At 44.4% G+C, this 69725-nt stretch overlaps 5 protein-coding genes across 14 annotated transcripts in view; 3 read left to right on the top strand and 2 right to left on the bottom strand.

Annotated features, from left to right (window-relative positions):
- The window catches only part of LOC122765899 (membrane-associated guanylate kinase, WW and PDZ domain-containing protein 2-like), a 45162-nt gene extending 39230 nt beyond the window's left edge, over positions 1–5932 (top strand). For 3 of the 5 annotated variants that reach the window (XM_044020376.1, XM_044020375.1, XM_044020374.1), the window contains 5 exons: positions 465–675; positions 1679–1904; positions 2043–2195; positions 2595–2733; positions 4250–5932. In XM_044020376.1, the coding sequence (XP_043876311.1) occupies positions 465–675; positions 1679–1904; positions 2043–2195; positions 2595–2733; positions 4250–4962 (1442 nt within the window). In that variant the 3' untranslated portion in view covers positions 4963–5932. Of the gene's footprint in view, positions 1–464; positions 676–1678; positions 1905–2042; positions 2196–2594; positions 2734–2926; positions 3038–4249 lie in introns of all 5 variants that reach the window. The other 2 variants (XM_044020377.1, XM_044020373.1) reach the window with 2 other exon arrangements.
- Positions 5933–10925: 4993 nt separating this feature from the next.
- On the top strand, positions 10926–38699 carry si:dkey-97m3.1 (fatty acyl-CoA reductase 1). Of its 3 annotated transcripts, none has more exons than XM_044021522.1 (12): positions 10926–11109; positions 25316–25588; positions 30217–30392; positions 32052–32231; positions 32766–32943; positions 33075–33119; positions 33223–33341; positions 33875–33942; positions 34956–35127; positions 35230–35359; positions 35753–35880; positions 36194–38699. In XM_044021522.1, the coding sequence occupies exons 2-12, from the start codon at positions 25400–25402 to the stop codon at positions 36354–36356; spliced, it is 1548 nt and encodes a 515-aa protein (XP_043877457.1). In that variant the 5' UTR covers positions 10926–11109; positions 25316–25399; the 3' UTR covers positions 36357–38699. The 3 variants fall into 3 exon arrangements, with proteins under 3 accessions (XP_043877457.1, XP_043877455.1, XP_043877456.1); XM_044021520.1 differs by lacking the exon at positions 10926–11109 and adding an exon at positions 22015–22035; XM_044021521.1 differs by lacking the exon at positions 10926–11109 and adding an exon at positions 22540–22837.
- LOC122766560 (endoplasmic reticulum-Golgi intermediate compartment protein 2-like) lies at positions 34241–43133 on the bottom strand. 4 transcript variants are annotated; one of them, XM_044021524.1, is made up of 14 exons: positions 43008–43133; positions 42316–42442; positions 42071–42179; positions 41494–41540; positions 41276–41343; positions 41137–41177; positions 40919–41020; positions 40723–40818; positions 40592–40647; positions 40402–40500; positions 40201–40322; positions 39669–39831; positions 39486–39565; positions 34241–34645 (listed from the first exon to the last, which is right to left on the bottom strand). In XM_044021524.1, the coding sequence occupies exons 2-14, from the start codon at positions 42419–42421 to the stop codon at positions 34595–34597; spliced, it is 1140 nt and encodes a 379-aa protein (XP_043877459.1). In that variant the 5' UTR covers positions 42422–42442; positions 43008–43133; the 3' UTR covers positions 34241–34594. The 4 variants fall into 4 exon arrangements, with proteins under 4 accessions (XP_043877459.1, XP_043877458.1, XP_043877460.1 ...); XM_044021523.1 differs by lacking the exon at positions 34241–34645 and adding an exon at positions 38805–38957; XM_044021525.1 differs by lacking the exon at positions 34241–34645 and adding an exon at positions 38805–38957 and having other exon boundaries at positions 40201–40298.
- Positions 43134–45820: 2687 nt separating this feature from the next.
- kdm7aa (lysine (K)-specific demethylase 7Aa) lies at positions 45821–66878 on the top strand. The gene is made up of 19 exons (XM_044021529.1): positions 45821–45946; positions 53794–53879; positions 54268–54385; positions 54525–54685; positions 56939–57080; positions 57528–57714; positions 58017–58179; positions 59489–59576; positions 59674–59780; positions 60051–60142; positions 60279–60365; positions 61231–61395; positions 61561–61647; positions 62125–62255; positions 62771–62934; positions 63019–63095; positions 63618–63811; positions 63895–64247; positions 64492–66878. The coding sequence occupies exons 1-19, from the start codon at positions 45849–45851 to the stop codon at positions 64578–64580; spliced, it is 2589 nt and encodes an 862-aa protein (XP_043877464.1). The 5' UTR covers positions 45821–45848; the 3' UTR covers positions 64581–66878.
- Positions 66879–66921: 43 nt separating this feature from the next.
- On the bottom strand, positions 66922–69195 carry ndufb2 (NADH:ubiquinone oxidoreductase subunit B2). Its single transcript, XM_044021527.1, has 4 exons — positions 68985–69195; positions 67971–68115; positions 67481–67556; positions 66922–67016 (listed from the first exon to the last, which is right to left on the bottom strand). The coding sequence occupies exons 1-3, from the start codon at positions 69068–69070 to the stop codon at positions 67482–67484; spliced, it is 306 nt and encodes a 101-aa protein (XP_043877462.1). The 5' UTR covers positions 69071–69195; the 3' UTR covers positions 66922–67016; position 67481.
- Positions 69196–69725: the final 530 nt, after the last annotated feature.

Below are 69725 nucleotides of genomic sequence, written 5' to 3'. Positions count from 1 at the left end.
GGCGGCAGTTTAAAGTTTGGAGACGCTTCATGTTTCACACTCTTCCTCTTCTTCTTCTTCACCGTCACTCGTGGCAAAACCAACAGCTGAGAAATAAAGAACGTAAAGACAAAAGAAAACAGTGTGGGAACAAAATGCTAACTTCCTGGGTTTATTTAACTGCAAACACTGAGACGTAGACGTCACGTCACGTGTTTCCTTTGCATTCAACTTCACCAAAAATATGCTTTTGCGTCATTTCTGTGAATAATTATTGTAATAATCGTCACAGTGGTGATTATATCACTGTTCTTCAGGAACAATTTAGAGAATGATAATCTCTGTAATCTCACCGAGCAGCTCCGCCCTCTGACGCACACTTCATGTCATTGATGAGTATTTTGTGCACACGTCTGAGGCGCCGTCGTCAGAGAGCGATCGCCGTCTCCTCCTCACAGCTGACACTTGTCCTTGTTGATGTGCAGAGATCAGTAATCCTCCGTCAGCTCCCAGCTCAGAGAAGCACAGTCCTGTGACGCAGCAGCACAGCCCCGCCCCCGCCGCCACCGCCGCCACCACGCAGCCCAACACGACCACGGAGCCAAACTCGTCCGTCAGTCAACCCAACACTGTCCATCAGAGTCCTGCGACGCAGACGCCCGCCCCCCCGCCTCAAACCTACACCCACGAGAGCAGGTAAAACACTCACGTCCTGTTTCTGTCGCATATTTGCAGCTCTGTCAAGAGTTCTTATACAGAGGACACTGTGAGTGAGCGAGTGAGTGAGTGAGTGAGTGAGTGAGTGAGTGAGTGAGTGAGTGAGTGAGTGAGTGAGTGAGTGAGTGAGCGAGCGAGCGAGTGAGCGAGTGAGTGAGTGACACACACAGTCAGGTCTCAGCCGCTATCAGCGTGTTGTAAACCTCGCTTCACTCTCGTTGAACGACGTCTCTATTGGCGTCACTCTCCGATTCAAGGCACGGCAACTTTATTAGCACAGCACTGTTCTTACAGAGCGCTTTACAAGGCCACAGAACTTTTTCCCCGTCGACATCCGACAAAATAATCACAAATATCTGACGTTTATAATCCGACAAACGTTAGATACCATTGAGACGGACAGCGCGTCCAGAACTCAGTAGCCAATCGGCGGGCAGCTTCCTAAGCCCCGCCCCTGGATCAGAATAACAAACAAAAAACCACAACACAAAGAACGCGTGAGGGAGCGCAAACAAAAAAGTGTGTTTTTAAACATTTTTGAACCGTTAAATGTTTTATTTGTAATTTGTGTATTTTTGATAAAATATCGACACAAATCTTGTGAGTAATGACTGACAACTCTTTGCCCCGCCTCCCCAACGACCTATGAACTCAAGTCGTAAATGATGATTGGTCGCGTTTCCCGAACAAGAACAATAATCCACGTCACTGGGATTGATAATCTGACATGTCTGATCCCGACCTCTGTAATCTGACCTTTACTGTTTGTTTTACATAAATTATATTTGTCTCCTTTAACCAAATGTTTTTGTTCTTTTCATCTCATAGAGATGTATTTTATTTTATGTATTTATTCACTTCTTTGTTTTTTATTCTGTCTCTTACAAATTAAACGTCTGATGAGGATTGTTGTTGTTGTTGTGTGTTGTTGTTGTTGTTTTCCTCATAAATCAAGTCTGACTGAAAAAGACCGGTGCATCAGTTACAGGTCAGAGGTGAAGGCGAGGCAGGACGTGAAACCAGACATCCGACAGCCGCCGTTCACAGATTACCGACAGCCGCCGGTGGATTACCGTCACCCGCCTGTGGCCGACTACCGGCAGCCGCCGACGCTGGACTACAGACACCCGCCGCTGCTCGACTACAGACCGATCACCGGCGACGGCAGACAGTTCAACATCCCAGAATACAGGATGCCTCCAGTTCAAGTAAGAAGGTTTTTATTAATATTAATATATTAAACTTTCCCACAGCTATTTTCATAAATCCACGTGAACTTTATATTAGATTTGATTAGATAAGTGCGTTGATGTTTAATAAGGCCGTGTGCTCCTCGTCCGTCGCAGCTCACGCAAGACTTTGACTTCTTCACCGTGGAGCTGGAGAAAAGTGTGAAGGGCTTCGGTTTCAGCATCCGCGGAGGACGAGAGTACAAGATGGACCTGTTTGTCCTGCGGCTGGCGGAGGACGGACCAGCCATTCGCAACGGGAGGATGAGGGTGAGTCTGTCTGATTGTTATCAAATAACTGAAGTCTTTAATTCTCCTCGCGGACGCCCTGAAATTCATTTCTCTACAATTTTGAAAGAAAAAAGTATCATTTCTACTGGAAGGTTTGAACTGTAATCCTAATCCTAGTCTGGCGACATCTGATCCTGCGAGACCCCGCTTCTTTTAAGGAGGATAAGCATTTAATCAGGAGGAGTTTCTGACATTCCTGACGTTCCTGACGCTCCTGGTGTTCCTGACGCTCCTGACACTCCTGGTGTTCCTGACGCACCTGACGCTCCTGACGTTCCTGACGCTCCTGGTGTTCCTGACATTACTGACACTCCTCGTGTTCCTGACGCTCCTGACGTTCCTGACGCTCTTGACGTTCCTGTCTCCTCTCGCCTCCAGGTTGGAGATCAGATCATTGAGATCAATGGAGAGAGCACCCGGGACATGACTCACTCCAGGGCCATCGAGCTGATCAAGTCGGGAGGGCGGCGTGTGCGTCTCCTGCTGAAGAGAGGAACGGGGCAGGTCCCAGAGTACGGTAAGCGTCGGAACCTTCCACATCGTCTTCTTACGTGGTTCTAAGTCGCAGGTTCTTTTCCTCGTCGCTGTCTTTTCCAGAATTAACTCATGAACACGACTGTGGCATGCACCTGTTTTATCTCTTCTGTCTCCACTAACACTCGTTTATCTTCTGTCCATTTCAGTGATCTGTCACTAATTGATTGGTCTAGGTTGTTACTTCCCCTTCTATAGGAATGGTATCTTCCAGTCTCTCCATGTGCATGAAAAGTGACAAGCATGGCTCCCCCTATTTCTTCCTAATGGGCCACTCTAAAGACACGGTTTGTGACCGCACGAATGTTTTCTTCTCTCTCTTGTTCTTTGCCGTGCTGTGGTTTTTTTGTGTTTGTGTTTTGTGCGTTGTTGTTGTTGTTGTTGTTGTTGTGACCACGTCCTCTCAGAGATGCTCTCCACATGCGTCTGGTGGGTTAGTGTTACGTGGTTAGAGAACGTCGCTCTCCTCGATCTCCAGCCTCGCAGATTCAGTGACTTGAGTGTTTTGCCGTCCATCAGCAGCAGGACACGGACCTCAAATATCACGGTCGCTTATTAACCCTCTGGTTTTTGGGATCGTTCTCCAGAGGAAGTCGTTTACAGGATCCTCAGTGACCTTTGGCCTCGTCGGTTAAACACAGCGTTTGCAAACTCAGCGCTTCATCACTCGTAGTTCACCGGCACTTTATTTGCATCGTGGAAGGTGAAGTGTGGGCCATTTAGAACATTAGCATAACAATAATCAAGGGAGCTGTAGTTGTTGTTGATGACATGAACACACACACACATACAGGCGGCTGTGTGCATGTGCATGACTGTGACTGTGTGTGAGCTTCTGGGCTTTTGTTTAGCATGAGATCTGCACTGTATCAAAGACTCTCGTCTTCTCAGGACGTGTGCCGCTTTGTGTCTCGCGCCCCCAAGCTTTTCATTCACACTAAAGCTCCGCCCTGTTGGCCATTTCATTAAACCCGTTTTCGAATTTCCGCCGAGGTTTTAGATTTAGGTCTGAGGCTTTGAAGACCACAGGAGTCTGTGACTGTGACGCTCTTAGTCTGGAACGATTGCCATTGGTGTTTGGTTTGCCGTTGGTTTGCCGTTGGTTTGTCGTTGGTTTGTCGTTGGTTAACCATTGGTTTACCGTTGGTTTTACCGTTAGTTTTACCATTGGTGTTTGGTTTGTTGTTGGTTTGCCGTTGGTTTGTTTTGGTTTGCCGTTGGTTTGCTGTTGGTTTGCCATTGGTTTTACCGTTGGTTTTGCCGTTGGTTTACCATTGGTGTTTGGTTGCCGTTGGTTTGCCGTTGGTTTGTTTTTGGTTTGCGTTGGTTTGCTGTTGGTTTGCCATTGGTTTTGCCGTTGGTTTGTTGTTGGTTTGCCGTTGGTTTTGGTTTTGCCCGTTGGTTTGCCGTTGGTTTGCCGTTGGTTTGCCGTGGCATGCTCTGCTTTGAACTCGACTTTGTCTCTGTGTTGTTTCTGACTGTGTGCTCGTGTGTTCCAGACAATCCTGCCCCATGGGATGCTCGCCCTTCAGCCTCCCCAAGCCTGTCGGAAGTAGCTCCTCCCGTCGACAGCCTTTCCATGCCATCGCCGTCATCTCATCTGGCCCCGCCCCCTGACCCGCCTCACCTGCTGCCTCTGGACGTCCCTTGGGACGCGGTGCCGCGAGACAGCAGGACGGAGCGTGCCAAGAGCCCCCAGAAGGTGGAGCTGCTAAATGTAGATCCCATCAGCCGGAGGAGGAGAAGCTGCAGAGTGAAGCAAGAGGGTGGCAGGTCCACTCACCAGGGGCACAGGGTGCAGCCCACGACTGAGGGGGGTGGGGGCAAGGACGGGCAGAGTGGGGAGCCCAAACTCTCCAGGAGCACCAGAGGGAGGTCCAAGGAGAGACATCCAGGGGACAGCAGAGAATCCAACCATTCTCCAAGCTGCTCCAAGCTCCTGCACACCAACGGAAACAGCAGGGAAGACACGGAGCGTAAGTTCGGGGGCTGGCAGCAGCAGCAGGAGCCCGAGCAGAGGAAAGCCAAGGCCAGGGAACTGGACCTGGACCTGGGCCTGGGAGAGAGTCGGCCTAGCCTGCCCAACAAGAGCACCAGCGGCAGCAGCGTACCAGGGAGGAAGGCCACGGTCTCTCCCGGTCCCTGGAAGATCCCCGGATCTGACAAGCTGCCCAGCTCACTGCGCACAGGCGCGTCCACCCTGAGCAGATAACGCCGCCGCAGCTCCCTGTGCTCCTTTAGCTCCCTGTGCTCCTTTAGCTCCTCCTCATTCTCCCAAGGACGAGTGTCAGAACCTCGGGGGGGGTGTGGTCTGGACCTCGTGCTTTTAGAATTTTATTTATGATACTGTACTCTAAATTATTTTGAGAAATATTTGACACCCACCACCTTAAGAACTGGTTAATCATCCACTTTTTTGAGGAACAAAAAAATGGAAGCGCAGTAGAATGTGTGAGTGCTTTGTGACGGAGGATAAAACTCTTTGGGGACAAACATGCAAATACAACAACGACAGGAACCAACCAGCTGTCCATGTTGGACTTTTTTATATATATATCTACAGAACGTAGTCTATTTTATGAAAAAGGAATGTTACAAAAAAGAAGGTTTGCCTGTTTTTGACGAGAGCGAATGGAACAAAGAGATCGACAGAACTTTGCCTTAACAGAGACTGTGTGGGCCTCAATCTGTCAGTCATAGATATATTATAACCAGTATGAATATGTGGGATCATTTTGTAAATAAGAGAAAACACAATCTTATGGAGATTCCAGTCCTTGTTGGAAAAGTGAGCAGAGCAGAACCACATCGGCGTCGCCCTCCTCCTCCTCTCCTGTGACTGCAGGTTAGGGTTCAGCTGCCCGACCGTAACCCGACCTCAACCTCGGCCCGACCTCGACCCGACCCGACCGCGGCCCGACCGCAACCCGACCGCAACCCGACAGCAACCCGACCGCGGCCTGACTCCTGCTCCGTCGGTTCAGTCGTTTCTTTTCTCATTTTTCTGCTTTGCGAACAAAGCACTCCACAAGCGGCGGCGGTGGTGATGGTGTCCATGGTGACGCTGAGAGAGGGAGCTCGGCTACATTTATGGAGCTGGAGTGATAGTGACCCGGGGCAGAGTGCCTTAGACTGACAAAGGTTTATCTAAAAAAAAAAAAAAAACACTTTAGAGTTTAAAACAGGCTGCTAAACAAACACCAACTTTACACACATATATAAATAATAAAGTATTTTTTACACACATGTGAAATATAATAATTGTTTCACTCGGTTTATAAGAAAACGAGTTCCATGAGGTTTCACACAAATCATGATGCTTTTCTGACACTTTCCATGTCATCGATGACTGCAGAGACTTTCATCTGAACCAAATCGTCCGCTCATCTCACGCCTGAACGTCGGTCTGCTGTTTGGTGTGATTGTGTCTTCACTGCACGTTGTTCCACACCAAAGCTCCCGCTACCTTTCTGTTTTCTCTAGCTTTCACACTTTAACGTTATTTACACGCCACATTTTCAGGTTTCTCAGTTTCTCACGCGACAGCTTCATTTCTGGACGGCGACTGAAGTTGTTAGCTAGCGGGCTAAAACTCCATGACGAGCTAATTAAGCTAATGTTGGTTAAAAACTCCAGTGTCGGAAGAATCTCATAAAAAGACTCCTCAAATCAAAAAGGATGTGAGTTCAAGATGTGAGTCATAGTAAAAATGGAGGTGAAGTGCTAGTACTCAGATTTAAAGCTAGATTTGCTAACGAGTAGGCTAATCCAGTCCTTTTGATAAATGTATGACGCCACAGTGACGTGTCCACAGCGTATCACCGCTAATACTCACAACAAGATCGTGATTTGTGAACGTGAGGCACCACCACCAAACACCAGTCCAACCTCTCTACTCGTAATCGGGGAATGATATTATCTGTGAGCACACCTGGAACACGGTGTAACACTGCTGCGACTTTCTGTCGTGTTCATAAAACAAACGACAGACGGCTACATTTATCCTGCTAATGTTAGCTCGTGAACTTGTTTTACAGCTCACGTTCAAGCAGTTAAACACGGTTCAACGTTTTCAAACCTTAAGTTAACATCAGTGTGTTTACATGGATGGTAAAAGTCTAATTTTAGTCATCGAGCTAGTCTTAGTCGGACTAACATACCTCGATTCATAGTCTGATTACTCCTGCCTGCTTAGTCGGACTTGGCGTTCTGTGCATGCTCCAAACTTCACTCCTTGCTCTTTGACCCGGAAGTAGAAGGAGGCGACATAACAACTGTGGCGCCGTCTTCTCTGGGGCGACCCAGCCACCACAATTTGTATCACGATGAACACGTACGACACGTATGAAACACGCGGCGAGTCAGACGTACGCGGCCTGTCTTAGTCTGACTAAGGCCTTAGCTTGATTAAAGTGCGTGTAAACGTACTGACTGTTGAATAATAGTCACAGCGACTTTAAGCGGCCAGAATTGGACCCATTAAGTTCAGACGTGGCCTCGCGCTGACTTGAGCTCGTCAAACATCTGCGTTCACTGTCCAGCAAACGTCACTCGGTGTTGCTTTTTCCTGCTCGTGTCAGCCTTTCACACACATCGACACTCTTGAGTTCTTCTCCTGATGTTCGTGGTGTTTCTCTAACCTCGTCCACACCACAGTGACTCATGGCGAAGAAATCCACAGAGCTCACAACAGTCGGCGCATTTTTCATCCAAATGAGCCGACATTTAGGAGGAAACAACAGTCGTGGAGCAAATGTCTCCTCTGCTTGCTTTGTCGCCAGAAAGTGTTTAAATAATGAAAGAGCAGAGGGAGGAAAGACATTATGTTTGCTATTGTAATCCGTAATTACGCCACGACTTTAAAGCACAATCTCACACGCGGGGGCTCAGGATGTGAATGATGGTGTTTCAGTCACTCGTAGACGGACTAAAGGTAAACTGTATCGCCATCGTCATCAACTGCTCCTTTATTTTTGTGAATTAACTTTGATGCAGAAGCAAAAAAATACATTTAAAAATGTTGCGTAACCTTTTTTGCACAAAATCACTGCTTTTCCACGTCTGAGTTGTTGCCATTGAACCAAACTGTAAGTAGTTTTCTATGGAAAAAAAACATCTCGAGGTGAGTTTGCAACGTGTGTGTGTTCAAAAAACAACACAACAACAACAACAACACACACACTGCACTATGAAGCCAACAACACCCAGCGACATCACTGTGTAGTGTCATAGCAGTGTGTAGACAAATATCTATAAATATGACTCTGTGTATTATTGACACAAAGAGTGGAAGTGGAGCAATTATTTTTATGAAATGCGACGCTATGGATATATTAACTTTTGCAAAAAAAATCTTGTTTACCTGTAAAATATTATGAAAACATGTCAAAAATAAAAGAAAATCTTGACACAACATGAAACGTTCACTGAGGAGACGCTGCTGTGTGGTTTATTTCTTTCTGAACAACGAATGCACAGTATGTGAGATTATAAACTATAACTTCTGTATAAATAATGATAATAATGAATAACTGATGAGCTCTAATGGTTCATTCAGAGCAGAGTTAAGAAAGCAAATATTTCTCATTCGAATCATTGTTGAAACAACAAAAGGTTTTTAATAAATGTCCATGTAGGAATTCACTTTCTTACCAAGTTATAATGTCTTAATATTATTTCTATTTGTTAATCTTAATATCAACTGTTCATATCTCAGGTTATACGTGTCTAATTTTCCACTGTGAAGAGTGTTTGTAATTATTTATATAACACAATGTTAGCAAAGTTTATTTAGAACTCGGTGCAGGAACCGCTTCCATTCCTTCATTGCTCTGTACCGCTGTAGTGTCTCTGTTTGGCCACACGGTGGCGCCTGGAGAGTGGAGTGAAATCCTGCAAATAAAAACAACACACACACACACGCAGGTTGTCATGAAATATAAACCTCAGGTTTATGTCTGGATTATTCCTGACATTTTATTTTGGATCAAATTAAAAAAAAAAAAAAACAACAAGAAGAAAGAGTTCAGTGTTTATGCGTCGTGTGCATGTCACCCCTGTGTCCACTAGAGGTCAGTGTGGACCAGGCTTATATTCCTGCTGCATGGTTTCATAATCTTCTGACCTTACATAAAGTTATTAGTGGGAGACTCTTACATGACCTGTAGCAGCTATAAATATATACGATAAAGAGTCATTTAGATTTCTATCAGAGCTCAGGAAACAGGAAATCCACTGACGTGGGCGTGTGCACTTCCTTCAGTTAGTGCTGCTGTGGTTTGTTGTGTTAATGTCGACACTGAGTCACTGACAGACACTGACATCATCTCCTGAGTCCTGGGAGACGCTGGGAGTCCTCAGTGCAGACAGAGATTCAGCAGCAGCAGCAGCAGAACAAGCTCTCCTGCAGCAGCAGCAGCAGCAGCAGCAGCAGCAGCAGTAGCAGAACAAGCTCTCCTGCAGCAGCAGCAGCAGCAGCAGCAGCAGCAGCAGCAGCAGCAGAACAAGCTCTCCTGCAGAGGCAGCACTGGTCACGGCTGCCTGCTGCCAGCTGCTGCCAGCTGCTGCCTGTTGTCTCCGGGGCGAGTTAATCCAGAGCTGCAGCGATGTCTCCAGCAGGAGGCGGGCCTCAGGAAACGCTGCTGTCTCCTGAAGAGACGCCAAGGTCATCGCAGCTGGCGTGACGACCTCTGACGTGTTTCTGAAATGACACTGAAGGTCCAGGAAGCTCCAGCAGATCCACACGAGCACTGAATTCTGGTGTTTGATGTTCCACAGTGGGCGTGACTCACATGTTCACAGCAGTAGATGATGGGCTGTTTTACCACCTCCTCCTCCTCCTCCTCCTCCTGTGACATCTTCGTCAAACACTGAACCTGCAGCAGCAAATATATTATTATGAATAAGCTTCTCAAACTGTGGTGCGTGTACCACTGGTGGTACACAAGCTTCCTCTGGTGTAATTTTGAATAAAAAATATAAATATAATGTTAAATGAAATAATAATAATAACAATAATAATAAATAGAGTGATATGTGAGGAAGAGGACGATACAAACGCACATCACACTCGTTTCATAAGAGTAAAGAATAAAGAAGTGTTGCACAACCAGGGGTTTTTTTATCAGCTGTGAGCATCAGCGTTCAAGTCCTGTGTCTCAAAGACCAGTTTAACATCCTGTTCCTCGAGCTTCTGACACAGTTTCACACTCACGTCACTCACAGATACCGACACGCTGACACAGAGTCGTCTGCTCGACCGGTTCCACCGCTCTCCGTCACCATGTGCTCGTGTACTTCCACAGAGATTTATTCAGTCCATTATTGTTGTTCCGTGCCCTTCAGCAAAGTAACATGAAGCTGTGTGAGACGCTGAGTCATAATCAGAGCTGTAAGACGAGGAATTATGGCACCGGCTGGAGTTCTAAAGAGTTACTCCCGGGCAACAGGAGGGGTAATAACCAATATGGTGGCATTGGATGTCTGACGCCTGATTACTGGAATTATACACGAGGAAAATGAAATGTGTGCGTGTTTCAATGCAGACGTGTTTTACAGACAATAATACTGCCATTGATGTATTGATCACTTCAGGTGTTTAAATGCTGCTTTTGTGATCAGCAACTACTGCTTGACATAGTGTATTTCCTTTAAGGGATAATGAAAACGTGTAGAAATGAACTGATTAATGTGACATTTTCCACTAACAAAGGTCACAATCATGTCATGGAATCATTCCACACTTCCATTATTTCATCAAATATTTTGCTACTTCTGTCAGATTTATGGAGCCCTAATAAAAAAAAAACTGTTAAATGTTAGGCCCCCCAGTTTTCCACATTCTCTTGACACGCCCGTGTCCAGAAGACCCTCAGTTTACGACAGATAAAATATCTAATGTGAGGATTTGTATTCAAATATAATGTATTATGTATAATATATATATATACTGTATATATATATATATATATACTGTATATATATATATATATAATGTTCCAGTGTTTCTCATCATCTGAATTTAACTGCGCAAGAAAAAGATTGAACCGATAAAAAACATCACTTTCCAGTGAAGTTTGGCCTGGTTTGGTTTCAGCGGGACCGGCAGGACGAGGAGGGGAGGGCCCACGGGCGGAGACGACACGCCCTGCCCACTCATAATTGTGTGTCAGTGTGGCTCAGTCATTCGCAGTCTGCTCACTTACGGGAAGTCCACGTTCACGTTCACGGAGCGGAGATTTCCACGGTGGAAGTATCCCCGCAGCAGCTGCAGCCCGAGCCCAGGAGCGACCGGTGGGAGGAGGCAGAGAGTCCGCAGCTCACGCGCCGCACAACCGCAGGAGGAAGGAACATATTCACGGTAGGACGCGGTTCCTCGGTGTGTGTGTGTGCGTGTGTGTGTGTGTGTGTGCGTGTGTGTGTCGTTATTGAACGTGTTGTGAGTGGGTTCACTTTGAACGTGGCTGTGCGGAGGCAGCGCTGTCATGGCACGCAGCAGCTGCGGCGGCGGCGGCGGGAGCATCCTCACCCTCACCCCGCGGAGGAGAGCGTGAAAACATCAAATGTCAAAACTCTGAGATTAGGATTGAAATGACGTCTTCACTTGTTTATAAACCCGCGGAGCGCGGAGCGGAGACAGCGCTGCTTGGCACGGAGCTGTGGCCGCCTCCGACTGCGCGGCGGCGGGCAGACAGCGCCGCAGACAGCGTGGAGCAGCTGCGGGAAGCTAGCAGCCGCTCACCGGAAACAGAGCGCACCCGGCCTTCAAAATAAAAACACACCACTAGTACGCATTCAAGCAAAAAGTATGCATTTTGTGAGCTATAATAATCTTTATAATCATTTGAACTTATAAAGCTCGTAAAGCTTTCACAACGCTGCTGATCCACAGATCGCTGCATTCCACTGATGACTCATCGGTCCTGCCGGTCACTATTCACCTGCGGAACTTCTGTTAAGAGATTAGTATTAGTAGATGTTAATCAGAGCGTTTCTTAATGATACAGACTTGACATGAAGGTGACCTCTGATATGACCCCAGTGTTTACTCCACTGTGCCATTCTGTGACGTCTGAGGATGACGTCTTCTATTCAAGAAGAAACTGAAACCAAATCTAATGGAAAATAGATGCTAAACCTTTCCCATAGGCATTCAATCAAATGGGGTTCTTTTTGCAACTAGTGGAGCCGCCCCCTGGTGGCAATCCAATATAATCTTACTTCCTGATTAGCCTCCATAACAAACTGAAAGACGAGGTCCTTTCAACACCCGTAACTAACTATGAAGCGGTTCTTAAATATTTAATACTACTCAATTTATAACGTATTTAATTCTGCTCAAATTGAAAAGTTGGGACAGTTAATTGTTAAACGCTAAATCGACTATTAAAATAATAACTTCTCGTTCTTTTGTTGCTTCCTTTTTAATTTGTTTTTTACATCCAAAATATTTTTTTTGTTTTGTTTTACTTTGAAAAGTTGTACCGGAAGTAGCGTGTTAACAGCCACTGTTTTGACGCAACCAAACGTGAAAACCAGTTTTTTTACGGATTTATGACAACATTAAAAATCGTCCACATTGTGGACTGTGGACTGTCTCAGTGATGAATAACAGAAGAAGACTTCCGTGTGTGTGTGTGTGTGTGTGTGATGACACACACCTCATTAGCTTGTCTTCACGTCACTGATCCGTATGATGGACTTATTTGACTGTATTTCTAACCTTGGTCAAAGCTGGACACTCTGGGGGCGTCTTCAAAGAAATACAGGTTTCAGGTCCTGAAACGCCGTCTCTAAACCCAAACCTGTTCTGTGTGGACGGACCCTAAAGAGTGGCCAGGCCTGTTTTCCTTCAAAGTGTGGAATGTTTTTACCTGTGGAGAACAGAAACTCCCTACGCGTGTTAATAATAAGAAGAAGAAACTCCCTACATGTGTTAATAAGAAGAAACTCCCTACATGTGTTAATAATAAGAAGAAGAAACTCCCTACATGCGTTTATAAGAAGAAGAAGAAACTCACTACATGTGTTAATAAGAAGAAGAAGAAACTCCCTACATGCGTTTATAAGAAGAAGAAGAAACTCACTACATGTGTTAATAAGAAGAAGAAGAAACTCACTACAGCTTAACTGCAAAAAGAAAATGAGGTAAAAAGCGTGAAAATAAAACTTTAGGTTTCTTCTTCCTTTGTCTTTTAAATCTCGTCTTAATGAATATTTTGTAAAACCTCAAAATGCCGACGTTGTCAAATATTATTTTCTAGTTTTTTATTTATTACCGTTATTAAAATAAAAGATAATGATGAAAATGACTTTGCAAGCGTTTGTCGTGGTTTCGGTCGAGGGAGTTCAGTTTCGGTGGTTGACTGTGATGCTGCGTGTGTTTAATTTTAATACTAAAGACAATAAAACGTCTAATTAAAATGGGCGTGATGCACTTATATTTACCCGTTGTTGGATTGTAAGAACCTTCTGCTGTGTTGATTGGTGTGTGTGTGTGTGTGTGTGTGTTTATCTACCTTCAAATCACTGTTGTGTTTACACAGGAAAGTAAAAGTAAACTCCCGTGACGGCCTTTACATCTACTGTCTTACTTACTTACGTTTCTAATAACTCTTCAAATCTAGTCGTCGTCTGAACGTTTGCTTTGTGAACTCAAACATGAAGTAAACGCTCATCACAACGATTTAATCCAGGAGATTAGGGGACATGATCCAACAGGTTCTTGAGTTTGTTTTGTTTTAGCGTTGGCGATGGTGGAGTCACTTATATATAAAAAGTTTAAACGTCGGAGAATCGCGACTTCTGTGTAAAAACACGTCATAATCGGAGTCTTTGTAAATAAAAGGCCAGGACGTTGAGTCATGAGCTAAATGTGATGAATAATCATGTGCGTTGTGTTTTTGTAGGTCATTGTGTTGACGATGTGGTTACACATCACACAGTTTATGTCACGTGGGCTAACTGTAGCACGTTATTAGCGCAGCTCGCTAACACGTAAAGAGCAGCCACAAAAAAACAAAACTATCCAGAGTCAAGTCGAGTCGAGTCGAGTCGAGTCGAGCTACAACTGTTTATTGGAAAAATGCCATTCGAGGACAATGAGTCCACAGAAGAAGGACAAAACGATGCTGCTGCGTCTGCATTAATGTTAGCCTGATGCTAATATTACTCAGCTGATTTGACTCTGACTTTCACTCTCTGTAAGCCGCTAACTAAGTAGCCGAGCTAGCAAGCTAACACTAGCACAGCAGCGCGCCCAGATACTCGTTGTCTTTTATGATGTTTGTGGTATTTTCACCCCTGAAAGTTTGTGTGTGTGTGTGTGTGTGTGTGTGTGTGTGTGCGTGTGCTTCCAGTGTTTATCAGGTTTATAACAAACAACACTGATAAAATACAGAGTTCTAACACTAAATTTAAGCTGTCGGCCGTCGTGATGAAGTAGTAGCTGATCAACCTCCCGTCAGTCAGCGATCACTGAACACGTTAAAGCCACACAAACATTCATAATTCAAACACAACGATGGCAGAAATGTTTGTGCTGAGTCGTGGAACTGTGTCGTTCACTGCAGCGCTGAATGAAACCAAGCGGACACTCAAGTCGTGAAGTGGTGAATAAGGATGTGGAAGTAAAGCGACGGGAATCACTGGATCAGATATTAAACCAATAAAAATACAATCCAAACATCTGACGGTTAAAATGTAAATAAAAACAAAAAAACCCAAAAGCATTTTAGCTGAGTCATGTTTATTAAGCTGATATTTGGTCTATTTGGTAATGAGTCAGCACAAATGTGTTCCAAACAGATTCATACGTTCATAAACAGACCAGTAACTGCTCAGGAAAGTCTAACGTCGGCTGATTTCCAGTTTTCAATATATTTTTACTTACGAAGAGTTAACAACAAAAGTAATTTCTAAACATTTACACATAACAAAGATCCTCTTAAATCTCTCTTTTCTCTAACATCGTCCTCAGAAATCCAGTTTTTCACCATGAACTCTGTTTTACGTGATATATTTCCACGTGTGTCATTCACTCCTCCTCGTCCTCCTCCTCGTCCTCCTGCTCCTCCTCCTCGACATGCATGCATTATTTCTCTCCTCTTCCACCACACAGCAGCAGTGCAGGCGCTGCAGAGCCGCGTGTCTTCCTCGTCTTCATCAGATAAACATCAGTCTGTCCAGAGCAGCGACGGAGCTGATGAAAAAATGATTTTTCATCATTTCATTTTCTTGACGTTGACGTTGCAGTCACACACACACACACACACACACACACTGTGTGTTGTTTATTCCACGTATGACCATAAATCCCCGTGTGAATGCAGTTCCTTTGCTTCACTGTCAGCGTGGGTGTGGCCTCATCACATCTGAGCAACTGAGGGAGAAAAGTCACCCGTTCAAATATGTGTGAGCGTCAGAAACGTCCGAGTCCTGAGAATATCGAGGCGACTGCGGACGACGACGTTTAAATTCTTCAATGTGAATTTTTTCTGCTTTCTTTGCTGCGTTTGACCAAGAAATCAAGAAAACACAATCACACAAAAAAGCGAGGCGTTCGAGAACGTCGGCATTTCCAGGTTTGGCAAACGCCAGTCGACGCTTTCTGACGTTTTACACTTCATCGAGATAATAACCTGCAGTCGTGACTCTCATGAAATATAAATAACAGCTAAAACTAAGACATGTCCGTTTGTTGTCACATGACAGAATAATAAAACTTTAGTGACTCATCACTAATGACACTTGTGTTATAATTAGTTTATTTTTGACTTGGACGTGAACCAAAACATAAAGATTCTAACTGCTCATTATCTTTAATGTCGCCGTTAGTCATTTGGTCTTTGAAGGTTCAGCTCTTTTTTTTTTTTATTAAAACAAGTTTCTTAAAAATAAATGACATTTGATGAATTGAGCGTTTATTCTTTGAGCGTCGAGTTTACGAGGAAACTGGCACAAAAACAACGTTCCACTCTCATTATTGCAGTAAATGAAGCTGCTCTGTTTGATTTAGACCGTGTTTTTTAAATGAATTCCACCACAGTGCGTGCGTGCGTGCGTGCGTGCGTGCGTTGTTGAGCCGTCGTTTACGTCAGCGTCTTTTGTGCGACACAAACATGTGAGCGACACTGTGAAGCTTCTGGAACCGGACGAAGCTGTTTCTCCTCATTCCTCGGAGCGACACATCACCCGATGTTTGCTTCCCGTTCTCACGACTGCACGTACGATCCCGTCACTCAGCGCAGGGTTTGTTCAGCTTGTGTTTTGGTGTTTGTCGTCACGGCAGCGCGTAAAGAGCACAATCTGTGCTGTTGTTTACCGAGACAATAAACATGAAGTCAAGTAGGCGACGCACGCCGCCGTGTTCCCACAGAGCCTTAATGAAGACGTGTGGTTGTCTGCTTCTCACGGGAGGAGCAGCTTTCAACCAGGCCACACATAGTGAGGAGGAATGAGGAAGAATGAGGAGGAATGAGGAGATCATCCCTGATTGAACCTTTGTGCTTCATGTTTCCTGAGGGCTCGGTTCATGACGATCCTTCAGCAGACTCTTAAAACAAATGCACACAAATGTACTCGACTTGTTCTGAGGATTTCAAAGAGAAACCCTTTGAAGGGTCCGTTATGGCCCACATGAGTCCGGTTCATTCAGTATGTGCCGCAGTACAAACCGCAGACCTGAGCAGAACCCACATTCACTGCTGACTGTGCCTGTGTTTGCAGCTCAGCTGTTCACACAGTTTCAATCAAAACAGAGACAAAGAAGAAGAAGACGAGCGAACAGGTGCACCTGTGTACACACACACACACACACACACACACACCTGTACGACACATCGCTCAAACAAGAACCGTCATCATCATCATCATCATCATCATCACAGCTGGAATGGAATCTGAGGCTGAGAACACAACGTGTGCGTCAATCACTCAAGTATGCAGCCAACAACATGAGGCAAGGAATGAAGAACTCTCTGTTTATTCCTTCTTAGACTTTTTAGGATTCAAGAGTCCTCTGAATTATGATTCATCTGAATGATAATCTGAATGATAATCTGAATGATTAAAGCCACTTTTAAAACGTCAGAAAAGGGACTTCATCGAAGGCTTCGTCTTCGTCTCCGTCTCCGTCTCCGTCTCTCGTGGACCTCCAGACTGTGACGAGCTGAATGACCGTGAACCCCACATGGACTCGGGTCGTCTGTTCGCAGCATGTGGCAGCGAGGTCCAGTGACCGGCGCCCCCTGCAGGTCACAGTTGTCAAACACACTTGCGTGTTGAGACACGACGACATGTTTGTGTCTTGGCAGAAAACAATTGTATTGATATATAAACACAAGTTACTTTAGACACGTTTGTTTGTGCGGTTTAATGTGACACGTCGTCTGTCGTCTGGAGGAAAATAAGTATTTACATACATAACGACAGCAGTTCAGATCCACGTCTTTGAGTTGTTGATAATATAATGAGCACGTACTGTAAGATAGTCTGTGCTCGTACAGCGAGGACACACGGCGAGTCCATTTAACTGCTTTATTTTACTGGTGTTCATCATCAGAGGCTGCTTCTTCTTCTTCTTCTTCTTCTTCTTCTTATCATTGCCTCTGTGAAGCCTGTGCCGTGGTTCTTTGGTCGCTGAGACCTCATGGATCGGTTTGTTGAGCTGTGCTGAAGGTGAAGTCGCTGCACCTGTTTCTTTCAGCCGCCTGTCAATCAAGGCGTCTTTCTTCCACCTCCACAAGACGAGCAGGAAGAGCAGGATCTGTGAGGTGCAGCCTCTGACGGACCACGACTGTCTGGACCGACAGGTCACACCAGCTCTGCCGTGCACGTGTGTCCTGTACACTCTTTTCTTTTCAAGGCCGGAACAACACAATCATGCCGTGTGTGTGTGTGTGTGAGACACGTCGTTCCTCTCATACCTCAGTCTTTCTTTCCCTGAGACCGGAGCACAAATATCTCTCTTCTTTGGGATTAGAGATGGAGGTCATTAGAGGTGGAAATCACAGCGGACCACGTGTTACGCATCAGTAATATCACGATACAGCGATTCTGTGAGAATCAATGTGTTGCAAGACGATCTCAAAGCGATACATTACGAAATCTGTGTCACTGAAGAAAAGATTAACGTGAAGGATTTCTCTCAATCATTGAAACAGCGCCTCCGTGAGGAGACGCCCGGCCATCGAAACTGGCAGGGACTGTTTACTTTAAATCGCCTTGATTTGTTAATTCATGTGATCGATATTTGCCCTGGAGAATCGCTTATCAATATAGCAGCAGATACGTTGACACACCCCGTCCTCAAATAAAGCTTAAAACATCTTAAATCCCGGTTTTATCAAATGAAATATCCCATCAGCACTCATTTTTGTTTCTCCTCCTTTTTCTCTGCAAGACCATGTTTTCACTCCAGTGCCAGGAAGAGTGCAGCCTCTTATAATCCGTCCCTGGAGTCTTGTATCCAGCGCCTGACACACACACACACACACAGACACACACACACAGACACAGACACACACACACAGACAGACACACACAGACACACACACACAGACTGTCGTTGTGGCAGCATTTTTATTCTTTTCATTCAGAAAACCTGTTTTAATTCTTGACTCGTCGACAGATTCTGGACGTTTCGATGACGTCACAGTTGAACTTCAGTAAGCAGTGTGTTCTGTGTGGTTATGGGATGGTGTTCCCATGACCACACTGACCAAACATGAGATTATGGTATAGAGTTTATCCTGTGTAATTCTGGATTACGGTAGTGTTCAAAACCATCAAACCTAATCTGCATGTGGACGGATTCTCATCAGCTGGTGTCGATGCTCCTCCGTTCATTAATTATGAACGTGTGTGTGTGTGTGTGTGTGTGTTGGTCACAGATATTGGTTTCCATGCTGGCACTGGTGTGTGTTGTTCAAAAAGAGGGAGGAGTCATTAAAGATAAGGCGGTGTGTCGCGCCTCACTGAGGTTTCAGGTTGATGCTGATGCATATTGTAAATGTAATGAGAGCGTGTGCACGTGTAGATGTCAGAGTTATTCACTGCTCTGCTGTTCATGTCAGGATCTGTGTGGAAGCATGATCACCCCACATGCACTAAAGTCTGGACCTTCTCCAGAGGTTGTCTGGACCTTCTCCAGAGGTTGCCTGGACCTTCTCCAGAGGTTGTCTGGACTCTGGACGTTATCGTGTATGCAAATGTGTGGAGAAGTCAGTCCACAGATTCTCCTGAGATTCCTCCGTCAGGTCCCTCGTCTCCTCTCTGGACAATGTTCTAAGTGAGCCCATTGGAGAATGCAGCTCATGAAACTGCAGGTCGTCCACAGCCCGTGTTCGGTCCTCTGGTTCATCTTCAGAGAAGCTTTGGCTTCTATTTCCTGACGTTCTTGCCTGAAACTGGCGTCTCATTGAATAATCATTAGTTTCCAGATCTTTTGTCTTCCATGTCATCACCCAGATAAACATGGGCGTCGATAAACCGTCGGCGAGTGAATGTCACTGATCCTGAGTCTGTACTGTGTCGAGCATCAAAGAAACTCGACCCAAAGGTCTTTCAGGAAAAGAGCGGTCGCTTTGTCGTCGTCTAATAAGACACCTCGTTATTAGATTGGATGAATTAGAGTGAATCATAAACATGAAACATGGATGAGTGAAGGTAGTTTCAAGGATGTGCAGATCCCGGCCTCTTCCCACATTAAGATAATGAGCCTGCGGGGAAGTGATCGGGCGTCTGTGGCCGAGTCTGTTTCTGTCGTAAATCGCCAATTACAGCCTCCTACCATTGTGAACTGCGTGTCTCCATATGTGAGCGGGGCAGGCTGATGACTCTTCTGTCAGCCGCTGAGATAATGGCCGCCTCAGATCCATCATAAAACAACCACTGGGCTCCATAAAACGCACACAAACACACACACGCACACACACGCACACACACGCACTCCCCCACACACACATAACAGTGCTCAGTATCAGTGTGACGATGAATCATTTCTTTGACATGAAGCTTGTTAACGCATCTGCAACAGGAAGTGCAGTGCAGTGCACTCTAGGAAACAAATCTGACCATCAGCTGTACTTGGAACGTTAGATATACCAGAGGTGTCAGAACACAGAAGTGTTTCTCACAGATTGTGTACAGATTATAGATTATCACAGCAGCATGTCGAGTGGTCAGTGAGACGCAGATTAGATAAGTGCAGCAAACATGTCACTTTCAGGGAAGCTCGGCTTCTCCGGGAGTGGGCGGAGCCTTTTCTGTCTCAGTCTCACGCAAAAGTTTGAGAATGAAATTTAGAAACATTGTTTGTTATTTGCTCATTTCTGTTTGTTTATAACACAATAATCATATAATACAGTGTGAATTAAAACAAGTTTATGGCAGATTTACTGTCACATGAAGACTGAAGAAATCAGCTGAAGCAGATTTGATCTCATTTACAGAAACATTTCACAAATCTGACGTGTTTATAAACATAACATAGACACTTTTTAACCTAAATATGTTCCTTTCAGATTCAAAACACACATTCTAGAAGCGCGTGAGACACTTTTAGGTAATTGTCAAGTTACATAAAGATATGAATGGTTTCCACGTTTAACTCGTGAAGAACACACAGAACTATGAAGTCCATTCTTTGTTGGAAGTGTTGTTTTATGTAGTGAAGGTGGCAGGAACAGTCACTTCCTGCGACGTCCTGCCAACAGCGAGACACGCGAGTGCCTCTGTTTTTGTGTGGGATTCAAACCGCGGATCCCGTCTGAGCCTGAGCCAGGTGTCACCACCTGACACCACAGCACCAGGACGCTCCGTCACACCGACACCACGGTGTAATTACAGAATCTCCCGCTACCGTTACACGCAGTGACAATAAGACATTAAACACAAGCTCACACTCACCTGTGAGGCGTGACCTTCATTCATATATTTATATATATTTATTTTTTTAGCTGCCCGGAGGAAGAGAAGAGCGGCCACTTTAGTGTGTGTGGTGATGTGTAAATGTAATCTCGGCGTTTGTTTCCAGGGCTTCGTCATCGTGGAGGAGTTCCGTGTGTGGGATTCCCAGGGTTTGCTATTCAAAGGGAAGGAATTTCAGGATTTGTCAGTCGTCTTGAGTGTTCCTCTGACTGTTTACTAAATCCCTCTGAGTTGCTTAGCAACACTTTTCACTCTCATTTCAATAACTCTGTAACAAAGTGTTTATCTGCTCTCACAACGCTCCACCCTGTCACCGAACAAGGAAACCACACTAACTCACAACGAGGACGAAAGGGTCGCTCACTGCGTCTTGTGCCCTTGGTTCTGAAACTGTGGTACGTGGACCACCGGTGGTACACAAGCTTCCTCTCCCTTGGCTCGGTGTTTTCTCAGGTGGTAACTTGGTATAAAAAGTTGGTGTGACATAAGTATGTTATGTGCTTTAGGCAAAGTCTTTGTCTACAGAGGCCGCCATCTTGTGCCGGTTTGTTTACAGAGGCCGCCATCTTGTGCCGGTTTGTGTTTCACGTTTTGAAGCAGGAGCTCGATACAAAAACTAAGACCTGGTGTCTGAAGGTCGCTGTAGATCCCAGACGTTTGAAGGAGTCTTCAGTTCACTCTGACCGTTAGATTCTCACTAATTATGACTCACTGGACCTTTAATGTTGCTATATAATTTAATATAATGAGTTAAATTAGTTTAGAGCGGCTGTGGGGGTTTTCCCCACACACACACACACACATATTTATACTGTGTATACAGGAAAAAGCAGCAGTCACCATGGCAACATTTGGACACAAAAAACAGAACAGGAAACACTGACATCTAACGTTGTGTGATGACATCATTGAATAAACAACATGGAGAAGTTGAGCAGTCAGTGTTTCCCCAGCAGTGAGTCATGTTGTGTTAACATCTTTAATCCTTACACTGTTTGTTTGATGTGAGAATGAATGAATGAATGAATGAATGAATTAACTAACTCATTGATCACAGTCTCTGATCAGTTTTTTCAGTGTGAGTGATTATTTTGCGTCATGGAGCAAAGAAACCTCACGATGTTCAGGTCGTTTATCGATCGCAGTCGCGACGACGGCGTTCTCGCGACGACACGAGCGGCTGAGTTCTGAACCAGAGGAAGTTTATGGAGAGATTTGTGAGGGGAAGACGTCATGTGACCGGCAGTGGTGTTGGGAGTGAGCGAGTGACGGAGGCGCTGATGTGGTTTATGAGACCTGTGAAGGATGGGACTACGGTAACACTGGTCGACAATTCTCCCACTAATGTTAGCTCATGGTACGTTTATCTAATCTTTATTCTATAGTCGTTCCCCGCACTCACACACTCTCTGTAGGGTAAGACAAACATGGACTCGCCCTAACCTCAGATTATCAGACGATCTCTGTAGGTGTTTAAATGTCTCAGTTACAGTCACAGGTGCCCCCCAGTGTCTTTAAGGTGAACAGAGTCTGGAGTCTTTAATTGTCACTCTTATACATTAACATTATTCAGCCTGACGTTAACGTCGTGCTTCTTTAATTATCGGCTGCATTTTTCAGCATTTTCCTCCTTCTGTTTTTCCCACACTCTCACCGACGCCTCCCTGCTCCTTCCAGCGCCGTCGCCTTTTGTCCGTGTATAATGGCGTCAGTCAGCGTGCAGCTGTGCAGCGTTCTTCTTTCTTACCCACGTCTCCAGCAGCACTCGGCTGACCCACTCATGCAGGGGCGGCTGAGCGGAAAGACCGGAGAGCTGCAGAGCTGCAGAGCTGCAGAGATTCAGAGCTGCAGAGCTTCAGAGCTGCAGAGCTAGAATAAACTTGGACTAATATCCAGTATAATATCCAGTAGATCAGCCTCAGTGAGAGCCATGCTCAGTATCAGTATCAGTAAGTCACCAGATCTGATATCAGACGGAGAGTAAAATGAAAATCAGCAGCAGCATTTTCGCCGAGTCATGTTTTCAGCTCTTTTTTTCTTCTTTATGGAAACAACTGAGTCATTGTTTCACAGCTGGAGAATTCTATCTTTAAAAGTCTAAAATGACGTGATGTTGTGATTATTCCACACTGAAGCCTCGCTGACGGTCACAGGGGCAGGTGAGAGGTGAAGCTGTGTCTTTGTGTGTGTGTGTGTGTGTGTAACCTCAGAAGAATGCAGTGTGCGTGTGTGTGCGTGCGTGTGTGTCATGAATCTGGGTCGTGTGCACTCGTTCCAACTCTTTTCCAGCCGCGGGAACATTTCCATTGTCAGGCGTTAATCTGTAGTGACTTTCAGCTTCTCTGCCCTTGTCCTCGCGTCCACAGGGAATCTGTGTCCAGCACAGAGCTGGGATGTCGTGGAGCGTCAGCACAGGACCGTGACTCTGACCTCTGACCTCTGACCACGTTCATCACGTCTGTTTCAAATCTGCATTTGTCGCCTGCTCTGTGATTTATAGATGCAGGAAGAAAAGAATCTGTGTAACTGTGAACACACACACACACACACACACACCTTTCTCCTGTGTTTGTGCAGGGTGTGTGTCACTGAGTGTGTGTTCACAGATGAAAGAGTGAAGGAGAAACAAAGCAAGTAAATACAAGATAGTTTGTAATGTGGGCCGCGTCGGGCTCAGGAGGATTTGTTTCTCATGTCACGAGTGAAGACATGAAAGACACGACATGTGTAAAGACGTGAGAGACACGACGTGTGTGAAGACGTGAGAGACACGACGTGTGTGAAGACGTGAGAGACACGACGTGTGTGAAGACGTGAGAGACACGACGTGTGTGTACAAATCATAGCTGCAGTGAATCAGAGAGAAAAGAGCTGAGCGAGCGTCAGGAAACGTCACAAACGTGTTCTGACTGCGACTCCAGCAGAGACGGGAGGTGTTGTCGTTGTGGTTGTAGCAGACGTTGTGGTTGTAGTTGCAGCTGTCGCTGTTGTTGTTGTTGTCTGTTGTGTTGCGTTGTGGTTGTAGTTGCAGTTGTTGTTGGTTGTTGTTGTAGTTGTTGTTGTGGCTGTGTTCTTTGTGGTTGTAGTTGTTGTTGTGGTTGTCAAGTTGTAGTTGCTGTTGTTGTTGTAGTTGTTGTTGTGGTTGTGTACTTGTTGTTGCTGTGGTTGTAGTTGTTGTTGTTGTTGTATGTAGCTGTTGTTGTAGTTGTTGTAGTTGTTGTTGTTGTTGTTTTGTGGTTGTCGTTGTTGTTGTGGTTGTAGTTGTTGTTTTGTTGTAGTTGTTGTTGTGGTTGTAGTTGCTGTTGTGGTTGTAGTTGTTGTTGTTGTTGTATTGTTGTTGTTGTTGTGGTTGTAGTTGTCGTTGTAGTTGTTTGTGTTGTTGTAGTTGTTGTTGTGGTTGTAGTTGTTGTTGTTGTGGTTGTAGTTGTCATTGTGGTGGTTGCACACAGATGAGCAGCAGCATGTTTGTAGTACTGAATGGACGCCTGGAGTTCAGATTCTTATGGGTTCTGTCACGAGCGACTGGTTCTAACATCACTCATAAGAACCTGAACTCCTATTGGACGACACCAGCTGTCAATCACTCCGGAGTCCGTCTGAATCTGTTCAGAAAATGTAGAAAAATGATGATTAAATGTTTCATTTTGTCCACAAACCAAAATCTTTCACTAGTTTTTCATGATTTCTTTGTTATTGTGAGCAAAGAAACACTTTAAAACACTGAGTCATCATCGTCGTGTGCTGTGATATTGTATTGATTCTTCAAAGTGCTGCATCGATGTGGTCTGTATTTATATTTCACTTAAAGCTGCTTTACTCTACAGTCTCACCATTCACACATTCACACATTCACTCCACGGCTACCCTTTAAGACACAAATCAACAATAATCATAATTCATGGCCTCGCTTCTGCAATGTGTTGTTGTTCTGTGTCTGTGAAGACGAGGACAAAGTCTGAAAATAGTCAATGTTTGACGTGTTTGAATCATGAGCGTCAAATAAAATCTCCAATAAAACACGGGTAAATATGTAAAGATGAGCAGTTACGCAAAGGATGCTGGGAAAAACAGCGATGAGCCAACAAGGCTGCAGTCGAATAACAGACGCTGAGGAAGTCACTGAAGAACTGTGACTTTAACTGCGCTCATACAAATGATTGTGTTTAGATGAACTCTCACACACACACACACACACACATGTGTGCGACGCAGTGGCAGCAGCTCCAGATTTACTGGAGAGCAGACACAGTCCATTACAACAGCAACTGATCCAGTTAAAGCTGTCACACAAAAGAAAAGAGAGGCGTGATAGGAGGAGGAGGAGGAGGAGGGACGCTGAAGGGCAAGTCTGGGTCACTTTATCTTAGGTAAATGTGTGTCTTGCAGTCTTTTGTGAGACGTTGGTCAACATCGTTGTTCAGACGCTCAGTGTGTGTGTGTGTGTGTGTGTGTGTGTGTGTGTGTGTGTGTGTGTCGTCAGACTGACCGTGAACATTCTCCTCTCTCTGTAACTCTGTGTCTGAATATTCATCTCATTTGCATATTATTAGCACGTTTCCTCCGCCTCTCTGAAGGTCAAAGCACAAACAACTGAAGTGCATATGTCACTCACTGTTATGCTCCGCCTCCTTCTGCAGGAGCGGCCTGAAGCCCAGTACCACGACGGGTCGGGAGAACACAGGACGGACGGTTCGAGCAGACTGACGGACACCTGCAGCAGCATGGGCTCCATCGCAGAATACTACGCCGGCAAGAGCGTCCTGATCACGGGAGCCACGGGCTTCATGGGCAAAGTTCTGGTGGAGAAGCTGCTGAGGTCGTGCCCCGAGGTCAAAGCCCTCTACGTCCTGGTCAGACCCAAAGCCGGACAGTCCATGCAGCAGAGGGTCAGCGACATGATGAAGTCCAAGGTAAGGTTCAAAGTCTTTGACCGTGTCCTTGTCCAGAACGGTCCTGGTCCGGCCCGGTCACAAACCCAGGTCTTTCTCTGGAAAGGCAAGGGTTCTCACCACTGAGCCACCATGCCCCGCCCCTCCATGTGAAACCAGATAATAATAAAAACTGAGAAATGAGTTTGGAATCATCAGTTTGGTTAAAATCGGAACACGACGTTGACATGATAGCAGACCTTTTTCTCACTTCCTGTCACGGCAAAAATTCCCCAAAATTTCCTCAAGAAACTTTGGAATAAACACGACAAACTTTTGTCTGACCATGACCTGACTTCTGGGGGCGCTATGGAGCTATGAGAGAGTTCATGTCGTTCTGTTTATGTTAAAGTTTTCCAAAAGTACTTTTCCTGCCATTTTAACGAGGCCACTGAGGCCACGCCCCTTTGAGGTAGAGAAAACGCCCTTAACGAGTTTCTTCAACACTATCTGTTTTTGTTTTTACAAAATGGCCAACCTCTGGGTGGGCGGAGCTAATGGACGTACATTAGAAATGAGTTTAGAATCACGAGAGCAGCGAGTTTACCGAGTAAAATCGGAACAACTGTGTGCGACTTGGACACGATAGATTCTGCATAATAATAATCATAACAACAATAATAATAATAATAATAATAACGTCAGCAGGACAGTAGGTTCCTCCCTCTTCGGGCTCTAATAATTAACTCTACGATCAGTTTCATCTGCGTTCATCTCTCAGCACCTCAGATTCTGTTCTGCACTGAATGTTCTTTAGTGTGGATGGATGCTGAGTTAGCATCCACGCTAATGCTGTCCACTCTTCATTATTGATCACAAACGACATTAAATAATTATTTTTCATCATAAAATGAAAGTATTGACTGCTTTGCTTTTACGTCGGTTTATGTGAAAACGTTAATTAACGTTGGATAAGAAGGCGTCTCCCGCATCTCCAAGGTGCTGTCGCTGCTGCAGCTGCTGAGTATTTTATGAAACCTGACAAATAAACAAATGTTTGTGCTAATCTTTCACATAAACCAGCTGCAATAATCTAATCTGAAGTATATTAAGAATAATTCATTTTTTTGTGTTTTAGATCATAAAACAAACCTGGCAGTTTAAGGGTTAAAAATGAATATTTCATATGAATGGAAAGGACTGATATTGATATTTACAGCTTGTACTTTTATGAGCACATTTTGGTGTTAACGTAACGTATTTGAAGGTGAATATTGTGTTTGGAGTGTAAAGTGACAGCCTTAATCATCCTGATACTAAAAGAGTGACTCATTTATTTTATTGTGAAACAACGAGTGACGCAGGTGATTTTTGAATTCCAACATATTTTCAGAGACGAACAATGACAGTCATTTATTTATGTCGCTGGATCTGTGTCGTCAGACTAAACTTCATAACAGGCGGCCATTGTGTAACCAACCACCAACACGAGTGTTTGAGCTCAGTCACATGACTCACGGGGACCAACGGGGACAATATGGGGACAACGTGTCAAAGCTGACGACTATTGTGCAATCAAATAAGACTCCTGGTGTCTGTGACACAATAAAAGTCTCCCGCTGTTCAACAGAGAGAAAAGTGTCAAGTTACACGTTCTTTTCCATTTTAACTTAACTTAACTTAACTCTCCACTTTATTTCAGAAGAAAAGAAGTCTGAGTGAACAATTAGAGCGGTGTTAAGTGTTTTAATAAGTTTATATAAACGTCATATCTGGTGTCTTTTGGTGTTTTAGTCTTTGTTGGAGTTCTTTTATGTATTTGAATCTCTGGGTGTGTCTTAAATGTTTTATGTTTATACAGCACACATTTTTAAATGTATAAATTAAATGGATTGGATTCGGTGATAATTCAGTTAAAAGGTTGTTTTCTGCTCAATTTGACGCAGAATCATATCAGAATCATGTCAGCCTGTTGAACTGGATCAGATGAGTCATGTGATTCCATTGTATCTGTATGAAGACAACAAAAGTGTTCTATTCTTTTATTGATGACCTTTAAATAACAGAGTATTTGACCCTTTGACCCTTCACTGATATTCACTGATATGGATGTGTGAGTGATCTGCTGCTCGTCTCATTCTCACAGTGTCTGTTATCAGGACTCTCACACACACACACACACACACACACACACACACACACACACACAGGCTCTCAGTCCAGAAGTGATGTCATTAAATTTCCACGACGAGGCCTCGAGTACCACTTGGTATTCATGGTCGTTCCCTGGTCGTTGTTCCTCTTCTTCTCAGAATGAGGATAATTCATGAAGGGGAACGGTGAGTCGTCCTCTTCCTCCTTCAGGCCACACCAGTATCTTCCTTTACCACCGGTTGCTAGGTAACCACCTCCAGATCTGTCCGATGGAGCTGCCCCGAGCAGGAGAAGGACACGCTGATAGGAAAGTGTTCGTCAGCGAGCGCTGACTCTGACATTTGAGCGGTGTCTGCCTGCCTGTCTGCCTGTCTGCCTGTCTGTCTGTCTGTGAGGGACGGGTTCAGGTGGGAGGTGGAATGTTCGAAGAAGGAAAGAGAGCACTTTACGCTTCAGGGCGTGACCTTTGTAGAAGACGTTGACCCTGAACGCCTCGTGGACGATTATTGATCAGAACTCGTGCACCAAAGGTTCATGAAATGAAATAATACTGTTTCCTTTGTTCAGACCTCTGTGGTCAGATGATGTTCTTCCTCTCATAGTGTTCTTCTTACATGTATTTATTTAAGCGTGCTAACTTTTTAATCTAAACTAAAACCTCACCACGAACCATGAGCTCATTCCTGAAATAGCAGACGTCATGTGACGCCGTCTCTGCTGCTTCTGTTCAGGAAACTAGTCCCACCTGTGTTCTCTGCACTCCAGGAATTTAAAAAACGTTGTCGCTCTCTGTCACGCACATGATGATTGTCACTAATTATTACACAGTAATAATTAGTGACAATCATCGTCCTGATGCAACCGCTGAGTGATTGACAGCTTAGCGTCTGAACGCCTGGAACACGACGCCGCTGCCCCAGATCTACATTTACTGTCATCACGTTTGTACCGATCGTCCCTTCAGTCCTTCACCACTCCCAGTCAGTCAGTCCGTCTGTCTGTCTGTCCGTCTTCACACTTTCCCTCACAGATCTCATCTTCAGCGTCGTCCGTGGACGAGGAAAAAGCGCCGCGTGTCGGCGTTCCCGCTCTCGTCCTCTGATTCTGACTCGCTTATCCGCCGCGTGTCAGGAAATGGAGGTCACTGCTGAAGGTGCAGCTGCTAATTGCTTCTGTCTGACACACTTTTAGAAAAACCTTCCTCTCTACAGTTATTCAGCGTCACAGTTACAGTTAAAGAGGGGAAACGAGCTAGAGATGCTATCATGGAGGTCTGCGGAGTAAGCCGGGACTTTAATGGTTCTTTATTTCTCTGAACGTTTTAGTGAATCTGAAGTGGGTTCATGGTCAAAGAACGTGTGAAAGTCCGTGTTCCTCGTTCCAAACACCACGTCAGGCTGACATTTCCCTGAAGTTCCAGTGTCTTCTGTCCCTGTGGTCGCGTCGGCTCGCCGCGACGAGAGCTCAGTGCTGTTAAAGTGCAGTTAGAGAAGAAACGGCAGCTCAGAGAAAGTGCCATCAGTGTTGGGTTTCTGTGAAAGGATTGATCTCCTGGTTGAGTCACAGAGAGGAGAGCTGTGACCTGATATTATAAGACACTTCTTTATCACCACAGACAGTCAGAGAAACACAGACTGGCGGCGCTTTGTCTTCCTGCTCAGAGTGGGCCGGAGCAGCCTGGCACAACAACACTTATCATCCAAACAGCAAAACAATGCCACCATCCCACAATGCCGTTCTCCGCCCGCGACAAAGAACCACTGTGAAGGTCGCGATCTGTGGCCTCATTCATGAGTATGACCTCGCTGCTCTGTCCCCGCTCACACACACACTGTAAAACTGTCGTCCTCAGAAGAGTCGACAGTAATGTAACGTAATGTAACGTAACGTAACGTAGTGTAGTGTAGCGTAACTTAACATAACGTAGTGTAGTGTAACGTAACATAACGTAGTGTAACGTAACGTGACATAGTGTAACGTAACGTAACGAAACGTAATGAAACGTAATGACAGTAACTGACGGAGTTTCTGTGTGACCGCGTGAGCAGCTGAGACTGAAACCACAACCTAACCTGGCCTCACAGCACGTGTCGGCTCACATGGCACCCAGCCAGAGGACGGACGGACGGACGGACAGACAGACAGACAGTGTTAATAACTCTGTTTGCTTTGTATGTCTCTTATAAAAGGAAAGTTTCATAAGTTCATCTACAAATGCAGTTTTAACCATAAAAGGAACAGAAAGTAATAACTTTAAATATCTGGACGTTTTTTACAGTTTACTGCACATTTAAAATCGTGTATTAATCATTTCAAATTAATTTTATGTAGAAAAAACCCTGGAGTTTTACACAAACACCAGATTTAGCGTTGACAGTTTAAAACAACGGCCTCCTCCTGACCACAGGTTGAGAACCCTGCAGTGCAGCTGCACTTCACAGCAAAAAGAAAAGACTGACGTATATGTTATGACAAACACTGACTCACGTGACCGTGTGTGTCTTCTGTCTCTGCAGCTCTTTGACCGCGTGCGCGAGGACAACCCCGACTTCCACGAGAAAATCGTCCCCATCAGCAGCGAGATGATGCAGCCGAGTCTGGCCATCAGCCCGGAGGACGTGGAGAAGCTCACCGCCTGCATCAACGTCATCTTCCACTGCGCCGCCACCATCCGCTTCGACGAGCAACTCAAGTGAGCGCACGACAAACCGCGTCACTCTTTAAAACCACATACAGAGACCTCCTTATATTTCCTAATTAGGAAGTCTCTGTATGAGACCTGATATTAGGTCTAATATTAGACCTAATGTCAGGTCTAATGTTAGGTTTAATATCAGGTCTAATGTCAGGTCTAATATCAAGTCTAATGTCAGGTCTAATATCAGGTCTAATGTCAGGTCTAATGTCAGGTCTAATATCAAGTCTAATGTCAGGTCTAATATCAGGTCTAATGTCAGGTCTAATGTCAGGTCTAATATCAGGTCAAGTCTAATGTTAGGTCTAATGTCAGGTCTAATGTTAAGTTTAATATCAGGTCTAATATTAGGTCTAATATCATGTCTAATATTAGACCTAATGTCAGGTCTAATGTTAGGTCTAATATTAGACCTAATATCAGGTCTAATGTCAGGTTTAATATCAGGTCTAATATTAGACCTAATGTCAGGTCTAATGTCAGGTTTAATATCCAGGTCTAATGTCAGGTCAGGTCTAATGTGGGTCTCAATATCAGGTCTAATGTCAGGTCTAATGTCAGGTCAATATCAAGTCTAATCAGGTCTAATGTAAGGTCTAATATCAGGTCTAATGTCAGGTCAGGTCTAATGTCAGGTCTAATGCTCAGGTCTCAGCCATCGGGTCTAATAGGTCTAATGGGTCTAATATCGGGTCTCAGGTCTAATAATCAGGGTCTAATATCAGGTCTCGTGGTCCAATGTCGGTCGTCTAATATCAGGTCTAATGTCGGGTCTAATGTGTCTAATATCAGGTCTAATGTCAGGTCTAATCAGGTCTAATGGGTCAGGTCTAATGTCGGGTCTAATCATATCAGGTCTAATGTCCAGGTCTAATGTCGGAGTCTAATATCGGAGGTCTAATGTCGTCAGGTCTAATGTCAGGTCTCATATCAGGTCTAATGTCAGGTCTAATATCAGGTCTAATGTCAGGTCATCGGGTCTAATGTCGGGTCTAATCAATGTCAGGTCTAATGTGGGTCTAATATCAGGTCTAATGTCAGGTTAATGTCGGGTCTAATGTCAGGTCTAATATCAGGGCGATTGGATCCACTGGCATGAATCACATGTGCTCAGGTGGTACCAGCTCATTACAGGCGACAGGGAACGGAGGAGGAAGAGGAGGAAGAGGAGGAGGTTATTCCAGGACACAATGTGTGTGTGTGTGTGTGTGTGTGTGTGTGTGTGTGTGTGTGTGTGTGTGTGTGTGTGTGTGTGTGTGTGTGTGTGTGTGTGTGTGTGTGTGTGCTCTGTATATCTCTGAATAGAACCCACCACATGACACAGTGTGACCTCAGCATCTTCACTAACAGTTCTTGTACAGATTAGATATCAGAGCTCTTCAGGGTTGTTGTGTCTCCTGAGTTCATTGCCAGCTGGATCCTGGTCCTGGTCCTGGTCCTGTTGTCATGTGGAAAAGCAGAAAGTGTGTGTTTTCACATGAATGACAAGAGCAGATTGTGAGATAGTAACACCCTCTTTAAAAAAAGCCTTTTATCTCATGCACATCTTTGGCTCTCCTCACACACACACACACACACACTGTTAAACTCTCTCTCTGTGACAGACAGACAGTTAAACTGTCTCCCTCTCTCTCTCTGTCTGTGTGTGTGTGACAGACACGCCCTGCAGCTGAACGTCCTGGGCACGCAGCAGCTCCTCAGTCTGGCTCAGCAGATGCATCACCTCGAGGCCTTCATCCACGTCTCCACCGCGTACGCAAACTGCAACCGCAAGCACATCGACGAGGTCATCTACCCGCCGCCCGTCGAGCCCAAGAAGCTCATCGAGTCTCTGGAGTGAGTGGGCGGAGTCATCAGCGTTACATCACTGCTGATGTTTGAGTGTCACAGAGAAAAGTGAAGTTCCTTCTCAGTGTTGGAACAGTTGTGCTCGTATTCTTCCACGTTTCTGCTTCCATCACAAAGTTTGACGCACACACATCCTTGTATCAAAACGTGAATGTTTCCAGTTACCATGGCGACAAACATCGCAAAGTAATTTACACACACACATGTGGAAAAAACGATCAGAACCCCGCCCACTTTGGAGCGCCACAGTGTCGTCACATGACCTGAGACTTTTGTCACTTAAATCAAGGTTTTGATACATTTGACAGTTTTTAAACAATCACAGTTTAAGTTTTGTATTTTTTTTTGGATGTTTACAGATTTTATAATGACACACACACACACACACACACACACACACACAGGTCAAACATCACAGTCGACGTCTCGAAGCTTTATCTCGTACTCTCTGACACGGATTATCTTGGATTATCTGTCTGTGTGTGTGTGTGTGTGACTGATGCGTCACTGTCTTTGTCTCAGATGGATGGACGACAGCATCGTGCGAGACATCACGCCGCGCCTCATCGGCGACAGACCCAACACGTACACGTACACCAAAGCGCTGGCGGAGTACGTGGTGCAGCAGGAGCAGGACAAGCTCAACATCGGCATCATCAGACCCTCCATCGTGGGAGCCAGCTGGCAGGAACCCTTCCCCGTGAGTCCACCGCGCGGCGTAGAAAACAGTCACATTTAAGCGGTCTGCAGCGAGCGGTCATGTGAGTGAAAGTGAGTGATGAGAGGGTTATTATCTGAGGATTAACACACGCCTCTTTTCTCGCTCTCCAGGGTTGGATTGACAACTTCAACGGGCCGAGCGGCGTCTTCATCGCTGTGAGTTTCTTTAAAACGACGAAGTTTGAGTTGTTTCTGGATGATTGTTGGTGTCTGGTGAAGAAACCGTGTGTGTGTGTGTGTGTGTGTGTGTGTGTTCCAGGCGGGAAAAGGAATCCTGCGAACGATGAGAGCCAACAACGACGCCGTGGCCGACCTGATCCCTGTGGACGTGGTGATCAACCTCACGCTGGCTGCAGGCTGGTACACGGCTGTGCACAAGTGAGCCGTCAAATCCTCCATTTCATGCTTTTATTTGTTGTTTTAAGACTCCAGATAAAGTTGAACGTGGGATCTGATCGCGTGAGAACATCGTGTCCTCGCGTCCATGTCAACGCTTCTGTTTTTAATGATTTGTCTGTGACAAGATAAATATTTAAGAAGCTGAAATCTAATCCTGACGTTTAGGACGTTTACAGCAGCAAACGCAGAAATAATAATAAATATTAACACGACAAGTGAAGAGAATATAGACTAACGTGTGTTTGTATTTACCTGAGGGGGAGGAGTTAGCGTTCATCTGTGAGGATTAAAGTCAGCGTTCCTCGTCTGTCAGTGACAGTTTGGATAGTTTTGATGTCACTGATGAACAGGAAGTGCTTCATCAGTGACAGGAAGTGCTTCATCAGTCTGGGACAAACAAACACAGCTTCTGTTATTTGAATATTTGTAATATTTTCATTTGACTGATTATTTGAAACAAATGGACGATGAAACATTGTTGTGACGCTGTTGTCTCTCTGCTCGTCTCACAGACCTAAAACTGCTCTGGTTTACAACTGCACCACCGGCGGCATTAACCCCTTCCACTGGGGAGAGATCGGTACGTACACACACACACACACACACACACACAGGAAACAGGAAACAGGAAGCTGCTCTCACCACTTTTATTTCCTCCTCCTGCTTTATCTTCATCATCATCATCATCATCATCACAAATCAATCATCCACTGTTGTGACAGACCATCATGTCCCTGTGTGTGTGTGTGTGTGTGTCTGCCGCCCTCTGCTGGAAGGAGGTGGAAGATGGAATAAAAAACATGCTTCCTTAATTTAATCAGATTATTTTCCATTTTACACTCTGTTAGATAACTTTATTATTATCGTTGTTATTATTATTATTACTGTTATCATTATTATTACTGTTATTATTATTATTAATAAAGGTAATAAAGTGGTTTTAACAGAGAGCTCTGCAGAGACCTTCCTCCAGAGTTCTCACACATCCTTTAGTCGGTGTGCTGGGACTTTTCTAAGCATTGCGAGTAACCATGGCAACAAATTGCAAAAAAACTGCGCAGAATTTAAAGGTTCAATCAGACTTTAGACGAGGACACAGACTTCAGACGAGGACAGAGGACACAGAAGGGCGCCCGCGTCCGTGTCTTTCCTCTCAGATTAGCAAACAGCTGGCTCGTGGTGGGATTACGTCTCATCGCTGTGACTCCGTGTTGTGAGAGCGAGGGATGAAGCTAATCTGAGGGCCGAGGGTCAGAGGTCACGGAGCAACAGACACCATTAGACTGAAATGAAAGCAGATTAAAGATATTATGATCACTGGGATATTATGGGATGTCATGAAGCTCAGGTTTGGTTTCCTGATGCTTGACTGCGGACAACTCAAGGTTACGGTGACAACAGCTGACTGTCTCCTCACATCTGGTCATCCTCGCCCCCTGCAGCCACTACATGGCTGTTACCATGGAAACTGACCTGGTGTGTGTGTGTGTGTGTGTGATGTGTAGCCACATGGCTGCTCTCTTGTTTCTGTGACCCTACATTCAGAATATTATATATATATATATATATGTTTCATCTTCTCTGTTTTCACAGAGCATCATGTGATGTCCACCTTTAAGAGGAACCCGCTGGAGCAGGCCTTCCGCAGACCCAACGCCAACATCACCTCCAACTACCTGATCTACCAGTACTGGACCATGGTCAGCCACAAGTTCCCCGCCTTCATCTACGACCTCTTCCTGCGTCTGTGTGGACAGAAACCACAGTGAGTCCTGCTGTGTCCTAAAACCTGAGTCCTGCTGTGTCCTAAAACCTGAGTCCTGCTGTGTCCTAAAACCTCTTCTCCTGGTCTCGCCCGTCGCTGCAGGATGATGCGCATCTTTAATCGTCTTCACAAGGCCATCAGTCTGCTGGAGTACTTCAGCAGACAGGACTGGGACTGGAACTCCGACAACATGAGCATGCTGCTGGGCCAGTTAACGCCCGAGGACAGGAAGGTACCGCTGACGTCCCACCTTAGCTTATTATTCTCATCACGTTCAACTTCAGTGACTGTTGTGGGACTTAAAAATGAAGGATGACGTATTTAAATGAAATATAAAACCTTTGAAACAGCAGCTGGTTGTACTGTTCTGTTCTTCACATTTAACTGCAGTGAAAACAATTCCCATGATGCCACGCTGCTTCCTGATGTCATCAAATCAGGAGAGAACCTCGACACATTTAAGCATTTAAGCAAATAATAATAATACTAATAATGATGATGACGATAATAAGGCTTTTCCTTGTGATTTTTTACATTAAAAGGATGAATTGTGTCCCGTTTGCACCCTCTAGTGTTGGGACGTGGAACTTCATGTTGATGTTTTTTCCTCTTTTCTGTTTGTCAGACGTTTAACTTTGACGTGCGTCAGCTGAACTGGCCCGAGTACATCGAGAATTACTGCATCGGCACCAAGAAGTACGTCCTGAACGAGGAGATGTCCGACATTCCCGTTGCCAGGCAACACCTGAGGAAGTATGTGCACGTATTCATCATTTCAGAAATGAAGTAGAAAAATGTTATGTTGGTTCATTTTCTTATTATTTATGATTATAAGACAGACGGATATGTTGAATCCATATATTTTTACATTTTAAATACGTTTTTCTTTATTACTATTATTATTATTATTAGTAGTTTGATTAAAAAATAAGACATTTTGATTCATTTCCATTAAAATATCCAATCTTTAGTTGGAGACTCTAAGGATTTGATCATTTCTGATATTATTTGCGTGAACGTTTCACTGTCATTTACAGACTTTTTCTGTCCTTGTTCATTTCCACAGACTGAGGAACATCCGCTACGCCTTCAACACTCTGCTGGTGGTGTTCATCTGGCGGGTGTTCATCGCTCGGTCCCAGATGGCCAGAAACATCTGGTACTTTGTGGTCAACCTCTGTTTCAAGTTCCTCTCGTACTTCCGTGCGTCCAGCACCCTGAACGACTGAGTCTTCCTCGCCGACGGCAGCCCTCGCCTTCAGCGATCAGAGGACAGAACCTTCGGAGACTCTGTCCGTCCGTCCGACGACGAGGAGGAAGCTTCAGATCCTCGTCCTCCGGCGTGGATTCAGGCAGGACTCTCGACGAGTGAAGCCCTCAGGATGGTTCACAAAAAAAAGAAACAAAAAAATGGGTCTAGTAGCCATGAATGATTAGATAATTTGGAAAATCATCCGGAGCTGCACTGTTTACGCCTTCAAACAAGTGTTGTCGTTCATTCTGAACCTCCTCCTTCTTCTTCTTCTTCTTCTTCTTCTTCTTCTTCTTCTCCTCCTCCTTCTTCTTCTTCTTCTTCTTCTTCTTCTCAAAGTGGCCAATTATATATGCAACAATAATTCCCCGTGTGATTCCCACCTCGTTTTCCACGCCATCGCGTTCCTTCCTCTTGAATCGACGTACGTCGCCTTGTGGTGATTTTGATTTAGATTTTTCTCGTACTTGAAAGCAGCAGAGCTTCTGCGGAGGACGGTTTTGGAACGTCTCGTTCCTCTGATTTGGACGTCTGTATGTCTTTGTCTTTGCGTCACGTGTTATCTACTGCCTTTTTACGATCACACGCGCAGACGTTAGCTGGCATTAAAATGGTATTAAATCTAAGGTCGCTCCAGCTGTGAGAACATACAGATGTGCTCCTCCTCCTCCTCCTCCTCCTCCTCCTCCTGCTGCTGCTGCTGCTGCTGCTGCTGCTGCTGAGCTTCATTCACCACGTCTCTGAACGGATCGTCGTTGTTTGTCTTTGAACGCTCATCCACGTTTTTGCCCGTTTGTACAGCGGTTTGTACTGAAACTAAGTTTACTACTTTTACATCTTTATACTTGTGTCAAAGGCTCGTCTAAATATTACGTGGTAGACCTTGGCAGTGTATTATATATAAATAAGAGTTCACCAGAGTGGAGTTTATTTGTATATCCCAGTTTGACATATTGTACAATGTTTCCCACTAGATTTTCTAAGACGTACCTCAGCAGACGAGGGCACATTTTTCCATGTTATTTCAGGGTTGAGGTGAAAAAGATCAATTATTATTATCGTGAAGGAAATGCCAAACACAACAGTCTTAAATGAGAGTCTGAGGAATGACTTCAGTGGATAAGTCTAATATCAGTGAGGTGGCGTCAGGACTTCCATGTCACGTCAAAGATTTTGTGCCTCTGTTGTGTTAGTGTTCCTCTTGAGTCACAGAAAAACTCTTCAATCCTCCTGAATCCAGAAGTAGGAAGAGATTTTTCATTTGTTTCCCGAGTTTCTGACGATCGGCTAACGAGATGAGAAACGATCGCAGCTCGGAAAATTGATTTAAAAAGTCTTTTAATTGTTAAAAATGGACGGAGAAGGATAGAAGAGTGACCCCCCGTGACTTAAATGGAATCCTAACACCTGACAACCATCAGCGTTTTGAGCGCTTGTTGAATTCTGTTGCAAACTGGATATTTCAGTTTTATTTATATAAAAGAAAAAGAACGGTATTTGTGAACCGGTCGGTAAAAGGGACAGATTATGAAGTCATGAAGATTGTAATGTATAAAGTAAAATGATCTTTAAAAAAAATAAATATATACAGTATATGTAGCGGGCCCAGTATGGAGCCTTGCGGGACACCACACTTAATTGAGGGATAAATAGGCTGCTATTTTTTAAGCAAGACAAGCTGTTAATGATCTACTACATGTTAATCTGGGCCTAAATCACAAATGAGGGACTCCACTTGACGGTCGGTCAACCTTGACCCCAGTTTGGAGGCTCTGTAAATACTCGAAAGTTGCGTTTTATTCTTATAGACTTACCAAAAAAAAAGAAAATGTATTTGACTGTTGACTTCGGCTGACAGGATTGTACCACAGGGCTTCCGACAGAGTCTACCAGAAGTGTTAAAACGTGTGACGGGCAAGTCTGACTTTCACTAAATAAACAGTTTCAAGAAAACTGGACAGTGTTATTATGCGGGTTGTTTGGCTCGACTCTTGACAGAATACAAATACAACTGTTAAGAGCCTTTATATACGGGGGGGTGAAAAAAAAAGGGACAAAACTAAATAAATGTTTATGCAAAGCCCACGTCTGTCTGTAATCACGGTTAACTGTTAACTTAACCTTAAAGGACCAGCGAGCAAACTGGGCTTTGTCAGAACTGTTGTCACGGAGCTTTCAGGGCGAAAACGGCAAACACATAATCAATAATGTCATGTTATTCTTTCTGTGTGTCATTTGCAACATGTCGATTCCTCTGCTCTGGCAGCACTTCATTCAAGTTTGCTTGGCAAAACTGAAATAAACCAGAAAAGAACCAAAACAATGTGTCTGCTGTTGTCTTCATTATCATCGCCTGGTTTCCAGAAGAAAAGCAAGAAATTCAAGCAAATGTAAGTAAAAAAACCAACAACTAAAAGTCATAAACTTGCTGATACAATGATGTGTATTTTACAACTTTAACAACAATTGACAGAGAACACAATGTCTCATTTCCAACAGGTCGCGGTAACGGCAGCTACTCGTGAGGCACGTCTTCAGCCGGCGGAGGAATCTGGTGATTGTTGGTCTGGTTGTGAAGCTGCACGTGTGAGACACATTCATTCATTCATTCATTCATTCATACGTCCAGGTAAATGTGTGACAAAGACTTTCTTTTCTTTTCTCTGGAATCTCCGGTCTATGAATGTTTTGCAATTTTCTCGTTCCCCAAAGTACAAACTGAAGTGGGCGAGTAGATTTTCAGTAATCTCAACTCAAATCTCAAGTCCTTGTTACACTGAATGACTTTAAAGCTCGGCTGAAATCATTTTTTGCAACCAGTTGAGTCGAAAAGAAAAAGAAAAAAGTAGTGGGCCCCATATGGAGCCTTGAGGGACACCGCACTTAACTAAGGGGTCTAAATAGGCTGCTATTTTTAAGTAAAACAAGCTGTTAATCTGGGCCTAAATCACAAGAGTGAGAGATTACGGGATGTCAACCTTGACCCAAGGTTACTCAAAGATGCATATTATTCTTATAGAAAAGTTTTATGTTACATCTGCTGCTGCTGATCTCAACGTAGTTAAATAAAAGTTATATAATAAATAAATCCCGTGATGAGACTCACCTCGATGGGTCTGTACACTCCCAGTTTAAAGCGACAGCAAATGATGTTGAAACAGAAGCCGACGAGCCCGTGAAGCATGCCTGCACAGACGGAACACACCACTTCATACATGAATACATGAATAATGAATGAACAAGGTCAAGTGTGCAACATTTACAACGCTTAGATTACGGGGCGACTTGCCTGTCGTGGAGAATATTCCCCCGATAATCCCACACAGTCGCACCAGGAACTGCCACAGCGGCATGTGCTGCTCGCTGACCGTCACCGTCAGAGAGCTGGTGTCGTACTTCACGAAGACGCCGGAGACGCCGTGGCTGCCGGCGGCGTGGTTTATCACCCGCTCCTTAGGAAAAAGGAAAAACAACGGAACGATACACAGTTTAATATTTGATCCTCTTGTTTCTCTTCAGATTATTATTCTCATTATTCCGTGTCTTTGCGTCCGTTTTGAGGAAGTTAACGAGCATAAAAACTCTTGAAACTTTGCACGGAGGTCAGCGATATTGGCATAGGGCTCAGACTTGTGCGTCTCACCCGGGCTCTGTAGCGCCCCCTTTTGAATGAAAATGAGAATAATGACGTAAAGAAAACCAGCATTCCCTCTGACACCGTCAATCACGTCACAATTCCCGTCCAAATAATCTCATTTTATATGAAAAGGCTTGAGCCCTGATAGAATGGCGTTCCGTGCTTTTCTTCACTTATGACTCACTCGCTCCGTCACAGAGAACTGGTGCGTGTCTGCAGAGATCTGGTACGTGTTGACCCGGGTCGGCACCACCGTGATGAAGTACTGGAACATCTGGTTGTCTGTGGTGGAATCACAAAAATGTCCTTTTTCTTCACTGAAGCTGAAGTTCATCGCTGAGCGCTTATTTGAGTGTAACCAGACTGAGGCGCTGCAGTGACTCACTGTTAAAGGTGATTTTCTCTGTGCCGTCCAGAGGATTGATGATCCCCGGAATCTCCTCCCCGAAAGATAAATGGTCGATGCGATGGGAAAAGTTGTACGCTGAAACAAAGGAGGAGGAGGAGGAGGAGGAGGAGAGCGGGAGTAAACGTAGAGCTTTCTCTCCACTTACCACAGTGATTATGTCACTCACTGTCGTGGCTCACGAAAGCTGCGATGTGGGCGTGTCCCTGAGGATGCTGGAAAGGCCTGAAGGAAACAAAGTAATGGCATTAAAACAGACCAACTCACTGTTATGTGGATCACATGCTCTGTTCTTCTTACTTCCCCACAGTGATGTGCAGGTTTCCTGCCACCTTGTTGACGTACACATGTCCGTGTATCCTGCACGCACTGAGCGGCTGCACAGAGGCGTCCTCCCTGCGCACACACACGCACACACACACACACACACACACACTTCAGCGTGTGTCTGTGTGTGAGTGACAGAAGTTACACACTGGAGCTTTAAAACACCGACCGTGGAGGCAGCGCCGTGGGAACTCCTTTCAGCAGCGTTTTGTAAAGCACTTCCTGAAGAGCGTGTTCCTCTCTCAGTCTGCTCTGAATGAGCTGCAGCGTCCTGCAGGACAAACAGCTGCTCACTAAACTGCCACCGTATATATATATATATATATATATATAATCTATAATCTATGATGTATAATCTATATCTGTGTGGGTGTCATGGTGACGCACCTTTGCCACAGTCTCTGTTGTGGAGTCAGATCAAAAATAACCTGATTAAAGAGACACAGAGGAAACGGGATCAGTGAAAAACAACAATGTTACTCGTGTGAAGACGACGTTCACTCTTCGCTCTTCACTCTTCACTCACAGGCTCGTACTTGAGGCCGCTGGACGTGATCATCGTCTCGGCCATGTCCAAAATATCTGCTCCAACATCTGCACCGACGAGGTTAATCATTAAATCATCAGCAGATCTACTTTATATCACTTTATATCTACTTTATATCACTTTATATCCACTTTATATCTACTTTATTTCTATTTTAGTCTCTGTGACGTGGAGAAAAACAAAGTGTAAAAACTCACGCTGACATTTCATGGCCACTGTGATGTCAATGTTTATTCTCAGTTTACTGAAAATGATGGAAAACACAAGAGTCGCACATTCAGCAGCAGGATTTACTACACTTTAATATATTATATTATATATACTACACTATACTATAATATACTACACTTTACTATATTATACTATATATACTACACTATACTATATTATACTATATTATACTACACTATACTATACTACACTATATTATACTAAACTATACTATATTATAATATACTACACTACATTATATTTTAGTATACTTTACTATATTACTCTATATTATACTGTACTGTACTTCAATACACTATATTATACGCTTTCTACTTTATCATAGTACTGCACTATACTATACTATGTTTTTACTATACTATACTGAGCAGTACATAAGTACACTATAGTGCAATGTACTGCTAGTTGAACTATTTTTAAATATCCAACGTTTGTGTGACATGAGTGTCCACTACAGTATTGTCCACTTACACAACAAATGAATGAATCATCAGTTGAAATGATAATAGAATGAAGTGAACGTACACACACACACACACACACCTGGAAAAATCCTTGTCAACAGTGTATTCATATTTCATCCACGTGTCTCGATACACAAAGAACTCCAGGACGGCCAGAAGAGCCATGGCAGAGAAGGCAATCAGTGACACTTTGAGGGCAACAAAACTACATCATCACAACGTTTACATATATATATATATATATACTTACTCATGTGACCTCAAAATAAAATGTGTTTTTGGGTGATTCTCTGTCCCTTGAATGGTTGTGTTGTTTGGTCTCACCTGTCCCTCCTGACGCCGACGTCTCCACGTAGCTCTCTGAGACTTTGGGGAAAGCGTCGAGCTCCCTCACCAGACTCAGAGCTTTCTTTTTGGACAAACGTCTCATTGTTCACGTCGTCCTCGGTCGCTGATCGACAGAGAACGAGAGCGTTACCACCGTCAATAACTCACTGTTTACACAAACTTCATCTTCAAGGAAAGATCACATTCATTTGTAAACGATGTTTAATATAAACATACAAATGTTCACTAAACGGCTGGAGAAATTCTGTAAATGAGTTTGGGGACCCAAAAAACCTTTCCTGTGAGCCATCTATGGGTCCCGACCCAGTGCTTTGGAATCCCTGAAATACTGTATACACTACGTATTATAGGATAATAAACTAAAGCAGAATTCTGCCTGAACTACAATACAATCAAAAATGTTATTGAATTGAAACATTTTGAAAGTATAAAAATATTTTTATATTTAAAAAAACAACACAACTTTAAGATCATGACAACAATAGATGTCACGCATATGGACGTATTTTCAGCAAATATCGCGTGATCTCATCATGGGAATATTAAAATGACACAGCGCACAGACTCAGGTGCAGCGCTGCAGCGTTCACCTGTGTCATCATTGACAAACATCGTCATAAACGTCGTAAATTCACCATAATATTTATGTATAATAGCGTGTTTCTGACCTGGTTGACCGCGCGCTTAATCCGGCGTTAATCTCCGCTTCTCTGCGACTGAGTTTATTCTTTTATTCGCATGTTGATTCTTCGCTGCTTCGTCCATGACGCTGGTGCTGATACGTCACAGCCGGGGGCGCGCGCTCCTTTCGCGGGAGCGTCAGAGTGCGTGGCGTGCGCGCTCCTGTCAGCGTGAACTGCCACACTCAGCCAGCAGATGGCGCTTTCACTCCAAAAACTCCATTGTTATAGTGAACGAATATTTTATGTCCTAACTTTATTTGCATCGTTTTTAAATATTATTTCTTTATTTTATTTTAATTTTTTCAATTATTTGTTTAAAAATAAATAAATTTGTAAACTTTTTTGGTCGTGTAATTTGACGACACGTGTATAAATTGTGACGATAATGATTAGATTATAATTATTTATAGTATAGTAATATATATTATTATATATAAGACACTGACATTGAACCTTTATTATCAGACCAGGTTGTAAACTGAATATTAAAGTAGATGTGTCCTAATTGTGGTTTTGCTAGTGTTTATTTTTTGTAAATGCTCAGTTTTAGTTGAGTTTTTATTAGTTTTAGGAAACGTCTGCAGAGAAGAAAGCGTCGTCAACAACCATACAGAGCTCTGCAGACGTTTCCACAGCAGCAATGCTTTCAAAAAATACTTGTTACGTCTGTTTAAAATACAGCCACTTGCTGCCAGCGCTGCCATCATGTCACAAAATGATCAGTAGGCGCGACGTGAACACAGTATTAAGCGTGTACATGCAGGATGAATCACGTTATCTGGGTATGTTAGTCTGACTAAGACAAACTCACATGTTCACGTGAACTTTATTGTCTTAGTCTTAGGACTTTTAATGACCACTGTGTGAACTCAACGGTTTTAAAGGACTGGACGTTTGTTTGTGATGAAAAGTCACATACTGCAGCTTTAAAGCTGAACCCACACTCTTTAGTGTGAACTAAACTAAACTGCACTCATTATGGTTCAGAGGTAGAAGTTGAGCTCGGCCATCCATCAGCGGTGACACAAGCTCGTCTCAACAACCTCTGACCTCCACTTACAAGGAGCGATTAACTTCCAGGAGGAGGAGGAGGAGGAGAGTTAGAGTTTGCAGGCATGTGTGGATCTGCACAGCAGACATGAAGCTGCTGCTCTGCCTCACTGACAGGAGAGGAAAAGCCTAACATGGACAAATGATAACAATCAACTACGACTAACTGCTGTTGGCTGCTGTTGTCACCTGAGGACAAAAGGAGATGTTTATGTCTCGCTGCAGGCTGAGGCTGCACCAAAGACAAGAAGAAGAAGGAGATGAGCTCTGCAGACAGACCCCAGTGTGTCGTCGTCGTCGTCGTCGTCGTCTGCGTGCATGCAGCAAAGCCTGCTTGTCTATGCAGAGCAGCACAGATGGGCGTGTGGGGGGATGGGTGCTGTCAGCTCACAGATCAGGCTGTGGGTCGGTGGTCCCATTGCTATTCACCACACAGGCACGTAGAGCATGTGTCTCACACACACACACACACACACACACACCGTGCAGGCATACCGCGGCTGGATCGGCTGCTGTTTGGGCTTTTTGTTGGTGCTCGACTGATGCTGCTGCTGCTGCTGATGATGATGCTGCTGCTGATGCTGCCATGTCTGCCACTGTGTGTGTGTGTGTGTGAGTGTGTGAGCACAAACAAAGACAAACTCTGCCACTGGGCAGACATGTGTTATTATGCTCTGCACTGGTTTTGTGTGACAGATTCTGATCTTTGAATGACATCAGCTGTGATTGTGATGCTGCATGTTATGAATGAGGCGAGCTCCAGTGAGTGCCAGCACTTTTTCTCCTGGTTCAAACACAGCAATATTATAAAGTATAATAAATAAAATAGAAAAACAGGGTTTGACATGATGCATATGAGGTTGAATGAGTTCAGTAAACACATCCAGTTCAATGTATATGTATTGTTTATTGTTTGGTCCATAAAAGAGAAATGATTTCTTTGTTTTATGGAGCCCAGAAACCAGAAAATATTCACATTTAAGAAGGAACTTGTCCTAATTCTTTTAAAAAAAACTCTCAAACTGATTAATTGAATATCAAAATAGTTGACTCATTTAGTAATCGATTTATAATCAAGTAATTGTTTCAGCCCCTGAAATGTGTGGTTGGTTTTAATCAGGGAACTCATTCCACTTAAAGTGCTTCAAAAACAGTGATCTGAATGCGTTTCAATGAGGACATTTTTGTACTTAAGGTGTGCTAGTGTGAGTATTTTAGTTAATGTTGTTTATAATAGACTAAAAAAAAATACATCATTTACAAACATTTTGAACACTCACAAATGCACAACCTGGCACACATTTTTATCAAGCATGAAAAAAGGGAGAAATGATTGTAGAAATTAAAAATGTGTCTAGATGACAAGATTAAAATGTTAATGTTGCCCCTTCTTTTCCTTCTGAATGCAAGAAATAAATATTAAAAAAAACGTCAAGGACAACTGGTTAGTATGCTAATTAGGGTAGAATAGAAAAAAAATCCTTTAAACTTCAAAGAAAACAAAGGCCTTATTTCCTTTCAAGTCTAAATATGACGTTGCTGACAGAATCGTTCAAACCAAACCATTATGTCACTGCTTTGTTAGGCAAAAAAGAAAAGTTTGCGTCTATTGTTGTTCGCTGCCCACTCAACCAGATGGAACTGAATTTGATATGTGACGTCAGAAGTGGGATTGCCTAGAACGGCGGCGGAGCTCGTGTGCCCTCGGGTATTTCCGGACGTTGGTTTAAATCCCCGCCCCGCTTCATTCCTGCGTTGTTTGGGGACAGTAGGAAGATGGCGGCGGCCCCGCTGTACTGTGTCTGCCGGCAGCCGTACGATGTGAGCCGGTTTATGATCGAATGCGACATCTGTAAGGACTGGTTCCACGGCAGGTACGTGGGCTGCGGTGTCCTCCACGGACACAACGCGCCGAACACGACGAAAAGCGGTTGTTTATTGGGCAAAAGCGACGGTTCTCCTGTTCGGCTTCGGCTGGTTGCTAACTTAGCCTCCGCTAACGCTAGCGGTGGGCGACGGGGGTTTTAAACCGTCTATTGACACGACTTCGCCAAAGAAAGTGGGGCTTTCGCTCCCTCAAATACGCTTCTATTCGCTCAATTGTTCCGCAGACGAGTCTGAAACTAATTGCTTTGACTTGATTTGTTCATATTAGACGTTATTGACTCCCCGGTAACTAGTTTTTGTCCACTAATAAGCGGATCTATCAGTGTTGCCGAGTTGTGTCAGTCAGCCTGTGTAATCAAAAGCCAAGCGGGGTCATCGTGACACACGGACGCTGCACGTTTACTCTCCGCGTTACACTCAATTTGGGAGACGGTATTAACTCGTATAGATTTTTTTACTGTCATTTAACGGATTAACATTTATTTAAAGCTAGTGGCGCTAGTCCTCGTTTCACCACAGTGGGTTATTTAAGGTTATGGTAACCGCAAATAACCTTTTAGTTGAACTTTACATTTATTTACCTTGACTAAATGTTTTAGGTCTAATTTTAATTTACTCTCCACGATGAGATTGTATTCCATTGTGATATAAATTCAAGCAAATTATACAAAATGATCTTTAAAAAATGTATTAAAAATTATATTGTAGCATTTAAGTATTTTTTTAAATCGATCTACTTTGGTGGAAAGTCAGTGCTTGAGAACAAGGTGTTTGTTATGGTTAGGCTTTTGATTGACAGCTGGAGAAATTTAAACCCCCTTCCAAGCAGAGGGGGCACATGGCAGGAGACCCCTAGTGGTGGCTTGGGAAAGTGCTCGATTTATTCCTGGACTGTGGTTAAGGAGTTTTGTCTGACTGTTAGCAACGTAACTCAGAGACGTGAATGGCGGATTGGGATTACATTTTGTGGGGTTGTAGATTATGGCACACATGAGAAAATAATGAGATTTCAGTGGAAATCTGAACACAGGAAACAGTTGTTACCTTTGTGCAATAGGGGAGTGTACTGACACTGTGGGAAAATGTGGCTTTATTAATCACGTGGGTTGTGTTTGTTGGCTGTATAAATTCTAATCATTGTCTATTAAAACGTTTTAATTGTGTAATGTTTGTCATTACCTGTGATTGAATTTCTGTCACGTGTGCTGTAACCCAAAGCTAGTATCTGTAATGAACAGTTAATATGTTGTCGTCTAGATCGTTTCTACCTCTTGTGTTGTGATGTTATCCAAGGTAAAAGTACATACTGTACTTTTGGAGTGATTTTTATCATCAGTTATTGTAACACCTGCTGAGATGCCCATGAGGGTAGTAACCCATGAGGGTAACTTTCAGTTCTCAAACTAAAAGAAGAATGATAATTAGAGGTTTACACTATGAAGATTGAAAGGGTCTTCTTGGTGTCAGTCAAATTATATGTGACTGACATCAGACTGGAGTAGCAAGTAAATCTCAGACTTAATTAACTGCCACTTTTTATAAGTACGTCCTAAACCTGTCACTCACTTAAAGGTTTGCATTCCTGATTCTGCCTGTGTGGGCGCATCTCTAGGGTAACTGTTTATCAATACAATAATCTGGTTTATTTTTTGCTTGTGTCAAAATGACGGAAGCATTGCATAACCACATGAATACTGTTGCCAAAAAAAAATCACTGCCCAGAATTTGTTGTCCTGGAGAGCCAAAAAAGACTGGCTGGCTGTTAGTCATGTGCCAGCAAGGAAAGGAACAAATGTTGGAGCTTCCCCCATTGATGACTAATAAGCAGATACGCACAGTGGAGCTCCAAAAACCAAAAACAGCCACATTTCCAGCCTCTTTCCCACGAGGCTGGCCAGAAGGAAAGGGGGTATTCTCTTGCTGAGGATGGTGATTCGCTGACAGAGAGAAAAGAACAGGAGCTCAGCCTCCTGATACTTGTTTTTTTTTTTTGGTGTGTTGGTGGAGTTTCTGTTTGTGGTGCTGCGTGGGTTTGTCTGTCTCCGTTTCTGGAGAGTGTCCTGCTTTCCATCACCCATATCTCTGCATCTCAGTGCACAATTGAGTCTGGGTTTTTTAACGATACAAGGATTGAGGCAATTGGAACTCTGCGTCAGGCTAGTGAGCGGTGAGGTGATGGGGAAACAGAAACATGTCTTATCTTGATGAGGTAGTTTCAGACGTACTTTTTCTTATTATTAAGACATGTCAACCATTCACTGCGGCCTTGTGTTGCGACACCAAAGGTGTTGTCAACAATGACATTTTTTTTGAGTAAGGTTTGAGTAAAGTTTCAGTTTAAACTTACCCCTCTCTAGTTAAAAATGAACATGTTTTCTAAATTGAAGAGCAAGACATTGCACTAGTTTGTACATTGAATTTAATTTTATGTGGTTAATTATGCAGTCCTCGTTGTAAGTAGTTTTTTGTTTTTTTTTACCTCTATCTCAAAGGTGTAAACATCACAGCCCTGAAGTAGACCTTGTGGTTTGGATTGCAAATTTTACCGTGAAGTCTTTAATTTAGCATTTTGAGCCTCACTTAATTACAAGACCTGCTTCTGTGAGTGGTTTGTTCCCAGTTTGTCCAAGAGGCCAGTTTATGTCAACATTGTGGAACGCCGGAGTCTGCTGGAAATCCTCATAAATCAAGCCGGATGGTGGTGTTTACCCCAGTTAAGGTTTCAGCTCATTGTCTGATTTTTAGGTATAGGTGGTGGGGGTGATGATAAACCGGCGGGGCTTGATGGGACAGAGGAAATGATTGATGGGAGCTCCAGTCAGCCAAGTTCAATGCACAATCTGTCAATGTCGCATAGAGTGAGCTCACTAAAGAGAGACGGATGCGCCCGCTCTACAGAATGCCTTTCTAGTGTTTGTGTTGAGTGGATGGATGGGTGATTTTTTTTTTTTGGTCCAAATGGAGGCAATTCCGGTCTTCTATTTAGATGTTTGATAAGTTAAATGGACAGAGTTAAGAGTGGCCTCATAGCTCTGTTAAAAGCAATGTTTACACTCATTAGTATTGCTGTCTCTTGGGGGCAGGGAAACTGCAGTACTTTTTAACTTGATCAATGTTGATTAGGGGTCATGAGCCTTGTGTATTGATTACCAGTCAGTGTGAATTATGACATCAAAGCAATACATACTCCCTACAGTTAATGTAGTTTTACAAACCTTTATAAGTAGCTTTTCATTTAACATTGGAGTAGATTTGACCTGCCTCGTTTTACATCATATTCAAGACAACGAAAGTCTGTCAGTGCTGGAGAAAAATATACTATAGTTAGTTCAATATTTGTGCTCCTGAGAAATGTATGAAAATAGGGTTGTTGTCTGATTTATTCTCGCAGCAAAGGAAAAACGTTAATCTGTGTGTAAGTTTCAGTCACTCTTTGTTGTTTTGCTGGCTGATGTATTTCAGCCGCAGACGGTCACAAGACTGAGGACTTTGTAGATTTTACTGGGGGCTTTGAGACGAGCCACGTTGAAGACATGTGTGAAAGTTAAGCACCGGTGCTCGGAGCCCTAAGACAACCCAAAAACAACCTGCACCAAAAACAATTTAGTTGTTAAAACTCCCCGGGGCTCCCCGACGCCCCATAAACAACAAAGTAATCCTCTTTTGTTGTTTTCCAGCAGACTGCGGTGCAGAAACGGCCTGGGGTCTCTTTCCTGCTCTAACCACTGCATACATGTTGGGTCGCTATTATGCTAAGCTCGCCAAAACGATTTAACCAGTAAGTCCAAAGTGACAGATCCCTATCCATCCGTCAGGCCTCAGTGGCTCTGACTGCCGTCCAGGTTGTCGAGCGCTGTTTATGCAGGCTTTGGCTGAGCGCATTAGGCCTGGGCTGGAGGAGACTGGTGCACCTCTGGGTTAGATAAAGAGAGATAAGGACAACCAGGTGTATTCGACTGCCCTCATCTCCTCTCTATCTCTCCCGCCCATCCATTAGAGATCTGCCATCTCTCTAATGTAGGAGTGTCAGCGCCCCATGCGGAGGTCTTATTTAGAGCTTAAAATAATAGCAGTGCCCGCCTCCAGCCTTTGTGTTTCTGCACTGATCACTGGGACAATGAACCCCTCATAGTGCATGGACTAATGAATAAGCTCTCTGTCACACAGGAAGGACGCCCTTGATGAGAGGAAGTGCGGGGAGAGGGGCTGTTAATAGTTGTGTTTCAGCCAAGTGCACACATCTCTTGTTCAGGAAGGGATGTTATGCTTGGTAATCTGCTACTGTGTCGTCACAGAGTAACCCTCCAGTCTGGATGTGACGGGAGGGTTTGTGATTGTCCTTCAACTCTAAATCTTTATCTTGAGGATGTGTGTGCTGCTTTTCTTCCCACTCTTAAGACCGGAAAATAACGCTTGTGTTGCTTTGTAAAGCGCTTACTTACCACACCGTAGAGATAATCTGCAATTTTACATCACGGACAGCACACAGCAGTTGTTGATCCACGACTGCCTTTATCAGTCAGTTCAAATGTGTTCTTTTGTCACTTCAGTGTTTGAAATATTGCATTAGAATTCACCAAAGCTGGGCAAATATTCCCAAATGAGAAAGCAACAGAGCCGCAGCTCCTGAGTCTCTGTGAGCTGAAATCACTGACTTTCTCTTTGGGCTTTGTCATGTGAGAACGAATGGATTGCAAAATGAGTTTCCTGCCAGAAAAGGCTGTCAAATAGTGAAATAAAGTGGCAAACATATTCTTAAGATGTCGTAGACATAAGCAGGCACATATTTATTAGACAAGTCTTTTGGGTAAGTGGCTGAAAGTGCTGACAACTTCAAATTAAAAGCCTGGGGCCTGGGGGCTTGTTTTCATAATCGAGTAATCAGTCAATGTGTGTTTCCTAAACCTTGACATTATGATGTTCTCAAATATCACGTTTTATCACAAACTTAAATGATTTCTTATGTAATTGAGACTGGTTAACAATCAATTAAAGCATGTGAAAACACTGTCTCTTATCAAGTGTGCGTTTGTTCGCTTCCCTTCAATCGTTTTTTGCTCCGATTGATGATATTCATGTGGGTTTTTGAGCAGTTTGCACAACCACCAGCTCTGCAGTGATGCAATACACCGTCAAGCCGGAGCAAGGCAGGAAATACTTCCTCTCAGCTGAGTTCCCTCCCCCTGTTTTGCATTCACTGCCTCAAGTCCACACAGTCTCACAGGCCGCTCTGCCCACCACGTAGTGATCGTTAAAGGTGACGCATGCACTGACTCAGGCCTACGACTGTGGCACAGTGCCCTGATTCCCCCACTGCGGCGTTACATAACAGAAAACGACGAGTGAGACGAGGACAGCAGGGTCACCTGTGTCGAGCACACGATGCCGTTGACCACCCGGCAGCAGTGACTCATGCTTTCCCTCTGCCGACAGCCACACATCTGATCCAAGATTCCTGATACATGAGTGAGGCTTTATGCTTCAGCCAAGCACTGCAGTATCACTTATTGTTGGTTCTCTGCTCACTCACGTGCAGCAGCAGGAGTGCTGTTTCTTTTTCACTTCCTGACTTTTACATTGTTTTTCTGCAGCCGTGGACCAAATATAACGGATGTAATGTGCACCTAATTATTCAGTTACACGACTCCTATATAACCCCAAGGCCACTTTTGTAAAGAATGAGAAATGTGCTCGTCTCCGTCAGGAATGACGCTCTTTCCAACAAGAAGAATTTTGCTGTGCAGCCAGATTGTGGTCAACTATGGAAAGGGAGCTTCTGTTTATATCCTGTTAGTGCACCACGGTGATGGAGTCGTGCATTCGCACAGGCTCACCACTTCCTGATGAGTTAATGGCCCCCGGCTTAATTTCCTTTACAGTTTCCTGCAATTCCTTGTAGATCAAAGGTGATAGCAGCCTGCAGCAGACAGGCTTTCACATGTAAGTGCAGGGCTCACATCAGCCCATCATAGCTATTGCTACCCACCAACTTGAGGCCATTGTCTCAAAAGTTGACGGTTCAAAACCTGCAAAACTGAAGTTAATGGTACACTGAAGTAATCACACGGTCTGTTAATGTAAATGTCAGACTAGTTGTAGTGTGCAGTTTTCTTTAGAGGCTGATTATTATGTGTTAATTAGCCAGTTATTACAAATTACACTTTTGTTCTTAGGAAATTGATAATGTTAAGTCACCAAATGTTTTTTCATCCAAAGAAGATTTTTTGATGCCCCTTTTTGGTGTTTTTAATTTAAAGTCGTCTGTCTGTCTGTCTGTCTGTCTGTCACTTTGCTGTGCTATCTATTTGTTGTTATAAATCAGATGGAGGGGTTCAAAAGAAAAGCAGCTAAATATATGGGCCTAAAAAAAGGTCATTTACACAAGATTCTTACTGTGATTTGTCACCAGTTAGGTGCTCTTGAAGATTAATCTAACCTGGGAGTAAATGTCCATTTTATCTATTCCCACCACAGAAAAAAAATCCAGATGTTGGCGGATGTTTAGAAATCGGCCAGAGGACGTAAACATGGGACATGTAATCTTGTGTTATACAAAATATGTGTTCAAAAAACAACAGTCGTGTGTGAATCACAGAGCATCCGTTGAGTGCTAACACTCCACCGCTTTATGCAAATGAATTGACCATTTAAAATGACCCGTGTCCACACTAACATGGTCTTTTTGCAGCTTTTTTTTTTTTTTATCTCTTGGTGTCTCTGAAAAGGCAACTCGGTTGCTGTTGAACCCGTGCTTCTCTGGAAAGGGACTCTGGTATGCAGTGGAGGAATGCATGTGTGTGTTGGTGCCTGTGGTTTGGCTGTTGCAGGGCGGTCGGGGGTAGCCGAGTGAGTGATCACAGCTCCGTGGGCCAAAAATGCAAGACTGCAACAGTCATCACTATTTTTACAAGCAGCTGATTTTCAGCTAAGGTTTTTGACTTTATTTTACATTCACATGGTGAAGAACAGGAAAGACGATGTTTAAAATGTCTAAATAATAACTTTTTTCCATTCTACATATTTTGAGTGGTTTGTTTTTCCAGGTGGAACCAAACACAAGATAATTATGTGTAGCTTCTTTCATTGGTCTGACTCCATCGTATCAGTGTTATTAGATTTGACTTGATGCAACTGTAGGTTCACGGTGGCTTCGCTCCATTTGATGCTTATTTACATGTCTGTGGTTCTTTGTGCTCAATAGGAGACATTGTTGCAGTCACAAATACTTGATGTTTCCGTTAGCTGAGGAAATAACTTGTGTCCTGAAATGATTACTTTGTCAAAGTCCTGAAATGCCCCACGTGTGGCAAACATCAGCTGCAGGAACTGCAGTTGTAGAAAAGATGAATGAAAGCAAAGCCTGTGTTTCAGACCCAGACTGCCCTTTGCTGACGTCGCCACAATTATGAGGACTGACAAAGTTTGGCATTAGCCAATAGTGAGTTCCTTGTGCAGTTTTGGTCGTCCCAGGTCAAACATAATCTCAGTGTGTAGCTCTGCAGCAGCATCATGTGTAAAGCTGAAAGAAGGGCTGCAACAAACATTTGTTTTCAGTCCATTTGGGGTAACCTAACCCGTGTTTGTCCATAAAATGGTGTAAGATTTCGCCTAGTGTTTCCTCAACCACCGAATAATTGTATCTTGAAGTTGCTCCTCTGAGCTGTGTCCATCTCTTGTATGCAGATGACTGGCATCTGTTCATTGGCACCATGATCATGTTCAGTCTACATACACAACATCAAACCTAACACCGAGTAAACCTAGTAGACTCTGTTGGAACCATTATGAGAAAGTGTGAACCTGCTCTAACTCTGTGTCTCTTGTCCGTCTCCAGCTGCGTGAAGGTCGAAGAGCATCAGGCCGTGGACATCGATGTTTACCACTGTCCCAACTGCGATGTCGTACACGGACCCTCCCTGAGTGAGTCATGTTCTGTGTCATTAGTGGCTCTGATTCTCTGCCTTACATTTACATGTCTGGCCTCCTCGGCATTCAGCATCTCACATCCCACTCTGTTGATCTGCATGTCGGACTGCTCCCAGGGGAAAGGGCCTTTTCTCTGCAGCGTTGGTCTGAGTTTTATTTTGTGGGGGAGGGGAACGGGTTAACCTCCGAGAGCCTAGAGGGCAGACATTAGCAGGCTAATTGAAAGGCGTTGTAAGCCCTCCACTCTGATTGGACAAGCCCCTCTGGTTCAAGTAGTGAATGGACTGATGTGCATAATTTGCCATTTTCTTTGGGAGAATGGGAGAATTGATTTGAAGAGGACGAAACAACCCAGTTAAACTCTTGTTTGTTTGTGTTTCAGTGAAAAAGCGCAACAACTGGCACCGGCACGACTACACGGAGCCGGACGACGGATCGAAGCCAGTTCAAGCTGGAACCTCGGTGTTTGTCAAGGAGCTGCAGAACAGGACCTTTGTCAAGTACGTTTACATTCGGACACATTTATTAATCTTTGTGACTTTAGGTGATAGTTCAGATGTTCAAGTGCTACACTCAGAGGTTTTGTTGATGAAATGCCAGTGGATGGGGCGTGCTGACATTGTCATGGTCTTGTTCCAGTGGCGAGGAGATTCTGATGAGAATGAAGGGTGAGGTGGTGACGCCCAGGTACCTGGAGAGACACGGCTTCAACTACCCCATGGCGGTCACTGAGATGGAAGGTCTGGGACTCAAACTACCTCCTCCTACTTTCTCCGTCAAAGACGTGGAGCAGTATGTCGGTAAGAAAACGTGCCGTAAAGCAGTTGTCCCTGTGTTGGATTCATTTCATGATAGCCACATTAGTGTTCGTCCTTTGGGAAGGATGTGGTCAGTGTGATTAGGATGTACGGCAGCCTTGGTCAGCTTAAAAGCTACTGAAACCACCCAACACCACCCAACACCGGCCAGCGCCGAGCAGGCGCCATCTGTGTGTCAATGTGAACAGGTTTCCAGGTTCATGGGGTTTTAACCCACTTATCAGGCATCAGACGACGGCCGAATGACTTCTAAATGAGTGACGGCTAAGCTTTCACTGCCCTCTCCGTGACCACGGCGCTTCCTTACTGAGACAGCTTGCCACTTCCCTGCTCCTGTTACAAGCCCATTACCCAGCCCACTGGTGTTTTTATCATTAAGTTCAGATTACAGACGGCTTCTCTCACTTTATCTCCCTCTCCCATGCCCTATTGAGCATTAAGCCAAGGCACAGGTGTCGTGACCCGGGACCGAGAGTCGGGTTGCGTTTCTTACAGTCGGTAAACAATGGGACAACGGGAATGAACGCCGGCGTCCTCTTGTGACTCACGAGGGTCTGATGCAGGGGTGTTGTGGACTCGGTGTGTGGTCGAGCTGCTTAAACACAGCTCAGCTTGTTCTGACCGTTGATCTGACCACAGAATTCACCACGTCAACACGTGTTTATTTAGTTCTTCAGCAGCTACATCTGACAATAATATCATTAATAATATTATATATGCATTATTCATACATCCAGCATGTGTGGGACATTTTGCAATAAAAATTAGACATAAAAAACTCTTGTCAAGTGTTTTTGTACAATCTTGTCACCTGCCTCAAAACCAGTGTTTCAATTCAAAGTCTTTTCCTTCACATGTGTGGAGCTGCGTGAATCACTAAGAGCAAAGGTTGGATGAAAAATACTTGGTGTGACATTTTGTCAAACGTTTATCGACCAAACGTCGAGTTATCTTCACAGTTCTGAGGTCACACGTGAAGCCGCCGCTCAATGGAGCGGACGTAGACACGTCAGAGTCTGAAACTCCTGCCCCAAGACTCCAAGCCTGTGTCTACTTCTGGTCCCTTAAGTGGTCGCTCAAACTCAGAAGCCAATCAGCAGGCAGCTTCCTAAGCCCCGCCCATGGTCGGACTCACAAACAAAAAAACCACGGCGCAAAGAACAAGTGAGGGAGCGTAAACTCAAAAGAGTCGGCGTAAACAAAATTCTGATCATTACAAACAAATAAAATACAATATTTTTGATCATAATTCCATGTGGTAGCCTCTAAATAATGAAGTCCGGTACAGTCTGTGTAATCTTCTCTTCTCAGTCACGCTGCTCTGTAACTGAATGAGTTCACTGAGAACACAGTTTCTGGCTCCAGCGTGTCGACAAAGACATATTTGCAACAATTACCATAATTACTGACCTTGTTAACATCACAGGGTGATGTCATCTATCACAGTGATTATGGTGGACGGCAGATCGCTTCATCAGGGCTGTACATGTTTGAAAAAGTGCAGTTTGAGCTCGATGCTTTTTCCTCCACCTCTGACTGTGACTGACTCCAGCTGTTCTCTGTCATCAGACGCTGGCCAGCTGGGCTTCAGAGGTGTGTGTGTGTGTGTGTGTGTGTGTGTGGGTGTGTGAGAGAGAGAGAGAGGGGGGAAAAGGCAAAGGGCTAATAAAAAAGGTGTGTGGGAGGGGTGTTGAGAAAATACAACAACCAGCTGTCTTGCTGCACACACACTGCACCCCAGTCCTACTTCCGGCCCCATGTGTCACCCAAGTGTGATTTGTAGCGTCCCGAGTGTTAGCCGTGTGCTACGAGTCTCTGCTTTGTGGTTGGCTTTCTTTTCTTTTGGTTTTCAGCATCTGTTTCATGTCGTGCATACATACAGGCTCGGCACCTTCTCTCTCTCTCTCGTCTATATTTCCCTAAACACTGGAGAGTGATCAGACGCAGCATCACCCTCTCACCTCCACCCTCTGCACCTCCTCAGGGACGAGTCGTCGGGACAGATTGTCTCTCAGCACAGCCCCACCTCCTCCCCACTCTGCCATACTTGTGCCAGTTTACCTCAGGGCTTGATCTCTAATAGCACATGCCAGCAACCCCCCCCCCTTGCAAACCCAGCGTGCTCCTGTTTCTTCTTCCTCAGTAGAAATGCTGCTCTATTTGTTGTGTTTATAACGTATACAGTGTATGTCAGACTAATATGAAGTACTTGTCTCTCTCCGTCTGTCTGTCTAGGTGGTGACAAAGTGGTGGATGTGATCGATGTGGCGCGGCAGGCCGACAGCAAGATGAAACTCAGCGAGTTTGTCAAGTATTTCACCAAGTCCCATCGACCCAAGGTTCTCAACCTCATCAGCCTGGAGTTCTCTGACAGCAAGTAAGATAAAGATGCTGCTTTTTCTTTCTTTCATTCATTCATTCTTTCTTTCATTCACTCACTTCAGTTTGCACTCAAAGTTGGCGATTTGGCTCATGAAGTTTGTTTAAATTCATTAATTCCAGCACGTTTATACCTTCATGGGCCGTTACTTATTTTTAAACTTAAACTATATTTATCCCTTTTAAATTATAGATCTATAATATGATCTTTATTATAATATACTGTGCATTTAACTGGATTCCCTTCTCTTTAGTTTTAGTTGTGTTCTGAAAAAGTTAATCAAATATAGTTTTCATATAATTTGATGATGATAATTGTTATTTTCAGTCTGAACATTAGTGAAAAGGACACTTAAATATGGGAGGAGTGTTTTTAAAATAGGACCTCACAGCTGGGAGTAATCACGTTAACCCGAGCCTCTGACCTCTCTCCAAACACCTGCAGGATGTCACAGTTGGTGGAGGTTCCTGACGTGGCTCAGAAAATGTCCTGGGTGGAGAACTACTGGCCGGACGACTCCTTTTTCCCCAAACCCTTTGTCCAGAAGTACTGCCTCATGGGGGTCAAGGACAGCTACACAGATTTCCACATAGACTTTGGAGGCACCTCCGTCTGGTACCACGTTCTCTGGGTGAGTGCGTTTAAGGCTTGTCTGTGTGTGTGTCTCGTGTAAAAGTCACTTTGGCTTTAATTATCTTTTAGAATAATATCATGACGCATGTTTTCTTTGTTTAAGAAAATAAATAAATAAATAAAAGCACGATAGTCACAGCTGCCATGCTCACACACACACTCACACACACACACACCTTAAGTGTGTGTTTCTACTCAAACGTACCGTGTGTTTGTGTGTTTTCGCTCATTTACTGTCGTAGTCTTAGCTTGTCATGTGTGGTGATGATGTCGAGCGTCTCCTCTCCGTCTGTCGTGCAGGGGGAGAAGGTCTTCTACTTGATCAAACCCACTCTTGCCAACCTTGCACTATACGAGGCGTGGAGCTCCTCGCCCAATCAAAGTGAAGTGTTCTTTGGAGACAAAGTGGACACGTGTTACAAGTGTGTCGTACCCCAGGGAACCACCCTGCTCATCCCTACAGGTGTGTGACCATGTTTTTATCACTTTTAAGGACCTTTGACGCACCTGGAGTCCTGGTCTGCTTTCAGAAAACTCTTATTAGAATGCAAATGTGCTGCTTATTGTATAAATTGACAGTTGGCGACGGTTGGGTTCATCTGGGCAGGTTGTAGGTACAGTCGCACTGTTACCATGGTTACACAAGGATTTTTGCATAATTATATTTAAACCTCGTTTCTGGAACGTTCATATTCTGAGCAGTTAGCACCTAGCAGCTGTGTTTGTTTACACCTGACGTTCACACGACCTCTGCTTTCTTTAACTCCTGATCCACACGGAAACAGAACTTTCCCTCTACCTTGTTTTTCTTTTTCATTACTTGGGGCAGGTTTAGTTTCGGGGGGTTCCTTGTAGACGGAGATATTTCCTGATACAGGGAACTTTTTGAAAACGACAAAGATAAAGATACTTTCCGTTTGTTTCCGTCTGGACGTGGCCTCAGAGCCTGGAGCTGAAACACCAAAACAAACGAGGTTGTCTCCGTTTGTCTTTTTTTGCATTTATTCAAAAGCTAAAATCACAGCTTCTCATGACTCCAGCCAGGAAAATACAGCCTTGTTGAAAGTGCCCTATCATTGCCAGGGGCAAATGACAGAGAGGGAATTTCTCTCTGAGAAGCAACAACCCAAACGTGTCTTAATGGTCATGATTACAACGGAGAAATGAAGAGAAACGTGTGCTCATGTGATGAAAGACGCAGTGATGCTGCAGATCCTTTACGCACGTGTTGTTGCTGTCGGTGATTAGTTGTTGTTGTTGTTGTTGTTGTTGTTGTTGTTGTTGTTTTTAGAGGTCGAACAGTTGTTTGAGGCTTCATCTGTACCAAGACAAACTAAAACGATCCGCTCTGTGGACGGCTGGACGAGTCTCAGGCCGTGTCTTCTCTCCGCAGGTCCAAGCAGCTTTGTGAGAGAGGTGGGAATGAAGTGGGGGTCAGAGAGCACAGTGGGTCAGTCAACTGCTGCATTATCAGGCCTGTCCGTCAGCCTTACAGACTCCTCCCCTCCCCCACACTCTCATCTCTCTTACTCGCTGTCGTCCAAAGATCACGGGTTTATCTCTGAAAAGAAGGGACAAGTTATTTTAATAGATAAACGTCCGACAGTGGAAAGATACGTGTGTTTTTTTTTTGTTTTTTTAACGTACAAACCAGAGACTGTTTTTAAATATTCACAATAACTCAGAACAATGACTGATAAAGTTTTGTCATGTGCTGTGTGACTGTCAGTGTCGTAGCTGTGTTGATATTAAAGCTTTGTCGCCCCCTGCAGGCTGGATCCATGGTGTGCTCACCTCTCAGGATTGCATGGCTTTTGGAGGGAACTTCCTTCACAACCTCAACATTGACATGCAGCTCAGGTGAATGCAGCTTTCCCAGGACTCTCTTTAAGTCGACGCTCTCGTGTCTGTCGCTCTGTCAGCTGAGTTTTCTGTTTGTTTCGCACGTTTGCTGCAGGTGTTATGAAATGGAGCGTCGTCTGAAAACCCCAGACCTCTTTAAGTTTCCGTACTTTGAGGCCATATGTTGGTATGTGGCCAAGAACCTCCTGGAAATTCTGAAAGGTGAGAGACGATGCACAATGTTAGACGTGGGAGATTCACACAAAGCTGAAAAGATGGAATCACTTTTAGAGAGGTGTAAGCGGTTTGAGTCATTCCTCCTCAGTTCTGTCGTAAACTTCTGCTTCTAAACACAAACACTGTGGGCTGCTGTAGAAACGTGCTGGTTATTATTATTATTATTATTATTATTATTATGATTATTATTAATAATCATAATAATAATCATCATCATCATCATCATCATAATGATAATAATGTCTGTTTTGTCAGAGCTCCGCGAGGACAACTGTCCACCACCAACCTACCTAGTGGAAGGAGTCAAGGCTTTAATCAGTGCACTGAAGACCTGGCTGAAGAGAGAGGTGAGTTCTCACGCTTCATTTCCAGGTGCTTGGTGTTATTTCACAGCAGCTGAGACATCACCACCGTCTGTCCTCGTCTTCTGGACGTGTGTCAGTGACTCTGTCCTCCTCCTCCTCCTCCTCCTGTCGTTTTCAGGTGACTGAGCCCAACAGTGAGGTACCAGACCACATCAGGCCCAACCATCTCATTAAAGAGCTGACCAAGGAAATACGCCACCTCGAGGTAAGAAAGGAAACTCAGACGCTCTAATAAGTTTTCAGTCTTTCAGTGTCGAGGTTGTCGCCGTAGCAACGCTCCCGATTACTGTCAGAGATATTTGATAATATTTGCTCCACATTTAGAAAGAAAGAATCAAATATTGCTTCAATGAACTGTTGTTGGATGTTGTGTGGAAATATAATTCTTTATTCAAGACGAAGGTCGATTCATTTACGCATTTAAGACCTGAAAAGAAAGTGAAAACATTATTTAAAAGATAACATACGAAAAAATATGAAGAAGAAAAGTGAAATAAAAAAATACAATAAAGTTAATCACGGCGACTTGATTGGGCGAGCGTTCTTTGCCGTAATTACGAGACGGTTTGTGCTTGTGAAAGCTAAGAACTTGCACTTTAAACCCAACCATGAAGTTATTATGGTAATGTCACTCACACACAGTTATTACGGTAATTCAAAGACACTCAGAGCGGTGGAGAAATGAAGCAGAGAGCACAGAATTTTATCAAATATCAATTTATTAGACAAATCCTTGGAAAAGTCTGTTGGAAACTATGTTTTAAACTTTCAAAATGAAAATGCAAAGTCTCTTATTCGTGTTTTTTCTTAAATGGAACTCTAAAATCTAATCCCATTTTCTGGCCCTTTTCAAATGTAATTAATATGAAATCTGTCAAAAAAAAAACCAATACCATGATGACAATGGTCTGAATATTTTATTTAAGTTGGTCTAGATTTAAAAAACTTGATTCATAAATTGTTGAGTTGAGAGTTTAAAAAGGAGAAACTATGAATAAAGTGAGCAGAACTTTGTTTTTCATGAACGTGCTGCTTCTTTTTTTCCTTTATTTTTGACGTCTCGTCCACAGGAGGAACCAGGAAGTGTGGGCAAGCCGGTGAAATCTCAGGGAAGTGGCTGCGCGCTCATGTCTGGATCCAACGTCTGCCCACCCACTCGCTCCACACTGGAGAGGCTGTGTCAGGCGCGGCGGGCGAGGAGAGCTGCCAGGCGGCTGAGGGAGCAGCAGCAGCAGAAACAGCAGCAGCAGAAACGGCAGCAGCATGAGCAGCGGCAGCAGGGGCATGACCTGCAGCAGCATGAGCAGCAGCAGCAGCCGGGGCATGAGCAGCAGCAGCAGCAGCAGCAGCAGCAGCAGCCGGGGCATGAGCAGCAGCAGCAGCAACAGCTGCAGCAGCACGCACCCAAAGGTCCCTCCAACCTGGACATCTTAGAGCGGCACACCAGAGAGGTGCTGAAGAGGCTGGAGGTGGGACCACTGGAGGAGGTGAGGACTGAAACACTGACCCACACACGGTGCAGATGTGGACTGAAACACTGACCCACACACGGTGCAGCTGTGGACTGAACACTGACCCACACACGTGCAGATGTGGACTGAAACACTGACTCCACACACGGTGCAGATGTGGACTGAAACACTGACCCACACACGGTGCACCATGACTTTTAAACATGTATTGTATTGATTGCCACATCCGTATTTTAACTTTATGGAAATGCAGACATTTAGAGCTCTACAGACATTAGTCAGTCTGCATCGTGGAACAGCACATAGCCCACATGTACAGACAGACAGACAGACAGACAGACAGACAGACGTTTGACACTTGTTATGATGAGTTAAAATCGGTCAGTCAGTCAGTTCTCTCTCGTGACTCATACGTCCCTCAAACTCGCTAGTTTCCTCCTAAAGTGCTGCTTATAAGGACCGACTGACTGACTGTGGCGTTCACTCCCTCAGGATCCAGCGTTCTGTGCGAAGGTTCACGGGAAGTTGAACAAAGCGTCGACGGCGTCGTCGGCAGCAGCTGCTGCGGAGTCTTTAGAGGACAACCATCTGCGGCTCATGCTGGTCAACGGCAGAATCATCAGGTCAGAAGGTTTTTCTCTGTTTGCAGAACATTTACAGGAAGTCTTCAGATGTGAACCAATGAACTGAGATAAATGTCCACATACAAGTTCAACTCGTGTGAAATAAAACGACGTACAGATCAGATCCTGTGTGATCTGAATGAATGAGTTCAGACTCAGAAACTTTGGTTTGTCACACATTTCAGGATCACCTTTACGCTGCAGCTTCACACGGCGTGAAGGACCTCCTCTTTCTCTCTGACGCGTCACATTTAAAAAAAACAAATTCACTCATACCGCACTAACGGTGTGACGGAAAATTGTAGTGCTTTTGAAACCGTGACTTTTTCACACCGGGGTATACCTCGAAACTCCTGACCGGCCCATGCCTACATCTGTTACATGGAGCCAAGAGAAATCAGTCGTTTCACTTAAACAAACTAATACTAACTATAGCTCAACCTGTTTGTGTGTTTGTGTGTGTGTGTGTGTGTGCGTGTGTGTGCGCCTGTGTGTGCGCGTGTGTGCGTGTGCAGAGACATGAGGCGGCCCGGCAGCAGCCCGGTGAAGACGGAGGGCGAGCGCTCGTCTGTCGGTCACAGTCCACCAAAGAGCCGCGTGGACGTGAAGACGGAGCGACGAGCGCAGGACGGTGACGAGCGGCACGAGCGGCACGAGCGGCACAGAGCCTCGCCCCTCAGTCAGTCACTCTTCATCTGAGCTGTTCACACTCGAGCATCGTCAACCATGTCAGCTGATTGTTGTTGTTGTTGTTGTTGTTCAGGAGGCGTGGAGACGGTGAAGACTGACCTCAGGGAAGACGTGTCTGACGTGGAGTCACACGCTGACTCTCCCACACAGGTGAGACGTCTGCACTCACACAACAACACTGTGTGATTGACAGCTAGTGTCGTGACATCACTGGTAAGAAACATGGTGGCACAAGATGGCCGCTTCTTCAACAGCCTTGACTTCATTTTCTCAGTCATTCTTTACTTCTAGTCACATGTTTACTTGTATGTTCATTTCTGCCCACGGGTCCTTGAAATCCTTCAATTCAAGGCCCTTAAAGGTTTTTGAGTCATTGAAAGTGCTTGAATTTTTCTTAAAGAAAGAAGTCAAGTTGACATTTAGGTATTTTGTTTGTTACGACGCCACCTACTGTTTGATGCCCTGCATTACATTTTAAGCAAGAGCGTAAATAAAATCTGACTTTGTCCAAGGTCCCCGGGACAGTTGAATTTGAGTAAACTGGTCCTGGAAAGTCCTTGAAAAGTCTTTGAATTTCAGTAAACTGGTCCTGGAAAGTCCTAGAAAAGTCTTTGAATTTGAGTCCACTGAGATGTGAGGAACCTAATGCATCATCTCTCTTTGCCACTGCAGCGTAAAGCATCTCTGTCCTCGTCGTCTTCGTCTGACGAGGATTCACAGAGTTCGGAGGATGAGGATGAGGATGAGGACGAAGACGAGGAGGAGGAGGATGATGATGATGATGATGAGGAGGAAGGCTCAGGGCTCGACACAGAGCCGGACCAGTCCGGTCAGAAACTCAGGCACAAACACAAACCACTCAAACGGTGAGAAACCATGAAGTGATGATGTAAATCAAAGCTGTTCCACGGGCCGTGTCAGAGTCCTCACGTCCATGTTGTCCCCGCAGAGACCGTCCTACCTCACCCAGCACACAGGACGCCATTCAGGGGATGCTGTCCATGGCTGGACTGCTGTGTTCCTCCGAGCCAGAGAAGACAGGTCTGTCCCAGGAGTCCTGGTGGTCCGGCTCCAGCCAGAGGGAGGCGGCGCAGCAGCACCAGCGCCTCCTGCAGGGAGCCAAGAGCCCGATGGACAGTCAGGGCAACAGCAGCAGCGAGGCCTGGGACAATCAGGGGCCCCCCAGCCCCCCCAGCCCAGAGACGGAATACCAGTACTGTGACCCCTCCATGTCTCCACCGCTGCACCCCTCCAAGAGACACGCCCCCAACCCCCCACCTATCAGCAATCAGGCCACCAAAGGTTTGACTTTAACTTCAGTGTCTGAACTAAAGGCATCTGACATGATGCAGACGTGTGTTTAGTGTTTTATCTCTATGTACGTCGACTGGACCTGGACCTGTGGTTCTGACTGATCTCCACACACACACACACACACACACACACACACACACACACACACACTGAAGTTGTTCAGAGCTGAACTTAAATCTGCTTTTCTTTTCTTATTGTTGTTCATTCTTTTTGTTTCTTTGTTCTTTTCCAGGCAAACGGCCCAAAAAAGGAATGGCTACAGCCAAGCAGAGACTGGGAAAGATCCTGAAACTCAACAGACACAGTCGTGTCTTTGTGTAACACTCCAATAAGTCACACACACACACACACACGGCAGACGGGGGGGAAAAAAGACAAGAAGAAGAAGAAGAAGAAGAAGAAGAAGAACATTTGTGTATTTGTTAGTGGACACTTGTGGTGCTGGAGACTCCTGGACTTGACTGTGCATGCTGAAGGAGACAGGGTAACTGGGTTTGACATAAGCAAGCGCACGACTTCACTACAAGCACACGAGGGACGGCGTCTGTCTGTCTGTCTGCTGCAGGGACACGAGGACAGGAAGTCTGACGGGAAACAAAATAACAACCGCGTCCGATGCCGAGATCATCTGCGTCGCGCTCGCTAAAAACGATAAAGTGAAACGGAGCTTCATCTCTTTTCGTTTGTGCCAAGGAGGACAAAGAACATTTCAAAATGGTGCTTATTGTTTATACTGTACCCCGCTCATAGTCCCCGCCCCCCGACTCTGCCCCCGCCCCCTGTTATCTCAGTCACACCAGCAATGACTTTATGAGGAGGAAGATCGGCGCGCGAGTTCGGATGTCGCAGATCTGCGCTGTTGTCTCATGAGAAGAAGAAGAAGAAGAAGGAGGAGGAGGAGGAGTCTCGTCTTTCTTGGGGATTTCTCCTTTTGTTCATTTTGGAAAAGGGGAAGTCACTCCACAGCGCCGCCCCCTGGTGAATTTGTGTCAGTAGGAATTTGGAGTCATTGACGCTAAAACAAAAGAACAAACTGACAATGACTCGTCTGCTTAATTTATTTCCTGTTTTATGTGATGTTGCTTTTTTTTTTATATATAAATGTGTTTTTGTTTTTTTATGAATTCTGAATGATGTATTTATTAATTGAAAAAGAGATGATTTTATTTCCTCGGGTTCATCTGAGGCTTTTTTCCCTCTTCTGTTTTTTATCTTTCTCACATACGTGGTTTTTCATGTGATCATGGGTTTTGTAGCAGTTTACATACAAGTTTGGTTGGTTCTCGTGAGTTCTCCACGTCGTTCTTCTCCCTGTAGCAGAGGGTTCGAGGCGGTAGTTTAGCTTCCTTCACCTGAGCTCTTTCAGCTCGTGCCACTCAACCATTGAGCAAAAAGAAACAACAAAGTATTCTGAGCCACTGTGGTCGATCCAAACCTTTGAGGATGAGTGAGGTTTTCTTTGTTCATGTTAGCAGCGCTCAGTTCTTCACTCTCAGGGAATGATGCCATGGACATCGTGTTTTCGATTCACCACCAGCCACATCGTCATGGATGTAACCGGACGTTCTCCAAAAGCTTTTTTTTAATCGCTCCAAAACAAAAGGAAAAGGATTTCATGGTTGTGGTTTTCAAGTTGTAAAGACGAGCCGTGTTTTTTAGTTTAGTTGTATTTTCCCTGCGCTCAGCTCAGTGTTAAACTTCTGTTTCTGTGTCAAAGTCACGGCTGCACGATGTTGTGGAAAGTCTCTTCCAGGTTCACTCGAGGGAATCTCACTTCTGACGCCAACATGTTGCTGAAAAATGGAACAGAGACAGAGAGTGCTGCTGCTGTTGCCGCTGCCGCTCCGGCCGACCGACAGGCTTTTATTTCCTCGTAAAGAAAGATCTTTCTACACAACAGCACTCGTCTCTGTTTCACGTTTTTCAGCAACAACGATTTACCGTGTAGGAAAAGTATCTTCTGATGCAGATGTGGTTTGTTTGAACGATTCTGCTGTGTTTCGCTTTCAAACACGGTGGAGCAGTGGTTCGCACTGTTGCCGCACTGTAACTGTCATCCGTTCACCTTGTTCTCTTCGGGGTTCCTCCCACAATGGACCGGAGCTCAATCTGCAGCTTCACCACTAGACAAAAAAAGAACTGTGGGATTTAAATGTCAGCGGTTTAATGATGCAGAGGCTCAGTGTGACTCGTGTAACGGCGCTCAAACTTGGGTCCACTCGCGAACTTTCGACCTGCGTGACAGCGACGGTGTTTCTACAGAATCTCAACACAAATCTCAGCCAATCCACTAAATAAGAGGCAGTTTAGTGGATTATTTTTTCCCCTCACACTACACTTGAACCTTTTGAACTCTTTTGCGTGTCAGGTCATTAAAACACACACACACGAGCTGGCCCGCAGGCAGGGTTTGTGATAAGCTGTAAAATCCACCGGACAGTCGCTCCTTTTTTTTAATTTGTGTTCATGTGTTTTTGAAATGCCCCCCCTCCCCCCAGATTTAAATGGCTTATGATTTAATATTCAAACACTGGCTAACTGTGACACTGTGGATGCGTTGCATTTTGTTTCTGCATTTCAAAAAAAAAAATTGCGTGTAAATAAAATGAAATGAAATAAGCTTTTTGTCAGGTGAGTGTGTTTGGACAGGGAGAGACGACAGTTTTTTAACTTAATTAAAGATAGTTTTTATTAGTCTATGTACAACAGCGGCTTTCAGAACAACCTGGAGACGTGTACAGCAACGAGGATCCGGATCTACAGACACAGACAAACACGTGTGGCGTTAGTGAGCAACAAAAACAGCAAATATAACCTCAGGTTCCATTTAAGGGCAGCGTTACAGCCCATAATAACACCTGCATGTGTGTTTCAACGCGTTCAGTCGTAAAAGAACACGCGGCAGAGTTCCAGCTTTTTCTTTGGTATGTTTTAAACGACATGCTACGTGTTAAGTTGGTTGCATCGCTGTCAGTTTAGTCTTCAGACTGGAAAATGATTATTCTACTGATAGAAAGCGGCTCCTGATTTAAGCTTTTATAGGAAGATATTGGACATTTATTACCAGTAACAGTATGATTGTAAACTTGTGTCATTTCTCTGCATGTTTCTACAGCAGCGTGTCCATTTTCCTTCCCTTTGAAACTTAAGTTTACGACGACACAAAAGGAATGAAAGAGTGACATCCTTTCTGCTGTGGCAAAGGACATTGAGGGAGTCACCTTATTCCTCATCATCTGGTGGAATTCCAAGCTCCTCGTCTGTCCACTGAGAAGCATCAGGCCAGGGGAAGTGACCCTACGTGAGAGGTAAGAACTTTAATGTCACACCACTGTCGACGGTTATCTCATGGGTTGTTCACATCACAACACGTCACACTGAATCAAACTTTTCTTAACGACACACTTGCATTTAAGTGGAAACGATGTCACAGCCCCGCCCCTTCAACCTGACCCCGAACCTCCACTAAACACCATGTAGACAGTGTGCAGTCTGTATGAAGATGTTTCTTTAAATGACGCCATGTTACGGAAAACCCTTTAAGGGGTTTAGTTGAGTGAGCAGTTTTTGTCAGTAGGTGCCGCTTCCGTCAGAACGTGGTCTCAGACACTAAGTCGACAAAGCTCTGTTTCCGTGTGGATAAAAACTTTCATCTGCGATCAGTGATCCATCACTGGGCTCGTAGGTTACGTCAATGACACGTTTACTCACCAGCACGGCATCAGGATCATGCCAACAGTGCCAGAGGATCCAGAACCACATGGCTCCACTGATGAGCTCCGACTGAAATTTCTGGTGCTTGGTCAGATGAGGATACTGTCTGTACTGCGGCTCGATGTGTGTCCCGCCGCTACCACTGAAACATGAATAACACACGTTACATTAGACGCCGTAGAGATGGAACGACACGCTGTACAACGTTCTCACACAGACACCAGAGGGACACAGAGGGACACAGAGGGATCCTGACTGGGCAAACACGTCTTTGTGCCACAAGGGGGAGACTGCATCTCTACACTCAATAATGGAACTCATGTTTTATTATCTTCTTTAATATTTCCTCACTCAGAAAGTTGAGACGCGAGTCCTTTGAAACTGTTCAGTGTTCTATTTCCTCCATCTCTGCGAGTTGATTTGAACAAATGCGACAAATTTGAACATGTATTTTTCATATATATATATACATGCGCAATAGTTTAGAATAATAGTGACAAGTAAACTTAGATTACGACCTTGATCCGTTTGACGGTTTAAAGTAAAGAAAAACGTCAACCCTATCAGTCAGTCAGTCATCTACCGCTGTATCCTCCACCAGAGGGTCACGGCGGTGTTTAGATCATATGCAAACTAAATAAAAGTAGAGTACGTGCAAAAGGCTCAATTTGTTTGTTTATAAATCTGATGAACCCATTTCAAATCGCTTTTATTAATCTCTATTCGGTTTGAGTATAATATGTCCTGGTTTCATCGATCCATTTGACAACAATAACACAAATTAAGACATTAGAGAACATCGTAGTACTCGATAAATCGAGAGAATTGTTGACATGTTAATCGGTTTGTAAAAGAATCGTTATTCGCCGCTCTGAAAGTCAAAGTAAAGTCGCGTCATGCCACTCGTGTACGTGTTTTAAGTGAAACTTGATTTGGACGGTTTTTAGTTCGGTCTTCGATGTGTTAGCACGTCGTTGCTGTAGCTAACATGCTAACGGACGGGGCTCTTACTTTCTGCTGGTTATTCTTCGCGGGCCTCGTCTAAGCAGTAAAGCGCCGGTCCTGAACATTCCCAGCGTTCTCCCGAAAGAAGACATGGTCGCTCAGGCCGTCAACAATGCTCCTTTCTCGGCGTAAATGTCTCGTTTTAAGCGAGGAAACGTGTCCGCTCGTCCAGGAGTCACCTTCTCCGCCGTCAACACACACACACACAGCAGAGCCCGCCGTGGACACATGTTGGTTCTATGCGCTGATTGGCTGAAAGAAACAGACGTTGACGTCACATAGCGCCGCCTAGCGTTTTGCTCTGGAATGTGTTTTTTTCCCCTCTTTAAATGAAATGTTAAACGTTTTTAATCGCAGATGCGAACGTTGAGACAGTTTCACCTCAAAGAAGTGTATATTATACTTCACATGACGAAATCTGATGACTCATCACTGGCGTACGGAAGAGCATGAGGGCCAAAATAAATAAATAGAATTCTGACTTTTTTTTATCTCATATTCTTGCCTCTTTTATATTTCAAATGTGTTTCCAATGACCTTTATACATGTGAGTTTATAGAGTTCAAAACGATGGTCATGAGGGCCACAGGTGTGTGCGTACACCTGTAAATAACTCACATAAACTCATTCATGGTGAACAAGAAAGTGAAGTGCTTCATTAAGAAAAGAAACTATTCTTCATGCTTGTCTTGCGTTCATGTTCTCATCACTACTTTAGATCATATTATTATACACTTGTGTTGTGAC

The sequence above is a fragment of the Solea senegalensis genome, linkage group LG3 (assembly GCF_019176455.1).
Source record: "Solea senegalensis isolate Sse05_10M linkage group LG3, IFAPA_SoseM_1, whole genome shotgun sequence".
NCBI classification, from domain to species: domain Eukaryota; kingdom Metazoa; phylum Chordata; class Actinopteri; order Pleuronectiformes; family Soleidae; genus Solea; species Solea senegalensis.
This window is presented reverse-complemented; position numbering and strand designations above follow the sequence as displayed.

Bases quoted from the DNA above. Each gene is read 5' to 3' on its own strand.
- ndufb2 (XM_044021527.1), bottom strand. From the start codon at position 69,070: ATGTCTTCTTTCGGGAGAACGCTGGGAATGTTCAGGACCGGCGCTTTA. The intron at 68,116-68,984 runs GTAAGAGCCCCG...TTCATGTTTCAG, and splicing joins CGAAGAATAACCAGCAGAAA to TGGTAGCGGCGGGACACACA. The intron at 67,557-67,970 runs GTGAGTAAACGT...CCTCTCACGTAG, and splicing joins ATGATCCTGATGCCGTGCTG to GGTCACTTCCCCTGGCCTGA.
- kdm7aa (XM_044021529.1), top strand. From the start codon at position 45,849: ATGGCGGCGGCCCCGCTGTACTGTGTCTGCCGGCAGCCGTACGATGTG. The intron at 57,081-57,527 runs GTAAGATAAAGA...AAACACCTGCAG, and splicing joins CTGGAGTTCTCTGACAGCAA to GATGTCACAGTTGGTGGAGG. The intron at 62,256-62,770 runs GTCAGAAGGTTT...GTGCGTGTGCAG, and splicing joins GTCAACGGCAGAATCATCAG to AGACATGAGGCGGCCCGGCA.
- si:dkey-97m3.1 (XM_044021520.1), top strand. The intron at 30,393-32,051 runs GTGAGCGCACGA...TGTGTGTGACAG, and splicing joins CGCTTCGACGAGCAACTCAA to ACACGCCCTGCAGCTGAACG. The intron at 33,943-34,955 runs GTACGTACACAC...CTGTTTTCACAG, and splicing joins CTTCCACTGGGGAGAGATCG to AGCATCATGTGATGTCCACC.
- LOC122766560 (XM_044021523.1), bottom strand. From the start codon at position 42,421: ATGAGACGTTTGTCCAAAAAGAAAGCTCTGAGTCTGGTGAGGGAGCTC. The intron at 41,178-41,275 runs GTGAGTGAAGAG...CTCTTTAATCAG, and splicing joins GCGGCCTCAAGTACGAGCCT to GTTATTTTTGATCTGACTCC. The intron at 39,832-40,200 runs GTGAGTCATAAG...CTTTTTCCTAAG, and splicing joins AGTTCTCTGTGACGGAGCGA to GAGCGGGTGATAAACCACGC.